Source organism: Felis catus, chromosome B3 (assembly GCF_018350175.1).
Source record: "Felis catus isolate Fca126 chromosome B3, F.catus_Fca126_mat1.0, whole genome shotgun sequence".
Classification (NCBI taxonomy): Eukaryota; Metazoa; Chordata; class Mammalia; order Carnivora; family Felidae; genus Felis; species Felis catus.
Window position 1 is genome coordinate 70,562,513 of NC_058373.1, and position 72,089 is coordinate 70,634,601.

The window sequence follows — 72,089 nt, forward strand, 5'->3', positions numbered from 1 at the left end:
CACATTTTATTTTGTTGATGATGCATTTATCACTTTGTTTCATATGTATTTTAACTAATTGTGTTTTTAATAAATTCTCCTACTTCTGTTTTTTACCCTTCATACTAGCTTTGTAAGTGGTTGATCCACACATTTGTTATTTACCTTTTCCAGTCAGATTTTTACTTTCATGTTTTCTCATTATTAATTAGTGTTTTGTATTTTTAGCTTAGAGAAGTCTCTTTAACATTTCTTGCGAGGCTGGTTTATTGGTAATGGACTCCTTTAGCTTTTGGATACCTGGAAAACTGTTAATCTCTCTTTTAATTCTAAATGATAATCTTGATGGTTAGAGAATTCTTGGTCAGCAATTTTTTCCTTTCAGCACTTTGAATGTGTCATGGGTTTCCCCTTGGGCATGTAAACCTTCTGCTGAAAAATCTGCTCATGGCCTTATGTAGTTTTCCTTGTATGTAGTATGTTGCTTTTGTCTTGCTGCTTTCAAAATTCTTTCTTTACCCTTAACTTTTATCATTTTAAGTATAATGTGACTCAGTGTTTTTCTCTTTGGGTTCATCTTGTGTTGAACTCTGGGCTTCCTGGAGTTGGATGTCTGTTTTCTTCAGATTAGGGAAATTTTAATCCATTATTTCCCTTCTCCCACTGGGACTACAACGACGTTAATGTTATTCTGCTTGATGTTATTCCAGAGGTCCATTAGGTTATTCTCATTTCTTTGAATTCTTTTTTTTTTTTTTTTTTTGGATTCTGTCTAGGTGTTTTCCATTTCTTTGTCTTCCAGCTCACTGATTTTTGCTTCTCTTTCATCCATTCTGCTGTTGAAACCTTCTAGTGTATTTTTCAGTTCAGTTATAACTTCCATTTGGTACTTTATTGTATCTTGTATCTTATTGAAGTTCTCCCTGTGTTCTTTAAATCTTCTGAGATTGGTGAACATCTTTATAGCCATTACTTTGAACTCATTATCAAGTAGGTTAACTCTGTTTTCTTAAGGTATTTTTCTGGGATTTGCCTTATTTTTTATTTTGGAACATATTCCTCTGTCTCCTCATTTTGCTTATCACTCTGCTGGTCTATATGTATTAGGTGAAGTGGCTACCTCTCTTAGTGTTGAAAGAATTATCTTTTTTAAGTTTATTTATTTGTTTTGAGAGAGACAGAGGCAGCACAAATGGGGGAGGGACAGAGTGAGAGAGGGAGAGGGAAAGAATCCCAACTAGGCTTTGTGCTACCAGCACAGAATCTGATGCATGGCTCAAACCCACAAAACCATGAGATCATGACCTGAGCTGAAACCGAGTCAGATGCTTAACTGACTGAGCCACCCAAGAACCCCTTTACGGACTTAACTTATGCATGAGCCACATGTGCCAGAAGTGCAGTCTCCCTTGATCACCAGAGCCAGGTAGTCTCTGTGGGCTATGTGTTCCTGCCAGCTATGATAGGACCACATTGAGACACAATACTGCACAGGGAAGTCAGGGCTTGGGGCACCCACCTGGCAATTTTCAGATGTGCCACTGCAGATGGGAAGTAGAATTTATGTCATTTGCTTTTCCCAATTGCAGCCTGGCTGCTGAATATAATGGGCAGGGCTCAGGGCACTCTCCCTGCCTTGCTTTACATATCATATCAAATGCTGAACAAGGATTGAACATACCAAATGCTTACCTATACTGGTTACAGCTAGCTCTCTGTAGGGTGGACAAAGGATATCCATTGCTAACTAGTAGGCTAGAGAGAAGGCACGAAAACTGCCACCTGTTGGGTGCTCCTACCATAGTAAGTTACAATGAGGTTGCAAAAATGGTGTCAACCAGTGCTTGCATCCTGGATAAATCCCTTCAGGTTCTTGCCTCTCCAGTAGCTGTTTAAAGTTAGAAAGTGGGTCTCCCTTGCTTATGGACTAGGTGCTTTTCACTTTGGTGCTTTTGAACTGGATTGGAGAGTGGATGGGTTTGCATGCAAGCTCTTTAATATTGGGTATCCATTCTTTATGGTTCTATAATTCTCCTGGTTTTCATCACCATAGATTTCCAAAACTGGACATTTAGTCATCTTACATTTCCACTGTTGGACCCATCCACTGGAATGCCTGATATGGGGCACAATCCCTTTACTCCTTGAGGAAGAGTTTCCTAATTTTTTTATTTTTCTTAATTGTGGGATTACTGTATCATGGGGTGTGGTCCTGGAAAGGCTGTGACTCTCCTCTCCTACTCTTCTGGATGCCTCTCTTTTGTCTTTTGTTGTGAAGGCACTATTCATCTAATTCTCAGGCCTTTTTCAAAGGAAAATTATTCTCTATGTGTAGTTGTAAATTTGTTGTGTCTGTGGGATGAGGTGTATAAAGGATCTTCCTATTCCCCATTTTTAATACCTTTCTCTCTCTCTCCTTCAGTTTTGAACGACAGTTTTGACTGATACAGTATTCGTGGTTGATAATTTGATAGTGGGGGTTTTATTGCTTCTTTTTTTTAAGCACTTTGAATATATCCCATCACTTTCCTGGGTTCTGAAAAGTAAATGATGAGAAGTCTGCTGATATTCTTATGGAAGCTCCCATGTATGTGATGAATTGCTTTTCTCTTTCTTTTTTGAAGATTTCTTTCTTTATTTTTGACTTTAGACAGTTTGGTTATAATGTGTCTCAATGTGGTTCTGTTCAGATTTACTTCAGTTCAAGTTATTTAAACTTCTGTATGTCCATCACTTTCCTCAGAGTTTTGGAAAATTTTGGCCATTATCTCATCAAATAAGCTAAGCCCCTTTGTCTCTCTCTTCTTCTTCCATGACCCCATAGACATATATTCATCCTCTTGCTGGTGTTTAATAAGGCCTTTTGTACCTTTGGTTCCATGATTTCAGATGACCCATCTTCCAGTTCCAGACTCTTTCTCCTACCTGTCAAATCTGATGTTCAACCCCTCTAATGAAATTTTTCACTTCAGTTTTTACAGTTTTCCAGAATTTTTGTTTTTTTTTTTTAAAATTCTTTCTCTTTGTTGATATTCTCATTTTGTTCATGCATCATTTTCCTGATTTTATTTAATTGTGTATCTGTCTTTTAGTTCATTGGGCATCTTTATAACAATTATTTAAAAATTCTCTGTCAGGCAGTTCATAGATATGCCTTTTTTTAGTGTTCTAAGTTTTGAGGTTGATTCTTTTTTCAAAAGGAGATCTCCACCAATCAACATGATGAGGGGTTCTAGGTCTTCTCAAACCTTTTCTTTTGTCTTCCATACCCTGGTATTGGTATGTGGAACTGCACCTTTACTGTGCCACTTGCCTCTGGTTTTGATTATTTCAAAACTAGCATTTTTCTCATTGGGGCTCCTTTATCAGTTTAAATGTAATTTTCCCTATATTTGGTTTTTCTGAATTTTATTTTAATGCATTCCACATATTTAATTTAATCAGATTACTTAAAAATTTTTTAAATCTTCCTAAACAATTGAAAAAAAAAGATCTTTTGATTCTATTTCCACCTTGCACTAACTTTACAAATATTTTAATATTTGGTATTATAAGTCTTATGATTTATTTTGCTTTTGAAAAATTTTTATCCATTATTTTTGTTTCCTGGTTTTTTTTTAAACTTTTACATAGATTTTGGGCTTTTTCTTTTCAGTTTCCTCTCATTTAGTACCATTCTCCTCAAATAGCTTCCACTTAGCATCAAACTCTTAGGTGTCTCCTTGCTCAGAGACTTTCATTTCCTTTTTGTCTTTGATTAATTATAATGCTTTTTGTGTTTTACTATTAGACAATGATTTCACCAATCATTTCTGGTAAAGAGATTCTTCACCAAGTTAAGGAATTCCTTTTATTTCTGGTTAATTTTGTCAAGAATGAAGTTCAGTTTTATCTATTGCCATCACTGGATTTATAACATGTTCCTATATTTTTCTCTATTAATTAGTGAATATTTATTTTAATATATGCTTTCACATACACATAATGTTGGACCACTCTTAAATAACTTTTACTCGATCATATTCTATTATTTGGAATTTTTTATTATAGGGTATGGTTTAATTTGTATTAAGAATCTTTGTAACTCCATTTATCATACCTAAAGGTTCAACAATTAGGGACTAATTATGTAAAATATTATATATCCACTTAGTGCTAATGTTGTAGTATGGAACAGTTAAAAGATATTACCAAAGTGTTAATTAACTGAATAGGATATTTTCATGTCTTTCTTATTTTAAAAATTTTACTCATAGCTAAACAATGCATATCTCAGTGTGGTGGTGAGCTTGGGCTGGGGCAAACAAGTTGGAGTTAAGATGATGAATAGTCTGAAACAAAAGGAGGGAATATTTAATAAGTTTAAATGCACAGGCTCCTAATCTTTGTGTTAACCTATATTCCTTAGACTTTTCTGTAAGCTTAGAGCCAAGGCAAATGGCCAGAGTCACAATTTTACATTCATCATCAGAGAGAAAATTACTTCTGATTACAGTTAAGTAGCAAACTTATACCTGCCCAAATCGTTTTGTGTTTCTATTTCTCTTGTTATTGCAAATAAAACTCCTTGAACTAAATTGGGAAATGTGTTAGAATTTGAAGCAAATTCCAGTATGCTGAGTAAGGAACAGAATAGGAAATCAGGTTCAATGTGACTAGTGTGTTATAAATTCCCTCTCTAGAGAGCCACTCCCCAAAGATGATCTTTGCAGAAAGTAAAAGGGCTTAATATTCAGTTGTTCATTTGGTTCTGTGTAGATCATGAGACTATGATTCTCTTTTCAACTGTCAGGTTTCCTGTTGCTTTGTCAGTTTATATAAACCAGAGAACTGTAAGAGGGCAAGCCTAAAGAAGTCCATGACAGATTTCATAATGTTCTTGCTCTTAAAAGGGTCAGCACTTCATATAATCCCCACAGTAATGCGTGGAACTATTATATTTGGCTTCTCTGAGATCTGAGATTAGAGTTTTCACTCTGATATAGAAGATGGTGTTAAGCCATACAGATTTCTATGATACCCATCTTGTATCTTCAGGTAAGGTAAAGCTCACAGAACTCAAAGCTTCTCTATTTTCTCCTTCCACACCTCTCTAGTTTTGTATTAAATACCACTTAATATGTGAATTATGAAAGTATTCCTTCTCCAGAATCAAAGCTAAGTTTTTTTCTAAGAGCTTATAAAAAAATGTTACTGCAAAACTTACTAGAACTCTTATAGTGGTTTGCCAGTTTCCCATTTATATTGCTCTCTGTGGGAGTTAGGGCCCTAGGTCAGGGAGAATTCCAGTAAGTGAATGGGAATAGACCTTCCTTCAAGGAAGTTTCAAGTGACTACCTTCTATGTTACTTTCTGTTACATTTACAGCATAGAAGACAAAATTTTATTCCTGTTTGAGATTGCAAACTTTGAGCAACAGCTTTTGTGGGCACAGCCAACTTTGGCATATCTTTATAAATTATACATATTTGACTTTAATATCTACTAAAGTATCTGATATCAACTGCAATATTAATGAAAAACATCATATATATCAAGTATTGATTGTGATGTATAGGGCAATGTAGGACTTTATTACAGAGCTTTGTTAAGTTTCTTTGTAAAATAAGGAAGATTGCCAGTAACTCTTTTTGAGTGTAATTTTAGTAAAGAGAGGAATTGAAATGTGAAAACTTCTGATAGATTTTTATTTTAACATCAGTTTATGATATATTCTAAAATTAACATAGGAATATTTCACATAATCTAACACAGTAAAACTAAAATCAGTTAAGTTTCAAATGTTATTTAAATCTATTTATATTGTCCTCATCAGCTTGACCTATTTCTCTCCCAAATAGATCAAAGAATATTAAATATCAGTGGCATCGATATCTTTGTAGGTTGCAACCACTTAATTATTTAGCTGTGTTTATTCATTCCTCTCATTCACTGCTTATTCTAAAATTGTAGATCCTTGGGCACACTTGACTCTTGATAATACCAAGTAACTTTGATGGTAAACCTTAGGATGACAGAAGAGTTTTCACTTTTATTTACTGTATACAGAATAGAGTCATGAATATATGAAAATCATGGAACTATCACTGCATGGATTATGGCATTTTGTTATTTATTGACACACAGAATGATTTTACCCTAAGCAAGGGATCTGTCCTAATTTCTATACTTGTAATTTGGAAATCTGTTATTTTTGCAGCATTACAAACAAATGAATATTCCAACATAAATAATTGCTCTAGCTCTGTGAGTAAATTCATCCTTTTAGGCTTTTCTTATACCTGGGAAATTCAGATTTTCCTCTTTTCAGTCTTCTCTGGGACATATATTCTGACACTAACTGGAAATCTTTGTATTATCTGTGCTGTGATGTGGGACCATCAACTACAAACTCCAATGTACATCCTGCTGGCCAATTTTTCCTTCCTGGAGATCTGGTTTATCACCTCCACTGTCCCTAATATGCTAGCCAACTTTCTCTCTGAGACCAACACCATTTCTGTCTCTGGATGCTTCCTCCAGTTCTACTTCTTCTTCTCCCTGGGCACCACTGAGACCTTCTTCTTGTCTGCCATGGCCTTTGACAGGTACCTTGCTATCTGCAGGCCCCTGCATTACCCCACTGTCATGACAGTTCAACGCTGCATCAGAACAGGAGCTGGGTGTTGGGTGTGTGGCTTCCTGTACTTCCCCTTGCCTATTTACCTCATCTCTCAGCTTCCATTTTGTTGTCCCAATACAATTGATCATTTCCTGTGTGACCCAGGACCTCTTATAAAGCTGTCCTGTGTGCCAGCTCCTGCCACTGAGATCATCTGTGCTATCTATAACTCAGTCCTCATTTTCACCACCTTAGTCTTCATTATCAGCTCCTATACCTTGGTGATCAGAGCTGTGCTGAAGGTCCCCTCAGCAGAAGGTCGGCATAAGGCTTTCTCCACATGTGGCTCCCATTTGGCTGTGGTGTCCCTGTTCTATGGCTCTATCATGGTTGTATATGTGAGCCCAACAGCAGGCAATCCAGCAGGGATTCAGAAATATGTGACTTTGTCCTATTCTGTGTTAACTCCACTCTTCAACCCCTTGATCTATAGTCTTCGAAATAAAGAGATGAAGGTGGCTCTGAGAAAGTTATTTAGAATGGTGAGATTTAGTCGTAGGCATGGAAGAAATCTTTGAAGGACTTTTGTTTACAACTGAAATAATGTATGAGAAATAAGTAATTAAAAATTGGCATTCAGTTGTATTAACTAAATTAGGAATGCATGTTTCTGGGGGAGAGAAGAACATATTCAAGTATAATTAAATGTTACTAAGTTAACTGGCCATCTATCCATTTTGTTATTAGAGAAAAATGTACATTGAACTTAAAAATGTTTCAAAGCAGAGAAAAAACTATCATGCATCTTTTTGACATTTAGACTTAACACTAGTTAAAATTTTTCTGTCCATATTATAGTCATATACATAAATATCAATCTGTATTATATTTTACATTTATAAGTCGAAGTAACATGCTACATTTCCAAAACATTTTTTAATTCTTGTGTCAATATTAAAAAAACATAAGATGCACTGACTTTTGAATGTTAACTTATCATAAATATATTTCTTCCCACTTTCTCACCAAGATCCAGTTAAAATTCTCCTAATATGTAGATCCAATGGCTGCCAATTTTTCCATTATATATACACTTTCAAGAATTATTTTTAATAGCTCTATTTTGAATGAACCATGCATTGTGTTTTCTTATACACCACTTGTGCCTTACACAGTTTAGGAGACAATCACCAGTGACTCCCCAGTACTGTTACAATTAAAGAAATTGTTAGATTTTCTTCTTCCAGTTATCTCAAGGACACTAGTATCTCATACTTTCAAACAGAATTCTCTTTATCCCACAAAGAGAAGCTGGACCCATCACTCTCCATTGTCACCTCTCAGTTTCTAGACCCTGGAAACTATTAATCTACTTTTTGTTTCTGCAGACTGACCTATTCTGGACATTTCATATAAATGGAATCACAGGATATGTAGCCTTTTATACTGGCTTCTTTCACTTAGCATAATGTGTACAAGGGTCATTTATGTTGTAATATGTATCAGTATTTCATTTATTTTTATGGCTGAATAACATTCCTTTTATGGATATACCCTTATATTTATCCATTCAGTAGTTGTTGAATACATGAGTTGTTTCCATTTTTTGCTTATTATGAATTATGAATTAACAAGTTTTTGTGTGAACATATGTTTTCACTTTCCTAGGGTACATCCCTGGAAGTCGAATTTCTGGCTCTTATGTAGACTCTGTATTTAATATTTTGAGGAACTGCTGACTATTTCCCAAAGTGGTTACACCATCTTACTATCATATGAGCCCAGGATGAAATGTATGGGGATTTCAATTTCTCTGTATCCTCAACAACACTTTTCTTTTTTTTCTTCTTTTCTTTTCTTTCTTTTGTTTCGTTTCTTTTCTTTCTTTCTTTCTTTCTTTCTTTCTTTCTTTCTTTCTTTCTTTCTTTCTTTCTTTCTTTCATTTTAGCCATCCTTTTAGGTAAGAAGTTGTATCTTATTGTGGTTTTCATTTGCATTTTTCTAATGATATGAGTATGTTTCCATGTACTTATTGGCCATTTGTATGTCTTAAAAAATATGTATATTCTGATCCTTGATCATTTTTTAGTTGCTATGAGGCATGGCTCTGTTTTTACAGTTTTAGAAGATCTTTATATACTCTGGATACAGGTCCCTTATCAAATGTATAATTTGCAAATATTTCTTTCAATCTATGAGCTGTCTTTTTACTTTATTAATTGTCTCCTTTTGAATTTCCACTTGATGTAGTCCAGTTTATCCCCTTTGGTTTTGTTACTTGTGATATTGATGTTACATACATATGATGCTATGTTGTTGCATAATCCATGGTCACAAAAATTACTGTTCTATTTATTTATATTTTAATGTTTTCTTGTAAATGATTTTTCCAACTTTTGTATTCACTTGATTATTTTATAGGAATTCATTAAGAGAGGAATCAAGTGCAAGCTCCAAATGACTACTTTGAAATAAAAGCTCTTCAAGCATTTGATGGCATAGTCAGATGTGTCACAAACTTATAGGGTCATATGAGTCAAAGCATAATCTTTTTTTTTATTGAATAGTTTGATATCCCTGAATATATTATCTCATATAACACATTTAAAAAATTTTTTTTTAATTTTATTCACTTTTGAGAGACAGAGACAGACTGTGAGCGGGGGAGGGGCAGAGAGAGAAGGAGACACAGAATCTGAAACGGCTCCAGGCTCTGAGCTGTCAGCACAGAGCCCGACGCAGGGCTTGAACGCACAAACCGTGAGATCATGACCTGAGCCGAAGTCAGACCTTAGCCGACTGAGCCACTAAGGTGACCCAACTTATCACACATTTTTTTAAGAGGAAATGTGTTTATGTCCTTGACTGTCAAATCTTGATCTAATCTTTTTAAAATAAATTATCGACATAATTTATGACCAAATGATATCTCTTAGAGTCATTTTAATAAAGCATTCATACAGGGTAGGAGTAAAGAATAAGAAATAAATTGTTGATTACAGGAAACAAGAAATAGGTAAATAGATGGAGTAAAAGCAAGGATGGAATTAATGAAATTATTATAACAATACATAATGAAGTTATTTTTCTTTAAATACATTATAAGGAAAACAAGAGGTCTATAGAAAAAGACTGAGTATGCTTAAGCTATTGGTATCTTCAAAAATTATGTTCAGGGGTGCCTGCTTGGGATTCTCTCTCCCTCTCTCTCTGCTCCTCCCCCATTCTCTCTCTCTCTTTGAAAATAGCAAATAAACTTAAAAAAATGTTCAAAGTTTTTCTTTGCTTCTGTTTCTACATAATGGAAAATTTTTATATTGTCAGGTATAACTGTGTGAACACCATTTTAGTGAATTGATTTAATTGGCCATTGTTTTTATTTTTTCACATCAAAATTTGTGATATAATGGTACAATTAAAATGTTACAATAGAGGTAACTTAGATGATGGGCACATTGATGCAAGTAACGTACTTACCAGTGTGTGAGAGAATGGAATTAAAGCAGCTTATGTGCTATCCATTCATTCTCTTCATGATGAAGAAATCCCTTGGGGTAAAGGAAAGAAGACAGGGAACCACACTGAATTGCTTGTTGACTGGACTCCAGGAAAATCAACCAAAGCTATTTACTAAAAGAAAGAGCCTTTATTTCTTAAATTCCTTTATCAGAATTTTGCTGATAAAGGATTGCCCATTATAAATAGAATCCAGAATTCATGAGGCGTGGCTCTCTAGGAAATGTCATGTAAGTTGCATAACGTAGAATGGTAATGTAGAATGGAAATGCTTCTAGTTGTATGAAGACCTCTGTGAAATTCACTTAGAAATATAATCTGTACCAATCTGGATGAGGTTGTCTGAGTTTGGGCCAGAGGAATTAGTTTTCCACTAATGAAGGACCTGGGGAACTGGCCACAATATACCAGAAACTTAACTGTTTTTTTTTTGTGAGCCCCTTAATCATCTATAACCCATAATTATTTAATAAAAAAATTTATAATGGGTAAGATGACTGATTCATGTAAGTATGATTTGACAATACAATCCTGAATTTTAGCTCACTATGAAAGACAAAGAATGAATGACATTAAGAGTAGAGATGAAATTGGGGCTCCTGGGTGGCTCAGTTGGTTAAGCATCCGACTTTGGCTCAGGTCATGATTTCACATTTGTGAGTTTGAGACCCGCTTCAGGCTGTGTGCTGACAGCTCAGAGCCTGGAGCTTGCTTCCAAATCTGTGACTCCCCCTCTCTGTCTGCCCCTCTACCACTCATACTCTGTATCTCAAAAAACAAATAAATGTTAAAAACAATTTAGAAAAAAAAGAGTAGAGGTAAAATAGGAAATACTGTGATACATTTAAGAAAGTATCCAAATACTGTGCAGACTTTTGTGAAATAATTTCATTGCACTTTAGCTATTTGAATAAGAAAACTTAAAATATCTTAAAAACTTTGAAAAACATCTTAAACACTACTCAGAGAGGCAACAAAATATTAATAATCTATGTATAATAATGTGAAGCATCCGATACAAATTACTATATATGTGTATAGGCAGGAAAATAAGACTCATAAATAAGAGAAAAACTTGGTCAACAAGATAGATATGATACAGATTATGAGATGGAATACATAGTCTTAAAAAATTATCAATATACTAACATTTAGAGTAAAATATAAATTCAATCAGGGAAGATTAAAAACCTTAAACATTCCTATCCTGAAAAGTACAGTTTCAAATTCATAAAACAAAGTTTGGGGAAGTATAAGGAGAAATACGCCAACCCTCATTTTTAATCATATTTCAATACCCCTCTATTTTTCTTGAAATAAAGACAGACTTAAACACCAATGGAACAGAATAGAGAGCATAGAAATAAATACATGCTATAGTCAACTAACCTTTGACAAGGGTCCAAGAGTACACAATGGGAAAATATTGTATCTCCAACAATGGTGTTGGCAATTTGGATATCCACATGCAAAAGAATGGAACTGGACCCTTATCTAACATCATACAGAAAAATCAACTCAAAATGGATTAATGACTTGGATATAATACCTGAAATCGAAACTGTAGGACTCTTGGAAGAAAACATTGGAGAAAATCTTCTTTAGATTGTTCTTGGCAGTAATGTCTTGGATATGACACCAAAAGCACAGGCAACAAAAGAAAAAAATAGAAAAGGACTACATCAAACTAAAAAGCTTCTACATAGCAAAGGAAACAATCAACAACATGAAAAATCAACCTGCAGAATGGAAGAAAAGATTTACAAACCATGTATGTGATAAGGGTTAATGTCTGAAATATATAAGTAACTCTTATAACTCAGTAACATGAAACAATCCATTAAAAAATGAGCAAAGGAACGGCACCTGAGTGGCTCAGTCAGTTAAGCCTCCAGCTTCAGCTCAGGTCATGATCTCATGGTTCATGGGTTCAAGCCCTCTGTCAGGCTCTGTGCTGACAGCTCAGAGCCTGGAGCCTGCTTTGGATTCTGTGTCTCCCCATCTCTCTGCCCCTTCCCTGCTCTCTCTCTCTCTGTCTCTTTCTCTCTCTCTCAAAAAAATAAACATTTTTAAGAAATGAGCAAAGGATTAGGGGCACCTGGGTGTCTCAGTTGGTTAAGTGTTCAACTCTTCATTTCAGCCTAGGTCATGATCTCATGGTTGATGAGTTTGAGCTCCCAGGGTGTGTGGAACCTGGTTGGGAGTCTCTCTGTCCCTCTGTTTCTACCCATACCCTGCTTATGCTTGCGTGTTCTCTCTCTCTCTCTCTCTCTCTCTCTCTCTCTCTCTCTCAAATCAATCAATCAATAAGCAAATGTTTTTTTTTTTTTTAAGAGCAAGGGATTGAATAGACATTTCCCCAAAAAGTTATACAAGTGGTGAGTGAGTATGTGATGAGATGCTCAACATCACTAATCATCTGGGAAATGAACATCACAGCCACAGTGAGATATCACTGCATACCTGCTGGGATGGCTACTATCCAAAAAACCAAAATATAACAAGTATTGGTGAGGAAAAGTCATCCCTTGTACACCACTGATTGGAATGTAAATTGGTATAGCCACTATGGAAAACAGTACTGAGGGTCTTCAAAAAATTTAAAAGAGAACTACCATATAATCCAACAATCCAGCTTCTGGGTATGTATCCAAGAGTTGAAATCAGGATACCAAAGAGATCTCAAAAAGCTATCTGAACATCATTGTTTATTGCAGCATTAGTCGTAAAAGCCAAGACATGGAAACAAGCTAAATCTCCATCAATGGATGAATGGATATATAAAATATGGTATGTGTGTGTGGTATGTGGAAGAAATAATGCTAAATGAAATAATCCAGATACAGAAGGACTAATGCTATGTGATACCACTTAGATGAGGAATTTAAAAATAGTCAAACTCATAGAAACAGACAGTATAACAGCTGTTTCCAGGGGTTAGAGCAAGGGGGAAACAGGTATTAATGGGCACAAAGTTTCAGTTATATAAGGTGAATATTTCCTAAAGAACTACTGTACATCATGGTGTCTGTACTTAATAGTACTGTGAATACTTAAAAATTGCTAAGAGTAGATCTCATGTTAACTTATCACACACACACCGCACCAAGAAAAAAAAAATAATAGAGTGGGAGGAAATTTTGAAAGGTAATGAATATGATTAGGCAATAGACTGTGGTGATGATTTCATGGATGTAGACTTATCTCCAAACATCAAGTTGTATACATTAAACATGCGCAGCTTTTGTTTGCCAGTCATACCTCAATAAATTGTGTTTTGTTTAAAGGAAAAAGAAAAAGGGATTGGGTGTACATAGCATATTGAAAAGAGTATGTCCAATGTTTTAGGTTGTGACTCTGAGCAAGCAATATGCACTTGCTTGTTTCACATTACTTCTTTGAATCTTTACACCCCTTTGTGGTTTTAGTGAGGTTAGAGATACCCAGTAACCTCAAGGCAATACAGATACTATCTGGCTGAATAGAGATGACATGCAAGGATTTCAACCTGGAACCAAATGCTTAAACATAACATGATATTTCCCCTCCCCCTAATTCCTTGGACTTAAGAAATTTTGGGTGTGTGTCTTATGTGTTTGAAGTGTACAATGTGGAATGTTTTGTTGTGCTTACACATTGCAGAATGACTACCAAGATGAAGATAATTAGCACATCCATTACTTGTCATAGTTAACAAAGGTAACTATTTTTGTGTATGTATGAAGAATGCTTAAGACCTACTCTCAACATATTTATTAACTGTAGTCACCATGCTATACATTATATCCTTAGAACTTACTGTTCTTATAACTAGAAATTTGTTCCCTTTGATCTAATCACCTCATATCCACTCCCCCCACCATCCCCTGGTAACCAACATTCTATTCTCATTCTATAAAATTAGCTTAATAAAATTTCATGTATTAATGATACCATACACAATCTGTCCTTCCATTTATGGCTTATTTTTTAGCATAATGTCCTCTGGATTCATTCATGTCATTCTATTCCGCTGATCTATGTGCCTGTTTTAATGTTAGTACCATATTGTTTTGATTAGTATAGCTTTGTACCATAACTTGAAATCAAATACTGTGACAGCTCTATGTTGGTTTCTTTCTCACGAATGCTTTGATCATTCAGAGTCTTTTGTGATTCCATACAAATTTTAGGATATTTTTTTCTGTTTTTTTGAAAAATGTTAGAATTTTGATTTAGATTGCATTGAATGTATAGATTTCATTTAATGTGTATATTTTCAGTATTGTTTTCACAGTATTAATTGACAGTATTTCACAATATTCTTTCAGTCTTATGGCACTATATCTTTTCATTTATGTATCTTCAGTCTTTTTACTCAATGTCTTAGATTTAAATATATATGTTTTTCACCTCCTTTATTAAATTTATTGCTATTTTCTATTTTTCAATGTTGTTGTAATTGGGATAGATTTCTTTTATCTCTTTCAGAGTTCATTATTAGCGTATAGAAACACAGCTGAGTTTTGTTTGTTGATCTTGTATCCTGAAACTTTATACACACACACACACACACACACACACAAACACACACACACACATGACATATACTTGTTCCTTTCCTATTTGGATGCCTTTATTTCTTTTTCCTTTCTAATTGCTCTGGATAGGATTTCCAGTTCTGTATTGAACAGTAGTGATGATAGTAGGCATTCTTGTCTTGTTCTTGATCTTAGAGAAGCTTTCAATCTTTCACCATTGAGTATGATGTTTGCTGTGGGTTTGTCATTTATGACCTTTATTAGATTGTGGTATATTCATTCCTTCAATAGACAAATTGCTGAGATTTTAGCTTGAAAGGATGTTGTCTTTTGTCAAATGGTTTTTGAGATGGTCATATGACTTACCAGTCATTTTATTAATGTGTATCATATTTATTGAACGTGTATGTTGAATCACCCTTTCATCTCAGTGATAAATCCTTGATCTTGGTGTACAATTGCTTTTTTGTACTGTTGTATTTGGTGGGCTAGTGTTTTGTTAGAATATTTGTACCTATATTCATCAGAGACATTGGCCTGTAGTTTTTTGTTTTGTTTTGTGTTCTTGTGGTGTACTTATATGATATCAGGGTAATGCTGGTTTTGTAAAAATGGATTTGGAATGTACCTTCCTGTTGAGATTTTTAGAAGAGTTTGAGAAGAATTGGTGTCAATTCTTTTTTATCTATTTGAATTCCAGTATAGTTAACATATCATGTTATATTAGTTTCAGGTGTACAGTATAGTGATTCAACAGTTCTGTCCATTTGATTACTCAGTGCTCATCATGATAAGTATATTCTTAATTCCTTTCATTTATTTCATCCATCCCCCACTGATCTCCCATCTGGTAACCATTAGTTTGTTCCATATAGTTAAGAGTCTGGTTTTTTTTTTCATTTTTTTGTTCATTTGTTTTGTTTCTTAAATTCCACATATGAATGGAATCATATGGTATTTGTATTTCTCTGACTTTTTTCACTTAGTGTTATACCCTCTAGGTCCATTAATGTTGTTGCAATGGCAAGATTTCATTATTTTTTATGACTGAGTAATATTGCTTTAAGTATATATACCACATCTTCTTTACCCACCCAACTATGGACACAGATTACTACCATATCTTGGATATTATAAATAATGCTGCAATAACCATAATGGTGCATATATCTTTTTGAATTAATGTTTTTGTATTCTTTGTGTAAATACTCATTAGTGGAATTAATGAAATGCATTGTAGTTCTATTTTTAGTTTTTGAGGAAACTTTATACTGTTTTCCACAGTGGTTGCACCAGTTTTCGTTCCCACCCGTAGTGCAAGATGGTTGTTTTTTCTCCACATCCTTACCCACATTTGTTGTTCTTGTTTTTTTTTAAGCCATTCTTAAGTGTGAGAGGATATCTCATTGCAATGCTGATTTGCATTTTCCTGATGATGAGTGATTTTGAACATCTTTTCATTCGTCTGTTGCCCATCTGTATGTCTTCTTTGCAGAAATGTCTTTTCATATCTTGTGCCCATTTTTTTAACTGGGCTATTTGTGGGGGGTTAGGTACTGAGTAGGAGTTCTTTATATATTTTGATACTAACCCTTTATCAGATATGTCATTTGCAAATATCTTCTCCCATTCAATAGGTTTTCCTTCCCAGATCTTTTCTTTCTAGTTTCATAATGTTGTGTTCAGAAAAGATACATGGCATAAATTCAGTCTTTTTTAATTTTTTAAGAATTGTTTTGTAGCCTAATTTGTATTCTATTCTGGAGAATGTTCCATGTACATTTGAAGAGAATATATACTCTGCTGTTTTGGGCTGGGATGCTATGAATATATTTCTTAGATCCATTTGGTCCAATGTGTCATTAAAAGCTAATGTTTCCTTGTTGATTTTCTGCCTGGATGATTTATCCATTGATGTAAGTGGGCTATTAAAATCCCCTACTATTGGGGCGCCTGGGTGGCGCAGTCGGTTAAGCGTCTGACTTCAGCCAGGTCACGATCTCGCGGTCCGTGAGTTCGAGCCCCGCGTCAGGCTCTGGGCTGATGGCTCGGAGACTGGAGCCTGTTTCCGATTCTGTGTCTCCCTCTCTCTCTGCCCCTCCCCCGTTCATGCTCTGTCTCTCTCTGTCCCAAAAATAAATAAACATTGAAAAAAAAATTTAAAAAAAAAAAAAAAAAAAAAAATAAAATCCCCTACTATTATTGTGTTACTATCCACTACTTCATTTATGTGTGTTTCTAGCCTTAAGTATTTGCATGCTTTCATGTTGGGTGCATGAATATTTACAATTGTTATATTTTCTTGTTGGATTGTTCCCCTTATGATTATTTAGTGTCCCTCTATGCCTCTTGTTACAGTCTTTGTTTTAAAGTCTATTTTGTCTGGTATAAGCATTGCTATCCCAGCTAGTCACTTCCATTTGTTTGACAAATGGTTTTCCATCCCTTCACTTTCAATCTGCATGTATCCTTAGGTTTGAAATGAGTCTCTTAGGCAGCATATAGATGGGGTTGTTTTTTTTATCCATTCCACCACCCTGTGTCTTTTAATTAGATCAGTTAGTCCATTTACATTTAACATGGTTATTGATAGATATGTACTTATTGCTATTTTGTTACTCATTTTATGATTGTTTTTGCAATTATTCTCTGTTCCTTTATTCTCTTGCTCTCTTACACTTCACTGGCTTTCTTTAGTGATATACTTGGATTCCTTTCTCTTTATTTTTTGCATATCTATTATTGGTTTTTGATGTGTGGTTACCATTAGATTCATATATAACATGTTATGAGTATAGCAGTCTATATTAAGTTGATAATTGCTTAACTTTGTACACTTCTTTACTCCTTCTCTCCCACATTTGAAGTATTTGGTGTTGTACTTTACATCCTTTGATTTTGTGAATCCCTTGGCTTATTTTTACAGATATACTTATTTTTACTGCTTTTGTACTTTCTACTTTTCCTGCTCTCACTTATGGTCTTTGCACTCAGAGAGTCCTCTTTGATATTTCTTGTAGGGTTGGTTCAGTTGTGAATAATTCCCTTTAATTTTTGTTTGTCTGGGAAACTCTTTATTTCTCTTTCTATTCTAAATGATAGCTTTGCTGGACAAAGTATATTCTTGGTTGCATTTTTTTTTTCTTTCAGAACTTTGAAAATGCCATGAGACTCCTTTCTGACCTGCAAAATTTCTGCCAAAATCAACTAATAGCCTTATGGAAGTTCCCTGTATGTAGCTGTTTTCTCTTGTTGCTTTTAAAATTATCTCTTTATCATCATATCTTTCCAGTTAATTACTGTGTAGCTTGAAATGGACCTCCTTGGGTTGATTTTGTTGGGGACTGTGGTTGCTGGATCTGGATGTCTGTTTCCTTCACCAAATTTGGAAATTTTTCAGCGATTTCTTCAAATAAGTTTTCTGCCCCTTTCTCTCTCTTTTTTTAGGATCTCTACAATGTGAACGTTATTATGCTTGATTGTGTCATTGAATTCCTTTAGTCTGTTTTTGTTTATTATTATTATTTTTTCTCTCTCCTCTTCAGCTTGATTGCTTTCCATTACCTGTCCTCCAGGTAACTGATCCATTCTTCTGCTTCTTCTAGTCTACTACTTATTCCCCCTAGTATATTTTTAATTTCACTTATTGAGTTATCCATCTCTGATTTATTTTTTATGTTTTCTCTCTGTTTGTTAAGAGTCTCACAGAGGTCCTTCTCTCTTTCTTAAGTGCAGTGAGTATCTTTATGACCATTACTTTAAATTGTCTATCAGACATATTACTTATATCCATTTCACTTAGGACTCTTTCTGTGATTTTGTCTTGTTCTTTCATTTGGGAAATATTCCTCTGCCTCCTCATTTTGTCTAACTCTCTGTATCTGTTTCTATATGTTAGTAAAGACAGTTTCATCTCCTGCTGTTGAAAGTAGTGGCCTTATGAATAAGAGTTCCTGTTGTGGCCTGCAATGCATTGTCCCCTATTCACCAGAACCTGGTGCTTCTGGAGTGTTCCTATGTGAGTTGCATGTGACCTGCTATTGTGATTGTGTCACTTTTGCCTTCAGTCCAATTGTCTACTGTGATTCTTTTTGCCTGTTGTGGGCAGGGTTTGGTCCCTGTGCTGTTAGTGGGCTGCCTTGGGCTTCAATTGAGTCAGACTAGGCATTTGCCAGAGATGCAGTAACTTAGAACTGCAGTGCACTTCCCTTGTGTTATCCCCCGAGAAGCTTTCATTAATGCATGAGGCCTAATGTCAGACCCTATATCTGCCTCGAGTCCAGTGCTGGGGCCACAGTTAGACTGGTGTGTGGTTATCTCTCTCTCTCTTTCTCTCCCTCCCTCCCTCCCTCCTTCCCTCCCTCCCTACCTACCTCTCCCCCCATCTTCCTGTCCATGGGGCAGGAGTCAGTTTGGAGTGGTCCTGGTGCCTGTCAAGGATACTTGCAAATTTCTGGGTTTGTGACACTGCTTTGAATGGGGTCTCGCCAAAGGCATATTGGAAGGGGCAGGTCCACAGGAGAATGCAGAGGTGGGACACATGATGCCAGCAAGGTCCATACTGATTGGCTGTGTGAGGAGACATGCAGGCTTGGGAAAACTCCTACCAAGGCCAACAGGGTTGGAGGGGGCAGATCTGCAGAAGAGAGCTGGGCAGGGAGGGGCATGCTGTTAGCAAGCTAGGTGGAGAGTGTTGGCACTGTGCTGGTTTCTGCAGGTGTCATGTATCTAGGCTAGGGGGTAGGGGAAGTAAATGATGCCAGCCCACTCTGGTTCTTGAAGTCTCGCAAAGATCCTTGCCTCTCCAATTCATGCTCTCAGATTAGTAAATAAATATTTCTATATATCCCAAGTGTTTTTCAAACCACTGCTTCTGTGCGGTATCTCTGTGGGTCTGTTTGTTGTGCTGTCTCTTTAAGCATGGGACCCCATCCTCCTGGCTGTCCTAGAGCAAGAGGGTCCAAGAAAACCTGTACTCTCTGGTTTTCAAAGTCAGATGTTCTGGGGATTCATCTTCCCTGGGTCCTCTTTGCCTGGGGTTCCCAGTGTGGGAGTCTGGTCCTTTCCCCACTCTCCATGCCTGCCAGATGATCCCTCCTACAGACAGTCCAATGGGTCATTTTCGTGCCCGGACTTACCGCTGCCCTTTCTACCCTCTTCTGTGAGGCCTCTTTTTCACATTTAGCTGTGGAGAGTCTATTCTGCCAGTCTTCAGGTCATTTTACCCTTGGTTATTTTTACCCTGATGTGAGTGTTGTCTAGTTGCATCCATAGGATGAGGTGAGCTTAATATCTTTCTACTCCACCATCTTCCCTAGAAGTCTATCAATTCCTCTTTAATATTTGGCAGTATTTACCATTGAAACCATCTCATCCTGGGCTTTTCTTTGTTGGAACTTGTTTGGTTGCTGATGTGTAGTCTCTTCATTTGTTATTGGGTATATTCAGGTTTGCCATTTCTTCATGATTCAGTGTTGATAAGTTGTAGTTTTTCCAGGAATTTATCCATTTCTTCTAAGTTACCCAATTTGTTGGCATATAATTAATCATAGTAATCTCTTATGATTCTTTTATATTCCTGTTGTACCATTTATAATTTCTCCCCTTTTATTTTAGACTTTACTTATTTGAGTCTTCTCTCTCTTTTTCTTAGTCTAGCTAAGGTTTTATCAATTTTCTTTACCTTTTTAAAAAACACCTTTTAGTTTTGTTGATCATTTCTATTGTGTTTCTGTTGTCCATTTCACTTGTATCTGCTTTGATTGTTATTTCCTCCTTCTGTCGAGCTTAGATTATTCTTTTTTCTAGTTCCTTGAAGTATAAAATTATGTTTATTTGAGATCTTCCTTTTTTTATTAAGATTGTTTAATGTTTATTTTTAAAAGAGAGAGAGAGACACATGGTGTGAGCAGGGGAGGAGCAGAGAGAGAGGGAGACACAGAATCTGAAGCAGGCTCCAGACTCTGAGCTGTCAGCACAGAGCCTGACACAGGCCTCAAACTCATGAACTGCAAGATCATGACCTGAGCTGAAGTCAGACGCTTAACCAATTAAGCCACCCAGGTGCCCCTTTCTTCCTTCTTAGTGAATGCCTTTATCACTATAAACTTACCTCTTAGAAGTGCTTTTGCTGCTTCCCATAAGTTTTAATATGTTGCATTAACATTTTTCACATGTTTTAAGATATTTTTATTTCCCATTGGTTTTTGACCCATTTGGTTTGATCCATTAGTTTTTCAGGAGTGTGTTATTTAATTTCCAGACATTTATGAATTTTCCAGTTTTCTTCCTGTTATTCATTTCTAGTTTCAGTCGTTATGGTTGGAGAAGATGCTATTATTTCAATTTTCTTACATGTTTTAAGGCTTGTTTTGCGATTTAACGTGCTCTGGAGAATGTTCTGTGTGTGCTTGAGAAGAATTGTATTCTGCTAGTGTTGGGTGGAATAATCTTGTAAATATTTTCCATGATATTTGAAAGTATTCATCAATGGAACCATTTGGGCCTAGAATTTTTTAGATGGCTTTAAGTTAAAGATTCAATAGCATTAATATGCTTGACATTGTTAAAATTTACTGTATTTAATGGTTGTAGTTTGGGTATACTCTGCATTTCAATTTTTTTTTATTCATTGTCTGAAAGTTAAAATGTAATTAAGTGGTTCATAATATTCTCTTATTAATCATTTAATGTGTGTAGGATTTGTAGTTATACACTTTAAATTTGTCTATTATCCTTAATATCTGGGGTTTCCTTTTCTTTTTTAGTACTGTTAGAGTTTATCCATTTTGATTTTTTTTTCCCAAAGAACCAAACTGTTTTGCATGTCTGTCTGCTAATTTGTGTATTTGTGCTTTCATCCTAATTTTTATTCTTTAGTTTCTTAGGATTTAATAGTCTGACTTTAAAGTTTAGATGATTGACTTTTGACCTAACCTTTTTTATTATACAAATTTACAGTAAAATTCCCCTTAAAGCACTACTTCAGTTGCATTCCAGAAGGTTTGCTATACCATGGTTTTTTTTTGTTTTGTTTTGTTTGTTTTTTTTTTTTTTCCCAACGTTTATTTATTTTTGGGACAGAGAGAGACAGAGCATGAATGGGGGAGGGGCAGAGAGAGAGGGAGACACAGAATAGGAAGCAGGCTCCAGGCTCTGAGCCATCAGCCCAGAGCCCGACGCCGGGCTCGAACTCACAGACCGCGAGATCGTGACCTGGCTGAAGTCGGACGCTCAACCGACTGCACCACCCAGGCGCCCCTATACCATGCTTTTTATTAGCATTCAGATGACAGTATTTTCTTCTATTAGGATTCTTCCCTTAGCCTATAAGATTTTTAAGTGTCAAATATATATTCTACAAACATTTGGATATATTCTGGTTAACTTTATGTTATTGATTTCCAACTTATTTTCACAGTGGTCTAAGAACATACAATCTATGGTTTTAATCCTTGTTAAGACTTGTATTTTGGACCAGAATAGTGCCTATTTTGGTAAATATGCTATGTGTCCTTGCAAAAGAATGTGCATTCTGGGGTTATTGCCCAAGTATGATTTTACTTTTTATGTATCCCAATTAAAGTTAGTTACTCATGCTAAGATCTCTAAAATATTACTGATATATTTTTTTATCTGTCTTCTTGGTTACCTAGAGTTGTGTGTTAAAATCTAAAGTGATTATAACTTGTCTATCCTGCTAACTTTTATGTATTTTGAAATTATAGACTGTATACAAATTTGAGATTATTTCTTGCTGATTAATTGACTCTTGTATCATTAAGAAATATCTATTTATTTTTGCTAAGTCTTATATTTTATTTCTTTTCCATCCTTTTATTTCAAGGGTGAAATTCTTGTGTTCAAGGATGTGTCCTTATGTTTAAAGTGTGTAACTTAAACAGCATTTGCCTTGTCTTTTTAAAAAATGGAGTCTCAAAATGTTTACTTTTAATGGGACTATTTAATCTTTTTATATTTAATGTAATTACCAATGTAATTCAGTTTATCATTTTGCTGATTTTATATTTCCATCTGTTCTTTATTCCTTTATTTCTTTTTTTTTTGCTTTTGCATTAAGCAGTGACTTCTTTTCTTAATATATATATTGAATATATTATACTTCACCTAAAATATTACTTAAGACTTCCTAAACAATGGAAAAAACAAGAACATTTTGATTTTATTTACTCACACATGCTTTTATTTTCTAATAGTTTACTTTTACATTTATCATAAGTCATACAATTATTTTATGATTTTGAGCAGTCAATTTTCACCCAATATTTATATTTTCTTTTCCCTTCAATTCTTCCTGATGTCCTGTGTTTCCTTCTGGGAGCATTTTCTTCAGCATAATTAACTACTGTTATTATTTGTAGTGTGAGAATTCTTATGGCAACAAATTCTTTCAGCTTTTTTTCCTGAAAAAAATCTTTATTTTTGCCTCCACTTATGAGGACCTTTTATTGTATACGAAGGTTTAGGTTGGTTAATTTTTCTTTTCTTTCTTCACTTTTTAAATATCTATTACTGGACTCAGTTATTCCTATTGAATAGTTGCTGTAGCATAGAGAGAGAGAGAGAGAGAGAGAGAGAGCCAGGCACAGACAGGGAGGGAAACAGAATCCTAAAAGCACACTCCAGGCTGTGAGCTGTCAGCCCAGAGTCTGAAGCCGGGCTCAAACTCACAAACCACGAGATCATTACCTGAGCCAAAGTCAATTGCTTAAGCCACCTAGGCACTTGGGCCTTATTCTTAAAAATCGTCTTTCTGATCACTGAAATGAAAGACAGTGTGTCTCCATTCAGGCTGGAAATATGGTGCTCCCTTTGATATGTCTGCCTATTCCTGAGCTTGCTAGCATTTATTTTCTACTAGACATTCTAGAATATTGCCCTGTGTATCCATGGTTTATAAATCAATCAAGGACTTGATGTAAATTTTCCATAGATTTTTGAGCTTCTGTTTTTCAGTTTCCTTCTTTTCAGAACCATTTTCCCCAAAATATGCTACTTTGACAACTTCAAACTCTAGCTGGCTCCTTGCCCAGAGACCTTCACTGTTTCCATGGATTTCTTTTCCTGTGACTTTTGTTAAGAAAATGCCCTCAAAGAATATGCTGGGAGTCAATTTGGAACTTGTAACCTTCCCTTTTGTCAAATATTATAGACTTTCCTTGAAAACTATCTAACTCAAGCAAATTTGTATATAATTGTTAAAATTTTATAGTAATTTATGGTGGCAGTGAAAATCTGATAGTGGTTTCTGTTCCATGTGTACTACTCAAAAATTCCATCTTTGCCACTTAACACTTAGTGGCACTGTTTTACATTCAAACATTTAACTTTTATGAAGTCAATGAAAGTTAATTTGTTCTATTATAAATATAAGTTTTTTATACAAAAGCTCTTTCTTTTTTTAATTTTTAATGTTTTTGTTTTTTATTTTTGAGAGAGAAAGAGCTCACAAGCAGGGGAGGGACAGAGAGAGAGGGAGACACAGAATCCAAAGCAGGCTCCAAGTTCTAGCTGTCAGCACCAGCTATCAGCACAGAGCACAAGGTGGGCCTCAAACCCACATACCTTGAGATCATGCCCTGAGCTGAAGTCAGACACTTAACCAACCAACTGAGGTGCCCAGGTGCCCCTATACAATGTCTTTCTTATATACTACATTATAAAAGTATGTATGTTTTCTGGTGTTTTGATCTACTTTTGAAGTCAATCACATTCATTGATCTAGGTTTTATCTATCTATAGTAAGATACGGAGTCAGAATTTAATTTTTCAACACTTTGTATTTAATCATTTATCTTTTCTCCACATTTTAATTGAATATAACCTTTATCAGAATCTGAACTCTCTGAAATTGAGTATTTATAGATAGTACTATATGCTGTCTACTTGGTCAATTAATTGCAGCAGTTCCTATGACAGTTTTAATTAATTTAGTTTAAATATAGTTTTAGTATATGATAGACCAAATTTTATCTCATTATTCTTTTTCAAAATACATGTCAAATCTTGAGAATTTATTTCAAACAAGATTTTAAAATATCTCTTAAGTTTCAAACACCTGTAACACCTATAACAATCCTCCCACAGTCTGACTGGGATTTGTCTAAATTGCACTGAATTTGTATATTGACTTGTAGTTAATTATTTACCCTTAGCACTAAGTAGTCAGTCCATTGAGGAACATGGTATGTCTCTCCTATTAATCAGGTTTTCTTTTATATACTAATGTAAAGATTTGTTATTTTTTTCATGATTCTCAGTTATCTTGCAAAGTTTATTTCTAAGTTATTTTGAATCTGTGTTGCTATTGAAAATGAAATAATTTCCCCACATTAGTTTACAAATTATGCATCCATAAAAGATAGACTGTATTTTCTACATATTTTATAACTAGCCAATTTATTGAATTGTCTTATATTTTAGTTAATTCTCTTGTTCATGGTATACATCATTTATCCAGCCAGCAATTAAAATTTCTCTCTTGTAATATTCATACCATAAATTGTTTTTGTCTCATTTCATTTTTGTGGATTGGAAGTTATGATTATTGTATCAATTGCTTTTCCCAAATTATGTTGTCATAAAAATTACCTGTAAATATCAATGATTTATAACAACTTCCTTTTTCTTCCTTAATCATATTACTTGTTGACCCATGACTGGTTCTATATATTACTTTCATTCTTGGATCTAGGACAAAAGAAAATAACTTTCTTCATTGCACAGGAAAAAGAGTTTTGGTGTATTTTCATAATTATTGTTAAAGGTTTTCTTTAGAAATGGCACATTTAAATTTGCCTTACACTACATTGGGCAAATCAAGTCACATTGCCTAGTGTAACATCTGAAGACGTGGATATATAATCTTTTAGAGGAAGGCCATTGAATCACATGGAACAGTAACTCTGTTTACCATGGTGGCCATTCTTGTTTGTACTTCATTTTAATTAGAGTGCTTTTCATTTTACTATTGTATAACTTTTTAGCCAGTTACTTCTGGTGGAGATTCTTTGCCAAGTAGAGAAATTTCCTTCTATTTCTGGCTTATTATAAATTTTATCAAGCATGGACTCTCATTTTTATCTATTATTATTTCTGTATTTAGTTATATATTCCTGTATTTTTCTGTCAATTAACGAATATAAAAAGTTATATATTCACATATGATACGGTATTGGATACCTCTTAAGGAAATAAACCCTACTTGATCATATTCTATTATTTGGAAATATTCTGCTTGAGATATGACTTAATATTAGATTTAAAAATCTTTGGGGGGGGGGCGCGCCTGGGTGGCGCAGTCGGTTAAGCCTCCGACTTCAGCCAGGTCATGATCTCGCCTCCGACTTCAGCCAGGTCACGATCTCGCGGTCCGTGAGTTCGAGTCCCCCGTCGGGCTCTGGGCTGATGGCTCAGAGCCTGGAGCCTGTTTCCGATTCTGTGTCTCCCTCTCTCTCTGCCCCTCCCCCGTTCATGCTCTGTCTCTCTCTGTCCCAAAAATAAATAAACGTTGAAAAAATAAATACATAAAATCTTTGGGGGGGAAATAAATAAAAATCTTTGTGGGTGCCTGGGTGGTTCATTTGGTTAAGCATCTGACCCTTGATTTTATTTCAGGTCATTGTCTCCTGGTTCGTGGGCTCAAGCCATGTATTGGGCTCTGCACTTATGGTGTGGAGTCTACTTGGTATTCTCTCTTTCTCTGCCCTCTCCCCCTGCCTTAAAAATAAATAAAAATTTAAAAAAATTAACAAAATAAAAATCTTGTCGCTCAGGTTATTGTACCTGGGTCTCAAAACCTGGGGATCATTATTTACATTTTTGTTTGTTCATAAAATGTTAATGCTATCATATGGAGCCATTAAAGAATATTATCAAAGTAGTTAACTGCATGAGGAATTTCTGTAAATGTCTTTCTTATTTAAAGAAATTTACTCATAGCTAAAGAATGCATATCTCAGTGTAGTGGTGAGCTTGGACTGGGGCAAACAAGTTAGAGTTAAGATGATGAAGAGTTTGAAACAAAAGAAGGGAGTCTTTAATATGGAGTCTTTAATATGTTTAAATACCTAGGCTCCTAGCCTCTGTATTGGCCTATATTTCTCAGACTTTTCTCTAAGCTTGGAACCAGGGCTCATTTACTGTCACAATTTTCCTTTATTGTCAGAGAGAATATTGCTTCTGATTACAGTTAAATAGCAAATTTATACCTGCCCAAATAATTTTGTTTCTATTTCTCCTGTTATTCCAAATAAAAATCCTTGAATTAAAGTAGGAAATGTATTAGAATTTGAAACAAATTCCAGCGTGCTAAGTAAGGAGGAGAATAGGAAATATGTTCAATGGGACTATTGTTTTATAAATTCCCTCTCTAGGGAGCCACTCCCCATAGATGATCTTTGCAGAAAGTAAAAAGGCTTAATATTTTGGATGTTCATTTAGTTCTGTGTAGATCATGAGACTATGGTTCTCTTTTTAACTGTCAGGTTTCCTGTTGCTTTATTAGTTTATATAAATAACCAAGAGAACTGTAAGAGAGCAAGTCCAGAGAGGTCCATGACTGATTTCATAATGTTCTTGCTCCTAAAACGGTCAGCAGTTCATATGAATCACCACAATAATGCATGGAACACTGCTATATTTGGCTTTTCCAAGACCTGAGATTAGAGATTTCACTCTGATATAGAAGATGATGTTCATCCATACGGGTTTCTATGATACCCATCATGTGTCTTCAGGTAAGGTAAAGCTCATTATGGCTCCAATATTCTCTAGCTTTATATTATACCCCTTAATATATGAATTATGAACATAGTCCTTCTCCAGAATCAAAGCCAAGCATTCTTTCAGAGCTTATAAACAAATGTTACTTCAAAAATGCATTAGAAGTTGTAAAGTAGTTTGCCAGTCTCCCTTTGCATAGCTCTATGTAGGAGCTGGGCCTATGTCAGGGAAAATTCCAGTAAGTGAATGTGAATACGTGTTTCTTCAGTGAAACTTCAACTGATATATTGCCTATCACCTGTTAATTTCTGTTATTTTTAGAGGATAGGAAATGAGGAAATTTTATTCATACTTTGCAAAATTTGAGAAACAGCCTTTGTGAGTACAGCCATTTGACATGTGTTTATAAATGATACATACTTGACTTCAATGTCTATTAAGGTATCAACTGTAATCTTAATGAAGAACAATATCACACAAGCACTGAGTGTGTTATATAGGTCAATATTAGATTGATTTGAAGGGCAATATTATTAAGGAACTTGGTTCCTTAATTTCCTTGGGAAAATATGGCACATTGTCAATGACTCTTTTGTATTCAGAGACAATATTAACATTACCCCCTTTTCTAACATGCTACTTGTCTTTTATTGATTTGTAGCATTTCTTTGTATAGTGGATGTTATTTATTTATTTGAAATTATTTTGGCATTTCTTTTTTCATTATTCATGGCATCCTTTACTTTTCAGAACTTTTTAAAAATACCATTAAAATTATGTTAAGCCCTTCAAGATCTGTTTTTCCTAGCTTGGTTTAATGAAGTTTTCTAATTGGTAGCACAATATTCTATTAAACATTTCTATATTCTTTCTGTATTTTTAAGTACTGGCACTCACATTCCAGTCTTTAATTCATTCTGGAAAATATTTTTTATATTTCAAAGATGAAGATTGTTTATGAGTAGCTTTTTATTTTAATTTAAATTCAAGTTAGATAACATATAGTGTAGTCTTGACTTCAGGAGTAGAACCCAGTGATTCATCTCTTACATATAACAGTGCTCATCCTGACAAGTGCCTTCCTTAATACCCATCACCCATTGAACTCATCCCCCACCACCACCCTCCAGCAACGCTCAGTTTGTTCTCTGTATTTAAGCATCCCTTATGGCTTGCCTCCCTCTCTGTTTTTACTTTTCCTTTCCTTCCCCTATGTTCATTTGTTGAGTTTCTCAAATTCCACATATGAGTGAAATCATATGATTATCTATGTTTCTCTGACTAACTTATCTCACTTAGCATGATACCCTCTAGTTCCAGATTGTTGCAAATGGCAAGATTTCATTCTTTTTCATTGCCAGGTAGTATTACACATACCACATCTTCTTTATCCATTCATCAGTTGATGGACATTTGGACTCTTTCCATAATTTGGCTATTGTCCTTAGCACTGCTATAACCATTGGGGTGCATGTGCCCATTCAAATCAGCATTTTTGTATCCTTTGGATAAATTCCTAGTAGTTCAATTGCTGGGTGGTAGGGTAGTTCTATTTTTAATTTTTTGAGGAACCTCCATTCTGTTTTGCAGAGTGGCTGCACCAGTTTGCATTCCCACCAACACTGCAAAAGGGTTCCCCTTTCTCCTCATCCTCACCAACATCTCTTGTTGCCTGAGTTGTTCATTTTAGCCATTTTGGCAGGTATGAGGTGGTATCTCATTGTTGTTTTGATTTGTATTTCCATGATGATGAGTGACATTGAGCATATTTTCATGTGTCTGTTAGCTATCTGGATGTCTTCTTTGGAAAAGTGTCTGTCATGTCTTCTGCCCATTTATTCACCGGATTGTTTTTTAGGTGTTGAGTTTGGTAAATTCTTTATAGATTTTGGATACCAATCCTTTGTCTGATATGTCATTAACAAAAAGCTTTTACCATTCCATCAGTTGCCTTTTAGTTTTGTTGATTGCTTCCTTTGCAGTGAAGAAGTTTTGTTTTGTTTTTATATTGATTAAGTCCTAGTGGTTCATTTGTGCTTTTATTTCCCTTGCCTCCAGAGGTTGAAGAGGTGGCTGCCTGTTTTCTCCTATGGGATTTTGATGATTTCCTGTCTCACATTTAGGTATTTTACCCATTTTGAATTTATTTTTGTGTATTGTGTAAGAAAGTAGTTCAGTTTCATTCTTCTGCATATTGCTGTCCAGTTCTCCCAGCAGCATTTGCTAAAAAGAGTCTTTTTTTCCATTGGATACTCTTTCCTGCTTTGTCAGAGATGAGTTGGCCATATGTTTGTGGGTCCATTATTTATGAGTAGCTTTTTAAAATTTATTTTCTTTTGAAGAAAGACAGCATTTCACACATTAGTTTTTCAAATTGAAATATTAAAAAAACACATTCTTTTTCCATATATGTGTGTATATTTGTTGTGTGTGTGTGTGTATAATGAAATGTGAGTTTTACTTTCATATGTATTCAGTTACAGTTGGGAAACAGAGTAAGAAATTAAATGGTAAATATAAAGTTGGGGGAGGAAGCAAAAGAATGAACTTGATTGGATAGAAGGCTAGACTCCAGGCATGTATTATATGATATCTGGAAAAGACCGAATCACATGTGAGTGAATTATAGAGATTGAAAGAATTAACAAAATCTAACAAAATCTTCTCTCTCTCTCTCTCTCTCTCTCTCTCTCTCTCTCACTCTCACTCTCACTCTCACTCTCACTCTCTCACTCATGTACTCTTAACAGAAAGAACCCAAAGGAAACAGGGAGAGATATATGGACACAAAGCTTTTTAGAGACATTTCCACACACATATAGAAATAATGGAATAAATGAAGAAAAACCCAAAGTCACTGGCAAAAACAGTAGGAGATTATGGAGGGCTTATGTGGGCTGCAGTTGTGTAACACTTTGCCACACACTAAATCTAAGGCATTAGTCTGGGTTATTATCTGTGATTACTTTGGAATTGCATTGAAATTACTGGCTTGGAAAAGTTCTTCCTAAGTATGAATCCATTACTTTTCAAATTTCAAAGCTTATTTTTAAAAATAACCTTAAAAAAGGTACATAATTCTATTAATTTAAAGGTATAAATATATGTGAATTCATGATTCAGACCTTAGCGCTGTGGATTCTTTTTCTTCTTTCTTTATTTGCTCTTAATTTCCAAACCATCCTATTTTATAGTTTATTTTTTCCAACTTTATTGAAGTATAATAGACAAATAAATATTTTACGTATTTAAGTATACAATTACATGATTTGATATACATTGTAAAATGATGGCTACCATCAAACTGATTAATATATTCATAACTTCCCATACTTTAATTTTGTTTCAGTTATAAGGTGAATAAACTCTGGAGATCTAATGTACAGCTTGGTGGCAATAGTTAATAATAAAAATTTGTATACTTGAAATATGCTGTGTTCTCACATTTTATTTACAGTTTAGCATGCAAATATCTATGCTCTGCAATATCAAGCCAAAACCAAACCAAAACCAAAACTATAATCTCTCCATTTTATTTATAGATTGATGTAATTTTTGCAAACTAAGGCTTCATCATTCTGTAATGTGTGAGTGTTGAAAAGGATTTAATTCTTCTGCAGAGGCCAAGGTTTATCTAGAACATGTGGTTTTCAAACTTGTTGATTTCAGGACCCTTTCATAATCTTAAAACTCATCAAGGACCCCAGAGTAGTTTTGTTTGTATGAGTTACAGCTATTTGTATTTACCATTTAGAAATTAAAAAAAAATAATGTTTATACATAAATTCATTAGTAGAGATAATAAACTAATCAAAATACCATAAATGCCAATTTAAAAAAAAAACTTTTTTTTTGCTTTGTCAAAATAATAAAACTTAATGAAGATTTGTGCTTTTAATATTTTTAATAAATCTCTTTAATGTTTACTTTAAGAGAGGTCAGTAGGATGTTCTTTAGCATGGGATAACCAAACATTTATTGTGAGATCAAACAATTTGGTATGAGATCATGCAGCCTGGCAAACTCCATTCAGTAATCAAGAAACAATTAGAGTCTATAAAGCAAATAATAGTATTGGTATGAAAACAATTTTGGCCTAAATGCCTGATAAATCTTCAGAGACCTTCAGGGGTCCCCAACAACACTTTGAGAACCACCGTTTTTTAGAACACCACCTTTGAGTCTATGTCCTTTTCCACACAACCTGGGAGTTGAAGGCTCGCCCTCCATACTAATCTTATGATATTGAAGAGCCTCATTAAATACTGTCCTTTCTGTCTTATATTTAAATTAATGATGATGATAACTAAGTGTTAGAAAACCAACTTAGAGAAACTATCATAAGGTAATATTTGTCATTAGATCTGAAATTTTAAAAGGGGAATTTCCTCCCTGTAGGATTATGAATAGGAAACATACACATTTTCCTGGGCTGTCTTTGTTGATACAAATGCAATGATCAAGATCTCTGACTCTGTGCAGCATGCCAAATACTGAACATTTAAAAAATTACATACATGTAGCATTTTTAAACATTTATTTATTTTTGAGGGAGAAACCGAGAGAGAGTGAGGAGGGGCAGGGAGAGGGAGACAGAGGATCCAAAACAGGTTCCATGCTGTAAGCACAGAGCCCTATGCAGGGCTTGAACTTACAAACCATGAGACCATGACCTGAGCCGAAGTCAAGAGTTGGCCACCCCTACATGTAGTATTTTTAAGAGTGTATTTTTACTGAAGGGAGGAGTTGAAATTTGAAATCTTATAATAATTTCTCATTTTACTATTGACTTATAATCTATTCTAAAATAGATATAGGAGTATTTCCCATAACAATAAAACAGCAATTAATTATCTTGCATACAGTACTTAAAACTATTGGATATTGTCTTCAAATCAGCTTGACATATTACTCTCACAAATAGAGCAAAGATTATTAACTATTATTCTCTTTAATATATTTTATATGTCAAAAACACTGAGTTATCTTTTGGCTATATTCATTCAGTCTGTATTCATCTACTGCTTGACCTAGCATTGTAGATTTTTGTATAGAATTGTTTACTGTCAATACCAACTGACTCTGACAGTAAACCTCAGGATGACAGGCAAGTATCTGTTCACTTTGTATTTATTATATATAGAATAGGACTCTGAAGATCTAAAAACGATGAAAATATTTCTGCATGAGAGATATTTACTGACATGCAGAGTGATGTAACCTTAAGGTATTTTCCTTAATGTGCAATACTAAAAGGCCATTTCTCATATGGAAATTTGTTATTTTTGCAGCATTACAGACAAATGAATATTCCAACATAAGTAATTGCTCTAGTTCTAGGAGTAAATTCATTCTTTGGGTTTCCCTTATACCTGGGAAATTCAGAGGAAAGAGAAAAATCCTTACAGTCTTCTCTGGAATATATTTGTTGACACTAACTGGAAATCCGTTATCTGTGCTGTGATGTGGGACCATCAACACAAACTCCAATGTACATCCTGCTGGCCAATTTTTCCTTCCTGGAGATCTGGTTTATCACCTCCACTGTCCCTAATATGCTAGCCAACTTTCTCTCTGAGGCCAACACCATTTCGGTCTCTGGCTGCTTCCTCCAATCCTACTTCTTCTTCTCCCTGGGCACCACTGAGACCTTCTTCTTGTCTGCCATGGCCTTTGACCAGTACCTTGCTATCTTCAGGCCCCTGCATTACCCCACTGTCATGTCAGTTCAGCACTGCATCAGAACAGGAGCTGGGTGCTGGGTATGTGGCTTCCTGTATTTCCTGTTGCCTATTTACCTGATCTCTCAGCTCCCATTTTGTTGTTCCAGTAAGATTGATCACTTCCTGTGTGACCTAGACATCCTCATAAATCTGTCCCGTATGCCATTTCCTGCCACTGAGATCATCTGTGCCATCTTTAACTCAGTCTTCATTTTCCCCACCTTTCTTTTTATTGCCAGCTCCTACGTCCTGGTGAGTAGAACTGTGCTCAGGGTCCCTTCTCCACGTGTGGCTCCCATCTGGCTGTGGTATCCCTGTTTTATGGCTCTATCATGGTTGTATATGTAAGTCCAACAGCAGACAATCTAGCTGAAGTAATTCCTTGCTCTATCATCTCTGAAGTAAGGAGATGAAGGCAGCTCTGAGTAAATTAGAGGATTGTGAGATTTAGTCAGAGGTGTGGAAGAAATCTTTGAAGAATTTTTTTCACAATTGAAATGATATATGTGAAATAAATAGTTAAAAGTTTGATATTCAATTGTATTAACTGGATTAGAAAAATATTTTGGGGGGAGGAGGAACAGCCATCGTAATAGATTTTTCTAAAGCTAACTGTATCCATCTCTTCATTTTCATTAGGGAAAATTAATAATAGTGAAATATTTCAAATTCAAATTAAAATAAGGGAAAAATAATCACTAATATTTCAGACATTTTGATTTAATACTAGTTAAAATTTTGCTGCTAATATCATATACACATGCATACATATAATCAGTCCTATAGTTTACAGTTATTACTAAAATTTTCTCAGTCTAAAGTTATGTATGCTAAGTTAGAAGACAACATTTAGGTGTTAATTCTTGTGTCAATATTAAAAACAGGGCAAGATACATTCTTAGGAAAGGTGATTCATTATTTATCATATTTGTATTTCCTCCTACTTCCTCACCAAATTTTAGTGAAAATACTCTCTTAATATTTAGATCCATATGGCTGCCATTAATTTTTTCCATTATATATTCTAAGAATTGTTTTTGAAAAGATCTCTATTTGGGATGAACCATGCATTGCCTTTTCTTGATTTGCCATTTTTGCCCTCTCTAGGTTAGGGTGTAATGGCTAGGAACTGTCAGGTACTGATGCAGTTGCTGGAGTGCTTAGATTTGCCTCTACTCACTGTCTCAAGAATACTGTATCTCATATTCTCAACTAGAATTTTCATTATCCCACAAAGCCTATACTGAGTAACTCTCCCAGTATCCTACTTTTCCTTCTCTCAAGTTCTGGCAACACCATTTCTATGTATTTACCTATTCCAGACATCGTATAAATGGGTGGCTCAGTGGGTTAAGCATCTGACTTTGGCTCACGTCATGATCTCACGGTTGGTGAGTTCAAGTCCCACATCAGGTGAGCTCGAGCCCCACATCACGTGAGTTCCAGCACTGCATCTAGTGAGCATGAGTCCTGCTTTGGGTGAGCATGAGCCCTGCTTCAGGTAAGCCCCCACTTCTTTCTTTGTCTCTCAAAAAATAAATTAATTTAATTTAAAAAAATCATACAATATGTCTGGCTCCTTTCACTTAGGATGATGTTTACAAGGTTCATTTATGTTATAGAGAATATCAGTACTTAATTCTTTTTTAGGGCTGAATAGCATTCCATCATTTGGATGTAAAATATTTGCTTTGTCCATTCAACAGTTGGACATTTAAATTGTTTCTGGTTTGTGGTATTGTTAGTAATGCTGTAACAGTCATCTTTTTTGAGAGAGAGACAGAGCGCGAGTGGGGGAAGGGCAGAGAGAGAGGGAGACACAGAATCAGAAGCAGGCTCCAGGCTCTGAGCTGTCAGCACAGAGCGTTGACATGTGGGGCTCAAACCCACAAATCATGAGATCATGACCTGAGCCGAAGTCAGAGGCTTAACTGAGTGAGCCACCCATGTGCCCCAACAGTCATGATCCTTATGTGAACCTGTTTTCACTTCCCTAGGGTATATCCCCATAGGTTGAATTGCTGGGTCATAAGTTAACTCTAAATTTAACATTTTGAGGAACTGTCAGACTATTTTCCAAAGAGGCTTCATGTTGCGACCGGTGCAACAAACACCGAGATCAGGGTCCTGAGGGTAGGGGAATGTAAGAAAAAAAGAAGAGAAGCCAGTTTGGCAACAGGAGGGTCTCCTGGGCTGATGGCCCAAGTGACGGCTTTATTGTTGCTATACACAATCTTTTATATCAAGACTCTTATGGATCAGGTCATTCTAAGAATAAACAGGTTTCACATGATCACTGCCAGCCAAAACATTTAGTTCTGTGTACCTTGTGAACTTTCTAAACGGGTCACAACAAGACCTTGTTGATAGATGGCTAGCAAAACACAGTTCCCATGTTTGTTTCTATTTGACCCGGGGTAGAAAAAGGGGGGTAACATTACTGCCAACACCCACAGACCACAGGCTTCACGAATTAGCTTTCTCAGCCTTGACAAGGCTTTCGTATGCCTTTGCAAGTGGGAGAATGGGAGGGGGAACCACCGGATTGGCTGAGTCAACAGGGAGCTGTTGCTCCACCAGGTCTCAGCCTGGCACCGGGGTCTGGCCTCCCACAGCTACAACAGTTTTATATGATACTAGCAATGTATGTAATGTAGATTTTAGCCTTCTATGTATTCTCACCAGTATTTGTTATTTTTACTTTTTTGACTTTAGTGATCCTGGTAGGTGTGAAGTGGTATGTACCTTTTTGTTTTAATTAGTGTTTTCCCTAATGATATTGGTCATTTTTTATGTGCTTATTTTGGCCATCTGTTTGTCTTTAGAGAAATATATATTCAAATCCTCTGAACATTTTTAAATTGGGTTTTCTTTTTATTCTTGATTTGTAGAAGGTATTAATATATTTTGGATATAAGTCCCTATTCAGATATATAATTTAAAATTAATTTCTCCCAATCTGTAGGCTGTCTTTTTTTACTTTTTTGAATGTGTCTTTTGACGTTTTGACTTTTAAGTAAGTCCCGTTTAACTACTTTTTTCATCTGTCACTTGTGCTTTTGGTTTCAAACATAAGAAACCTTTGTCTAATCTATGGTCACAAAAATTACTCCTCTGGATATTTATAGTATTATTTTTCAATGCAGATTATTTTTATGACTTTTGAATTTATTTGGACATTTTAATAGGAAAGTGTTAAGACTGAAATCACATGTGAGTCCTAAATGACTACTTTGAAGTAAAAGCTCCCCAGACATTTCTTGGCATGTTCAGGTGTGTTTCACAGTTTACACGGCCATAGAAGTCACTGCATAATCATTTATTCCTTGTTTTGCAATCTTGGTATTCTTGAATAGATAATGTCATATCACACATTTTCAAGTGAAACCTATTTGATTATATCTTTCAGTTTGTAAAATCTTGATATCTTTTAAAACTAAATTATTTTCATGATTTATTGTCAATACTTCTCAGAGACATATGAAGCATTGATTCAGGATAAGAGTAAAGGATGAGAAATAAATTGCTGAAAAAAAGAAATGGAAAAATAGGCCAATTGTGGAATACAGCATGATAGGAAAGATGGAATTGATAGAATTATTATAATAATTATAGTGAGATATACTAATAATTTTGTTCTTTAAATATAAAGAAAATAAGAGATGGGTTTTAAAAAGGCTTATTGTGGGGCGCCTGGGTGGTGCAGTCGGTTAAGCATCCGACTTTAGCCAGGTCACGATCTCGCGGCCCATGAGTTCGAGCCCCGCGTCGGGCTCTGGGCTGATGGCTCGGAGCCTGGAGCCTGTTTCCGATTCTGTGTCTCCCTCTCTCTCTCTCTGCCCCTCCTCCATTCATGCTCTGTCTCTCTCTGTCCCACAAATAAATGTTGAAAAAAAAATTAAAAAAAAAATAAATAAAAAGGCTTATTGTGTTTAAACTATTGGTGATGTTTTAAAAGTTTTCATTTTTTTTGCTTCCATTGCTATATGATGAATAATTTTCACACTTTCAGATATAACTGTTTCAAAAACATGTTCTAATGATTTGATACAATTTGTCATCCTTTATTTTTTAGCATTAGTATTAGAAAGCTTTTTTAAAATTGTGATATATTGGTATAATTAAATGTTGTAATAGGAGCATTTGATGGTGGCCATCTTGCAGAATATCACATGCTTATTACTGTTTGAAGCGAAGGAATTAAAGCAGCTATTCACTCAGACACCATTCCTTGGGATAAAGAGATAATGACTGCATAGACTTAGACTTTTTTTTTTCTTTAATTTTAGAGAGAGTTCGTGAGCGGGGGAGAGGGGCAGAGTGGGAGAGAGAATCTTAAGCAGGGCCCACACTCAGCATGGAGTCCAATGCAGGACTTCAGCGCATGCCCCTCAAATCATGGCTTGAGCCATAATCAAGAGTCAGACACTCAACCAACTGAGCCACCAGGGTGCTCCCCCCATCAACTTTTGTATGACAGCCATACCTCAATAAAACTGTTTTTGAAAAAAGAAGACAAAGGAAAATAAGATTGTGCACACATAGCATCCTGAAAAGGGTATGTCTAACATTTTTAGGCTGTGACATTATGCTAATTTCTTATTCCACATTACTTTATAGAATCTTTATTTTTTCCTGAAATATAATTGGTACACAGTATTACATTAGTTTCAGCTGTACAGTAAGGTACTTGACTTTGTCCATCTAACTTATGTCATTCAGCATAACACCCTCTAGTCCATTCAGTTGCCACAAATGGTAAGATCCCATTATTTTTTATGACTGTTTAATATTCCATTATACTGTTTTATATATATATTACCACTGTATGTATGTGTTTGTACATGTGTATATCACCCTTTTTTATCCATCTACCCATGAACACTTAGGTTGCTTCCATATCTTGGCTCTTGTAAATAATGCTGCAATAAACATAGGGTTGCACGTATCTTTTTCAATTAGTGTTTTCAGGGTTTTTTGGTGTGGCAGTAAGGGGGTGTGAATATCCAGTGATGGAATTACTGGATCCTATGATCCTATGGTATTTATTTTGTTAATTTCTGAGGATACTCCATACTTTTTCCACATTGACTACACCAACGTACATCCCTACCAGCAGTTCCCAAGTGTTCCTTTTTCTCTACAACCTCACCAACACTTGTTATTTTCTTTCTGATTCTAGCAGTTCTGGCAGTAATGTGATCTGAGGTGATATCTCGTTGTGGCTTTGATTTGCATTTCCCTGATGATTGGTGATGTGGGAATCTTTTCATGTTTCTGTTGACCATCTGTACATATTCTTTGGAAAAATATGTATTCTGGCCCTCCATTTCTAGTGGGATTATTTGGGGGTTTTTTGGGTGGTCAGTTGTATAAATTTTCATATACTTTGGATATTAACTCCTTATCAGCTCTATCATTTGCAAATGTCTTCTCCCATTTAGTAGGTTGCATTTTTGCATTGTTGATTGTTTCCTTTGCTGAGAAAAGCTTTTTTATTTAGGTGTATTTTTTCTTTTGTTTCCTTTGCCTGAGGGTATCTATCTAGAAAAATACTGCTATGGCAAATGGGAGAGAGATTAGTGCCAGTGTTTTCTTCTAGGATTTTTATGGTTTTAGGTCTCATATGTAGGTCTTAAATCCATTTGAAGTTTATTTTTGTGTATAAGAAAGGCATCTAATTTCATTCTTTTGCAAGCAGCTGTCCAGTTTTCCCAGAACCATTTATTGAAGAGACTGTTTCTCCCCAGTATATTCTTGCCTCCTTGGTCATAGATTAATTTACTATACAAGCATGGATTTATTTCTGAGCTCTCTACCCTGTTTCCTTGATCTACGTGTCGTGTGTGTTTGTGTGTGTGTGTGCGCGCGCGCGCACGCGTGCGTGCATGTGCCAATACCATACTGGTTTGATTAATACAGCTTTGTAGTATATCTTGAAATCTGGAGTTGTGATCCTCCAGCTTTTATCTTCTTTCTTGAAATTGCTTTGCTTATTCAAGGTCCTTTTTAGTTCCATGCAAACTTTAGTATTTTTCTATTTCTATGAAAAATGCTGATAGGGATTGCATTGAATCTGTAGATTGCTTTGGGTAGTATGGACATTTTAACAGTATTCTCCAAATCCATGAACATAGAATGTCTTTCCATTTGTTTGTGTCATCTTCAATTTATTTCATCAGTGTTTTATAGTTTTTGGAGTACAGGTATTTTACTTCCTTGGTTAAGTTTATTTCTAGGTATTTATTCTTTTTAATGCAGTTGTAAATGGAATTGTTTTCTTAATTTTCTGCTACTTTGTTACTACTGTATAGAAATGCAACCAATTTTGTGTATAATTTTGTATCCTGAAACTTTATTGAATGAAATACTTATAATAGTTTTTTGGTGTAGTCTTTAGTATTTTCTATGTATAACATCCTTTCATTTGCAGATAGTGACAGTTTAGCTTTCTTACCAATATGATTGCCTCTTTTTTTTTCTTGTCTGTTTGCTGTGAAATAGGGCTTCCAGTACTATGATGAATAAAAGTGGTGAAAGAAAATGTCCTTGTCTTGTTCCTGATCTGAGAGGAAAACTCTCAGTTCAGTATTGAGTATGATAATAGCTATGGGTTTTTCATTATGGCCTTTATTATGTTGAGGTATATTCCCTCTAAATCCACTTTATTGAGTGTTTTTATCATGAATGGATGTTCTACTTAGTCATATGTTTTTTCTGCCTCTATTGAGATGATCATATGATTCATATCCTTCCTTTTATGATACAGTATATTACATTTATTTATAATACAATCCAAATTCTTCTTGCATCCCCAGAATAAATCCTGCCTGATAATGGTGAATTATTTTTTTAATGTATTGTTGGATTTGGTTTGCTAATATTTTGTTGAGGATTTTTGCATCTGTATTAATGAGGGTTTTGGCTTGTAGTTTTCTTTTTTTTTGTGGTGTCTATGTCTAGTTTGTCCTTGTAGGATGTGTTGTAATTGAAAGCTCTCCTCCTTATGTTTTTTTTGGAATAGTTTGAGGAGAATAGGTATTAACTCTTATTTTTTTATTATTATTTTTTAATTCCGGTATAATTAACAGTGTTATATTCGTTTCAGGTCTACAATATAGTGGTTCCACATTCTATACATTTCTGTGATTAGTGTACTCTTAATCTTCTTCACCTGTTTCACCAATTACCACCCCCTCCCCCCACCTATCCTCTGGTAATCATTGGTTCGTTTCCTATATTTAAGAGTCTGGGGGTTTTTTTTTGTCTCTTTTTTTTTCTTTGATCATTTGTTTCCTAAATTCCACATATGAGTGAAATCATATGGTATTTGTCTTTTTTGGCTGACTTATTTCACTTAATATATACACTGTAGATCCATCTATGTTGCTGCAAATGACAAGATTTCATTTTTTATAGCTGAATAATATTCCATTGTGTATATATACATACCACTTCTTCTTTATTCATTTATCGATAGATGGACACTTGGGTTGGTTCTATAATTTGTCTATTGTAAATAATGCTGCAATAAAGGTGGGGGTGCATATGTCCTTTTGAATTAGTGTTTTTATTTTCTTTGGATAAATACCCAGTAGTAGAATTACTGGATCATATGGTAATTCTATTTTTAATTTTTTGAGAAACCTGCATATTATTGTTTACAGTGCCTGCACCAATTTGCATTCCCAGCAACAGTACATGAGGGTACCTTTTTCTGCTACTTCATTATTAGTGTATAGAAATGCAATGGATTTCTGCATATTGGTTTTGTATCCTGCAACCTTACTGAGTTCATTTATCAGTTCTAGTAGAATTCTGGTGGAGTCTTTAGGTTTGTTATAGATAGTGTCATGTCATGTCAAGTAGTGACAGTTTACCTTCTTCCTTGCCTCTTTGGGTGCCTTTTCTTTCTTTTTCTTGTCTGATTGCTGTGGCCAGGACTTTCAGTAATGTGTTGAATAAAAGTGGTGAAAGCAAGCATTCTTGTCTTGTTCCTGATCTTAGAGGAAGGGCTCTCAGTTTTTCACCATTGAGTATGATGTTTTTCATATATGGTCTGTGGGTTTTTCATATATGGTCTTTATTATGTTGAAGTATGTTCCCACTAAACCTACTTTGTTGAGGGTTTTTTTCTATCATGAATGGATGTTGTACTTATCCAGTGCTTTTTCTGCATCTCTTGAAATGATCATATGGTTTTAATTCTTTTTCTTGTTGATATGACGTATTATGTATTAACTATTCTTTGAATATTTGATAGAATTTACCTGTGAATCCATCCAGTCCTGGGCTTTTATTTGTTGGTAATCTTTTGATTGTGGATTTCATTTTGTAGTAGTAATTGGTATGTTCAGGTTTTCAATTTCTTCCTGACTCTGTTTTGGAAGATATTTTTAAGATGTTGGATTATGTTTTTAGGAATGTATCCTTTCATTCTAGTTTGTCCAATTCATTGGCATATGATTTTTGATAGTATTCTCATATAATCCTTTGATTTGTATAGTATCAGTTGATACTACTCTTTATTTCTGATTTTATTTATATGTGTCCTGTGTTTTTTCCTGATGATTCTGGCTATACAGTTAGCAATTTTGTTTATCTTTTCAAAGAACTAACTCTTAGTTTCATTGAAATTTTCTAATTTTTTTTAGTCTCTTTCATTTATTTCCATTCTAATCTTTCTTATTTCCTTTATTCTGCTAACTTTGGTCTTTTTTTTTTAATTTTTTTAATGTTTGTTTATTTTTGAGACAGAGTGTGAGTGGGGGAGGGGCAGAGAGAGAGGGAGACACAGAATTTGAAGCAAGCTCCAGGCTCTTAGCTGCCAGCACAGAGCCCAATGCGGGGCTTGAATCTGCAAATTGTGAAATCATGACCTGAGCTGAAGTCAGACGCTTAACTGACTGAGCCACCCAGGCATCCCTAACTTTGGTTTTTGTTTGTTGTTTTTCTCTTCTCTTAGGTGTAAAGTTAGATTATTTGGCATTTTTCTTATTTCTAGATATAGCCCTGTATCTCTGTAAATATCCCTTTTAGAATTGCTTTTAAGCCTTTATGTCCACAATAAATTAACATCCTCTGACTCAAAAGTTAGAACTTATTTTCTCTCAGTAATAGCAATTATAAAATCCCTTTAGGAGATTCTAAGGATTGGAATCTAGAAAACAGGTAACATTATAACAGATTGTGAGAACACAGTAGAAAAAAATAGGAAAAACCTCAATGCAATAAGAGTAAAAGCCTAAAATAACCTATAATGAGCAATCATAGAAAATCTTATTTTCATAAGTGGTCATGGAAGAATAAGTTCATGGCTACCCTGAAGTTCTTGAAATAGGGTTCTGTCATTTTCTAGACCTGAATTACACAATATAAAAATAAAATTTTAATTAAGTACACATAGAAAAATGATTATTCCTACCAGCTCTTAATATATAAAACTACTTTATCTGAGAAGAAAAGAATCATGAAGTTTCAGGCTCCCATCATCATGATGACAAGTGGTAGAGAATTTTAACACATCTCTGATATTTTATCACTATTAAACAGAAATTAACACAATACAAAACACTCTCATGAATAAATTTATTCAGTGAGTTGCTTTCTGTGACTAATATATATTAAACAGCACCATTGAAGAAAGATTTGTGAAAGTGTTGACTATAAATGCCTTTGCTGGATAGCCTTGCTATTTTACATGTTACTGTTCCATTAACACCAATCATAGAATTGTCTTCCTGTGCTGTTACTTACATAGTACTGTGTGAAATGCATTCTTATCTAGGTTTATTCATAAATAAATAAATAAATAAATAAATAAATAAATAAATAAATAAATAAATAAATAAATAAATCTATTATCTCTGTTGTACAGAGGTATATATCTAGTATAACTCCAAAATTGGCATCTGAGCAGTACTGTTTTGAGAGGGAGTACAGCTTATTTATCCTATATGAGTAAATGCCATTTCTCAATGTATTCGAAGGTTATATATTAAATTAAAAAGTTTTAATCAAAAACTAGGAAATAGAAACAAAAAATCACACAATAAAGGAAGAGAATTTAAATATCAGTAAGGTCCATTATCTGGCTTTTTGTTCTTATCATTATTCTTTCATTCAAGTTAACCCTTCCCCTGGTCAAAATGATCTGCTTGAACATCATAGGGATTCCGTTTGTAATTGTCAAGAGAGGAGGCTACAGTAGATACAGTTGTGAAGTTTACTTTGTTTCCAGAAAAAGAACATTTCTTATGGCTGCAGAAACCTGGCCAGACTTCAGATACCGACTCTTCAGTTTTAACATGGCTGCCTTCACTTCTTTGTTCCTTAGAGTGTAGATAATTGGGTTTAAAATAGGAGTAAAGATTGTGTAGAACACAGCAAGGACTTTGTCAACAGAATAACTGCTGAAGGGCCACACATAGATGAAGATGCATGGTCCAAAGAATAGGGTGACCACAGTGATATGGGCAGTCAACGTGGAACGGGCCTTTGCCATGCTAGCAGAGGAGCGTTTCCTGACTGTGATAAGTATCACAGTGTAGGAGACAACCAAGAGGAGAAAGGAACTCATAGAAAGAAAGCCACTGTCTGCAACTATAAGTAGGCTGACAACATAAGTGTCAATGCATGCCAGCTTGGTCACTAAAGGGAGGTCACAGAAAAAACTATCTACCTGATTAGGGCCACAAAAAGGCAAGTTAATTGTAAATGCCAACTGGCTAGTAGTATGGATAAAACCCACAAGCCAGGAGATGAGAACAAGAATAATACACACACGGCGACTCATGATTGTCATGTAGTGGAGAGGTTTGCATATAGCAACATAACGGTCATAAGCCATGGATACAAGGAGCACCATTTCACTGCCAGTGAAAAGGTGAACAAAGAAAATCTGGGCCAAACAGGCATCAAAAGAAATAGTCTTCTGCTCAACCAGAAAGTCTGCAATCATTTTGGGTGTAGCAAAAGAGGCAACACATATATCTACAAAAGAGAGGTTTGCAAGCAGGAAGTACATGGGGGTGTGAAGGTGAGAATCTGAGGTTACAGTGAGGATGATAAGAAAGTTTCCCAGCAGTATTGCTAGGTAAAGTAGTGAAAATATGACAAACAAGAAAGGTTGGAGCTCCTGGGAATTAGAGAGTCCCAGCAACACAAACTCTGTCACCCGGGAATGATTTGTCTCATTCATTGACTTAGCAGGAACTTATGTTGCTACCTGAATAGAAGAGAGACAGAGATCAATCAGTGGGTTGCATTTCCCCGTTCTGCTCCCTTCCTTAGGGATTCAAATTTCGACTTATGTTTATATATCTGAATTTTCATATATCATTTCATAATTAAAAATTATATAGATAGCATAACAGCAATACTAAAGAGGGATGGAGGAGAGAGTCATTGAGAGGATGTTTGACATTGGTATATTCAGTTACATGAATTTGAGGAATGTAGTTTACTTTACAAATGAAATTGGAAATCTGAAATGTTTTTCTTGATATTATAGAAATCCAATCTAGGAAACTACAGAAACAAAATCTGAATCTTTTTTTTCCTACAATGAATGATATAACCATTTTTTAAATGACTGACACAGAGGAAGATAATTTCACAATGTTGACCCCAAAAGTTAGACACAAAGCCCGTGTACTGTATGAACCTATTTAAATAAAGTTAAAAAATAGGCTAAACTTATCTATGGTATTAAAAAAGCTCCTGTGGTCATTATCCTGGAAGGGAATAGGGACAGGAAGATGACGGGAAGGGCTTCTGAAGTGCTGGTAATGTTCTGTCTTGAGGTGAAAATGTTTGCTTTGTGAAAACTTACAAGATATGAAATTCTCTTTGGTGTACTTTTGTGCTTATTTTATTAATAAAAAATAAACCAGGAGATAAAGAGACACCATTACATTTGTGTAAGAGCTCAATAGGCAGACCCATTGCCTTGAGTGACTAGATCTTACTCCCTCCTCTATTCATTTACAAATTACATGACAGTACAAAACCTAGTTAAAATCCAAAGGTCTAGAGCTGTGACTTAGCTCTTCCTGGAGTTCTCTTATATGAAGGAAACTAGTACATTTGTTCTCAATTATTCCCTGATATTATTTCACTAAGCTCAGATATTGCTGTTAATGACTATAGGCATATTTTTGAATTATGGTTGACATTTCATTTAATTTGGTGGGGCTTTTAAAAATTACAGTTATATTGCATAATAGTATTCATAGTAAGAAATTTAGACCATGGGGGCGCCTGGGTGGCGCAATCGGTTAAGCGTCCGACTTCAGCCAGGTCACGATCTCACGGTCCGGGAGTTCCAGCCCCGCGTCAGGCTCTGGGCTGATGGCTCGGAGCCTGGAGCCTGTTTCCAATTCTGTGTCTCCCTCTCTCTCTGCCCCTCCCCCATTCATGCTCTGTCTCTCTCTGTCCCAAAAATAAATAAACGTTGAAAAAAAAAATTTAAAAAAAAAATGGATCGACTTGGTTTAAGTGCACAAGGTGACAACCAAGGGCATTATGTGAAAAGTTTTTTAACTTTCAAATAGTTGCTTAAAATACGAAGTAGGACTTTTTCCTACTGAAATAGAAACTTAGGAGCAAGAATTAACATCAAACTCAATTTTTTGAGAAAGGTGCCTATTTCTTCCTCAAAAGTTATCACAACGCTTGCCATATACTTTGTGTTCAATAAAAATTCACAGTAATCAATGGACTGTGTCATAAATACCAATTATATATGAGCATGAGTATGTAAGTTTTCTTTTATCAGTTGCAGACATAGTTGACAACATCTAATTGAGCTTTTCCATTTAATTGGATGGCTCTTCTGAGAATGTTCAACAATCTTGAGAAATTACAACTTCATGTGGCTATCAAATGTTTGCAAGAGTAGTTTTTATCAATTTCTCAATTTAAAAATACTCTGAACAAATGTATGGAGAAATCTTTAATCAATTGTAATGACTAAAAATACGTAAATATTCTTAATAATGTATTTTTTCAGATCAGACTATTTTCTGATAATTTTACATACTCAAAGATAGCATTCATCCAATATTGATTCATCCAAGATTGAGTTTCTAATTAGTAGATGTGTTACTGTAAAGGCCAATCTTTCATTTCTTGTACTATTTGAAAGTAAATTAATACATGCATACAGAGTTGTACTAGGTGTGCTATGTTGTACTGGGTGACCCTCAGGTCCCTCCTTTCTGAAATTCTGTCAAATAAATCTTTTCCTACTACTTCCATCTTGGATAATATGACTGGTGGATTAAGTGAAGTAAGTAGGAGTATTGTTTACAGAGGCCAGCAAGTTTTCTCAGATAAAAATACATCTTTCACAAGCTCTCCAGCATTACTACTCCCTTTCCCCTCCCTCTCTAAATCCAGATCAGAGATATAACAGTCACTGTGGAGACAAATGCTGGTGCGTGGTGTTTGTAAAGATACTGACAAAGTGCTTTCACTTACCTAAGATGAAATGGGAAGTGTGGATATAGCCTGTAATTTATAGTCAGTAATGGTTGGTAAGAATTTAATTGTTACTTCCACATATCCTAAGAAAGTATACTTGGCTCTGAAGAAATGAATCATAAAATTTCATTTTAAATAAGAAGAAAATAGACTCAGGAAGTCCGTAGCCAGGATAGACTGTCTTCATAGAAGTGAGAGAGGGCTAGATGCAGTAGTATTTGAATTTATGTCCAGAGTAGCTGGAAGAGTACTTGGAGGAGTCAGGAATCTAAGAGGCAAAGAAGTAGACAAAAAGGAAGAAAGGCTAAAACAAAATCTTCTGGTTCACAGTTTTGCAAATAATTTAACCTAACTTTAGCTATCTTGCTTATATTTTCAGTACAGTACACTAGATGATTACAAATAGAGACCTGTAGAAATCAATACCAATTATATGTAACTAAAAATCACATGAAAAGTGTTATTTCTTAGTCTCCATTGCACTTCAAGTATAGAATATTTACCCACATATATTAGGAAAATGCTTTTTTTTTCAACTTAAGCTCATCAGGTCCATAAGTATGGATGAAATTCTTCAGAGATTTAAAAATTGTTCATAAATGGAAGTTTCAACAACTTAATCTACAACATTTCATTTAAGTTTTCTTTTAAATATCAGCAAGAATATTTTTACAAAGTATCACTTATGATACAGTATTTATTATATGATTTGGGGTCTGTAAACAGAGGTAGTGGAAATATTGCATCATTTTATCAAAACCATGTTTAGGGAATATTTAGGCTTTTTCTTCCCTTTGTCTTAATTCTCCTTCATTCAAAGTGTAGATAAGTTTTTTTCCCTGTTTCTCAGGGATGTGTTATAAATGATCATGAAGTAATTGAATCAAACATTTTCTATAATAGCAATATAATGGATTTACCATAGTATTAATAATGTTTTAAAAGATAGTAATCACATATGGGCTCTCCTCCTTTTTTTTCACAAGTAGGATATATATCAAGCAGGATATTTTAATTTTCATGTTACTTATATTTGTATGTTCTAGTCATGAATTAACAAAGAACATTCTAAATTATAATATTTCAAATAGCCTAAAGTCCAAATTAATAGATTATGTCCAAAGATACTGTAGACTATAAGAGAAATATTAACCTGCGTTATAGAAAGTGTTCAAATTTTAACTCTCAATGAGTAACTTTACGACTTGAGGCAAATCACCTACCCTTCACGGTGCTCCATTTCTCTTCAAAAAAGGAGGGAAAAAATCTCCCTCATAATTCTAATATTCTCTAATTCTCTGGGTTTTGAAAGCATGGCACCCCTCCAAAAGCTAATTCAATGATAAAATTACAAACGGTTGTGTTGAAATAAAAGTATGTTAAATTAAAAGGGTAAACCCATTCTAGTTTCAGGAAAGTGATATGGCCATCAGTCACTACTCAGAGTTAGGATATGTGGACAGTTAATAGGCAAAGTGGACATAGAATATTCAAAGATTAATTGAAAGGGTGAGGGCTAGTTTTCTCTGTTCTCTGTTGTGACTGGAATTAGGAGGCTACCGAACAACAGTGCTCTTCTTATCCTTATATTGCACCAACTGGGAAAACAACATTCTTCAGGATCCACTGGATGGGGTGTGAATGTAAGGAACCCATGTCTTTCCATACTTTAATCTCTATCATTTATACTTTGGAGTATCCTCAGCACATAGATATAAGAAAAGCCATCAAAATAGTTAGAAGCTAACTAGCAATTTAATGTCACTGGATTGCAGTGATCAAGAGACCCAGAAGAGAGATGTAATAATAGAAATCACCTTCATTAGGACTAATTACATAAGAGAGTTTGTTTGCACACAAGAGTTACACTGCATCACCTTGAGAATTTTGCAAATGGAGAAATGGAGAAAGTTGCAGGACTGCTGGAAATACTTTGTCCTGTTGGAGAAAATGTAACATGGTGGAAAGAAAAGCAATGAATAATTTTATTGGTTATTCCTTTCTGCTTCAGGAGAACTTTAGAACAAGGGCTTCCAGGAGTCTCAAAAATTGATGAAAAGATATTTGTGCCTTTGCATGGTACATAGCAGTGCAAGGTCTTGGTATTTTAATAGTTCTAGAAGAGCCACATGCTTGGTTTCCAGAGCAAGCATTCTAGGGTAGAGCACCGAGAGCTGTTTTACAGTATAAACACTACATCCTACAGATTAGGAAGAAGTAAGTGAAGGGACTTAAATCCCCTTGTGAGATTAAAGTAATCTCACAAAAATTTGAATTTTTTTAGTTGAAATTTTTAGAAAAAAAATGCTGTTGAGTTAAGCTCTGATTTTCTCTTTCCATGAAGTTAGTTTATATTCAAAGACAATATAAAAGAATAAAGAAAGAGTTTTCTTCTTACTCTCACATAGAATCTTGATGCTAACATGAACACTAGAAATGAGCTAGATGGGTTGAATGAATTCTTGAGGAGTTAGTTATTTGACTGAGATTGTACTGCCCAGTTTGGAGACATATCTTCTAATCCTTTGTCTAATACCTTTCCTGCTCTACCTTGATTCATGTTCCACAGGTTGGAACATTTTAAATTTATGATTAGAGCCAAGCTGAAGGTTCATCTCTTCCCATATACATGAATTTAGAGTACTCCTAAATGTCTCTTTGACCAGTACTTCCAGTACCCTTCTTGGATACCTGTTCTTTCCACTACTCTTTTCATGTATATAACCTCTAAAAATCTGTTTTTTGGATTTTCTTTTCTCCTTAGGATGTTCTGCTGGGAGATTTAATACATTGAAATAACTTTACATCTTTATAAGAAAAAGCCTAAGAGTAAACCACCTCTAATTCTAAGATCTAGTATGTACCACAGATTTAATATCTGCAAAATTAACTTGTTTTCTTTCACAATAAATTCCAACTCTGCTTATGTGATCATTATGTTCTGAAATGTGAGGCTTAAATCATCAATATGATAGATGATGTCTACTTCTTTCATATTCCTATATTTAATTCCAAAATTTATTATATATGGGATCATACTGTTTATATAGTTTTTTTTAATGCTTATTTTCTCTGAACATGAATCATGAACATTTTAGCTCGTTGTTATATATAACTGGTAAACTTGATTTTAAATGGTTGCATTATGTTCCAATTTATAAATAAAATAATTATTCCTACATTGTAGAAAATATAAAGTATTTTTTCCCAGTTGACAATAAGTGTGATTGATTGATTCATGGATTTAAAGTTTATTCATTTTGTGAGAGAGAGAAAGAGCACATGCAGGCAGGAGAGGGGCCGAAAGAGAGGGAATGAGAGAGAATCTCAAGCAGGCTCTACACTGCTGGTGCAGAGCCCAACACAGGACTTGAACTCATGAACTACAAGATCATGACTTGAGCTGAAACCAAGAGTTGAACACTCAGCCGACTGAGCCCAACACAGGACTTGAACTCATGAACTTGTAAGATCATGACTTGAGCTGAAACCAAGAGTTGAACACTCAGCCGACTGAGCCACCCAGATGACCCAAATGGAAGTGTGATTTAATATAACTTATATAAAAGTCATCTTGAAAAATCCTAACTGCCTCTCAGGACAAGTTCTTGAAGGTAAAAATACTGGAATCAAGACTTTGAATGCTTATGAGTCTCAATTAATACCCAAAACTCCAGATGAACTATACAGTTCATCACCACAAGAAGGTCCCCTGGTATTTGATCACATACCCCTTCCAAAAACCCCTAGTAACCATTAACATGTTCTCTGGGTCTATAAATGTTCCTTTTCCAGAGCATCATATGTTTAGTGTATACAGTATGTAGCCTTTTCAACTATCTTCTTTCATTTAGTGATATGCATCTAAGATTTGTCTATTTTGTTGAATGCATTAGAAAATCATTCTTTTATATTATGGTATAGTATTCCATTGTATGTATGTGCCTCAGCTCATTTTTCCATTTATCTATTAGAAGGCATCTTATTTTTTGTGTGTTTTGGTGATGATGAATAATATTTACATTTCTGGAAACATTCACGTGCAGGTTTATGTGTGTATAGTTTTTCAATCAGTTGGGAAATCTAACTTGGTAACAAGGAATGTTTGCCTCCATAAATTATAAAGCTCGGATATTGGCACAAATAGATTAGGATTGTTACATCTTCTTGATGTATTGAGCTCTTTAACATTAGAACATATCTGTCTGTCCTAATATCTGTAGTCTTGGTAATATTCATTAACCCAAAGTCTTCAGAATCAAATATTGATGTAATAACTGCCTCAGTTCACTTATTAATTACTGTTTGCATTATCTTTCATACATTTGTTTACTTTGAAGCTGTCTATGTCTTTAAAGTTGATTCCTTGTAGACAGCAAAAAGTTGGGTCTTCCTCCTGCTTCATTCTGCCAATATCGGACTTTTAGTAGAGTCCTTAGATCACTTACAGGTAATTTAATAATTTAAATTGTTCTACATCTACCATCTTGCTATTGTTTTTTCTATTTTACCTATTTTTGCTCCTTTTCCCACTTTTCCTGCTCTCTGTTGGGTTGTTTCCCACAGTATCTCATTTCATTTCCATTCTTCATTTTATTTTATTTTTTAAAATTATTCTATAACCTTTATTTTCCAATTTATTAATCTATATTGTAACATTTGACAATATAAATAGTATTCCTTTTTATATTTAAACTTTTTATTCAAAATATTTGTTAAATGTATCATTTTTTAGAAAATAACTAAAATAAATTTTCTTAACCAAATTTACTTTTGGAGTTAAGATGACAGAGTAGTAAGGGACCCTGGGCTTGTTTCATCCCTCAAACACAACTAGATCTATATCAAACCATTTTGAACACCTAAGAAATTGATCTGAGTGAGGATTAACAGAACAATCTACATAATTTGAGGGAGAGAACGTGGCAGACACACAGTGAAAAGAGGTGAATTGGGGACAGAAGAGCCGTGGTGCCAGCGAGGGATAGGAGCCCTTTTCATGGAGAAGAGAAAGAGAGCAGGGACATTGAGCAGTGCCTTGTGTTCATGCAAGAAAAGCATTCCCACCGAAAATGACTAGAGAGGAAAAAAAAAAAAAGAGGAAGAGTGAAAGCACACTCAGGGGACTGCACAAGAAAACTATTCTCCAAAACCATTGATGGCAAAAAAAAGTAGAGGGTTTCAATATCAACAGTTTTTTATAAACAGAGCACAGTCTAAAGTTTCCAAGCTCAGTGCCTGGCAGTGCTCTGGGAAGGAAAACAGGCAGAGCCCTAGGAGTGGGCAGTGTGGTCTGAGGATCCCCTGGATCTCCTGAGAAGAAGCAGTTCCCCTGCTTAGAGTACATTCAGTGGAGGTGATTTGACCTCTCCTTAGGCAAAAGACTGGCAGACACCATATAGCTGCTCCAGTCACTGGTTTAGGAACAAAGATGCTGACTGAGGGCAGCAAATGCTGGTGCCAGCTATGTATTGCAATTTACCATAAACTGAGGTGCTGCCACTGTGCGATTGTGCAAACATTTACTGGGACAAGCCAGTACTGGCCACAATGCAGGGAGACCCTCCTCCAGAGGATCAACATAGATCTGAGCCATGGGAGGTCTCTGAAGTATTGGGTTTTGAAACACAGCCATGCCTGAGATAACACCCTAGCAGACAGACAGCTCAGGCACAAATGGGGCGGGGCAGGGGGAGGTGGTGGGTGAGGGGGTGGTGGCTGACATAAGCCAGAGATACAGGAAGTGTATGTGCATCTGTGAAGGCAAGAACTTCCTGCATTAGAGACTAGAGAGGAAGGTGAAGCCATTTTAACCATTAGGCGATCAACACTGATGACCCCAGTGAGCTAAACAGTACCACCAAGTGAAGAACTGAGCCATTAAAACAAGCCCAGCCCCCTGTGCCCTTCAGGCACATCTCCACTAGGGCAAGTAAGCCTGAGAATCAGAGCTGCATGCTCCTCCCCCAAAAGACCATCAAAAATTCCCTCCATGCACTAAGGCAACTGATCATAGAGTGCTACAAAACTCCAGGTCTAGGGGAAATAGAATCTAGCTTCATTTGGGTTTTTACTTTCTTTCTTCATTTGTTTGTTTGTTGCTGCTATTTTGCTCTTTTGTTGGGGTTTTGTGGATACAGAGCAAAATTTTTTCTATTTTTAAAATTTTTAAAAAGTTTATTTATTTTGAGACACTAAGAGAGTGCAAGTGGGGGAGGGGCAGCGATACAGTGAGAGAGAATCCCAAGCAGGCTCCATGCTATTGGAGCAGAGCCTGACACAGAGCTTGATCCCACGAACTGTGAGATCATGACCTGAGCCAAGATCAAGACTCAGACACTTAATCAGCTAAGCTGCCCAGGCACCCTTATTTTTTTTTTATTAAATTTCTTTTCTCTTTTATTTCTCTTAACAAGTAGACCAAAACACAACTAGGATCCAGCTTCCTTATTTGATTAGAGAACATCACCAGACACACCAACTCTACAGGTAACACAATGGCACTAATATATTTTCCAGTAATCACCCTGAATGCAAATGGACGAAACCATCTAATCAAAAGACAAGGGGTATCAGAATGGATAAAAAAACCCAAGACCCATCTATATGATGCCTACAGGAGACTCACTTTAAACCTAAATACATCCACATATAGAAAGTGACAGGATAGAGAAACTCTGTCATGGTAATGGACTTCAAAAGAAAGGCAGAGTAGGGGCACCTGGGTGGCTCAGTCGGTTAAATGTCTGACTTTGGCTCAGATCATGATCTCATGGTTTGTGGGTTCGAGCCCCACGTCGGGCTCTGTGTTGACAGCTTGGAGCCTGGAACCTACTTTGGATTCTGTGCCTCCCTCTCTCTGCTCCCTTCCCACTCCTACTCTGTCTCTTTCTCTCAAAAATAAATAAATGTTGAAAAAAATTAGAAAAGAAAGGCAGAGTAGCCATGCCATTTCTTCCAGGTTGTCCAATTTGTTGGCATATAGCTTTCCATCATATTTTCTTATAGTTGTTTGTATTTCTGTGGTGTTGGTTGTGATTTCTCATCTTTCATTTGTGATTTTATTGATTTGGGTCCTTTCTTTTTTTGACAAATCTGACTAGGTGTTTATCACTTTTAATAATTTCTTTTCAAAGAACCATCTCCTGATTTCATTGGTCTGATTGGTTTTTTTTAGTTTCTATGTAATTTATTTCTGCTGTAATCTTTATTATTTCCCTCCTTCTGCTAGCTTTAGGCTTCATTTGTTCTATTTCTACCTCTTTTAGGTGTAATATTAGGCTGTTTTTTGGAATTTTCTTGCTTTCTGAGGTAGGTTTGTATTGTTAAATAATTCCTTCTTAGGACCCCTTTTGCTGCATCCTAAAGGTTTTGGACCATTGTGTTTTCATTTTCAGTTGTGTTCGTGTTTGTTTGTTTTTTTAATTTCTTTGATTTCCTTGTTGAACCATTCACTGTTTAGTAACATGTTTTTTAACCCCCATGTATTTGTGGTCTTTCCAATTTTTTTCTTATGGTTGAATTCAAGTTTCATAGCATTATGGACTGAAAATATGCATGGTATGATCTCAGGCTTTTTGTACTAATTCAGATTTGATTTGTGAACTAGTATTTGTACTATGGTGGAGAGTGTCCCATATGCACTTAAAAGAATGTGTATTCTGTTGCTTTAGGATACAATCTTCTGAATATGTCCATTAAGTCCATCTGGTCCAGTGAGTCATTCAAATCCATTGTTTCCTTGTTGATTATCTGCTTACATGATCTTTGAATTGATGGAAGTGTGATGTTAAAATTCCCTACTATTATTATTATCACTGAGTTCCTTTATGTTTGTTATTAATTGTTTTATATATTTGGGTGTTTCAGTCAGTTAAAAGTATGACTCTTGAACTTAGCTCAAGTCATGTTATTATGGTTTGTGGGATCATACCCCACATCGGGTACTGTGCTAACAGCACAGATCCTGCTTGGCATTCTCTCTGTCCATCTCTGCCCCTCCCACGCTTGTGCACTCGCTCTCTCTCTCTCTCTCTCTCTCTCTCAAAATAAATAAATAAACTTAAAAAAATCTGGGAGTACCCGGGTGGTTCAGTTGGTTAAGTGTCCAACTTTGGCTCAGGTCATAATTTCATGGTTTGTGAGTTCAAGCCCTGCCTCAGGCTCTGTGCTGAGAGCTCTGAACCTGGAGCCCACTTTGGATTCTGTGTCTCCCTTTCTCTCTGCTCCTCCCCTGCTCATGTTCTGTCTTTCTCTCTCTCCTTCAAAAATAAATAAACATTCAAAAAACTTTTTAAAGAAGTCTAGTTTCTCTGATATAAGTATTGTTTCTCTGGCTTTATTTTGCATGATAAATGTTTCTCCATCCCCTCACTTTCAATCTTCAGGTATCTTTAGGTCTAAAATGAGGCTTTTCTAGGCAGCATATAGATGGGTGTTGTTTTTATATCCACTCTGAGGCCTTGTGTATTTTCTTGAAATAATTTAGTCCATTTATATTCAGAGAAATTATTGAAAGATATGTATTTAGTGCCATTTTATTACCTGTTCTGCCATTGTTTCTGAAGATGTTCTCTGTTTTTTGTTTTGTTGGGTTTGTTTGTTTGTTTTCTGGTCTTTGCCACTTTTGGTCTCTTGCTTCCACTCAGAGAGTTGCCTTTAATATTTCTTGTAGGGCTGGTTTAGTGGTCATGAACTCCTTTAGTTTTTGTTTGGGAAACTATCTCTCGTTTTATCTGAATGATAACCTTGTTAGATAGATTATTCTTGGCTGCAGATTTTTCCCATTCACTACTTTGAATATGTCATGCCACTCCCTCTGGCTTGCCAAGTTTCTGTTGAAAAATCTCTAGCCTTGTGGGTCTTCCCTTGTGACTTAGGGACTTCTTTTTTCTTGCTGCTTTTCAAATTTTTTTGCTAACACTATATTTTGCAAATTTAATTACAGTATGTCTTGGTGTTGACCTGCTTTAGTTGATTTTTAATAGAAGTTCTCTGTGCCTTCTGAATTGGATGTCTGTTTCCTTCTCCAGATTAGGGAAGCTTTCAGGTATTATTTCCTCAGTAAATTTTCTTCCCCCTTTTCTCTCTTTTTTTTTACTCTGGGACTCCCATAATATGAATGCTATTTTGTTTCATGGAGTCACTGAATTCCCTAAGTCTATTTTCAAGTTCCATAGTTCTTCTTTATTTTGTTTAGCTTCATTGATTTCCATTGTTTTATCTTCTATAGAAATACCATTTATTTGTTCCTCTGCTTCTTCCAGGCTTGTGTTCATTGCATTGTCTGTTTCCAGTCTCATTTATTGCATTTTTCATTTCTGACTGATTTGTTTTTAACTCTTTTATCTCTGCAGTAAGACCTTCCCTGAAGTCTTCCATCCTTTTCTCAATCCCAGTGAGTATCCTTAGGATTATTGCTTTAAATTCTCCATCAGGCATGTTACTTGTATCTGTTTCGCCTAGGTTTCTGGCTGTCACCTTATCTTGTTTTTACATCTGGGATGAATTCCTCCCACTTGGCATTTTGTCCAAGTCTCTGACTTCTTCTCTGTGTTAGACAAGCCCATTATATTTCCTGCTCCTGAGAGTAATGGGCTTATCAAGAAAAGGTCATATAGTGTCCAGGTCCTGGTGCTTTAGTGAGTGTCTCTATCTTGGCTTCTCTGTCCTTCAGGACAGTAGTCTGCAGAGGCATTCCTTGCCTGCTGTGAGCAATGTTTGTTTTTTTTCAGAATGTGTCGAGTTTTAGGTAGGTGTGCTCTGGTCTGCTCTGGCCTGATGCTACTTCCACTAGAACTGAAGCCCTGCAGAACTCTCTAGTCAGAAGACATGGTATGGGCAGAGGTTTCTGCTCGTCCTATGGGGAAGGGACCTGCTGCACTGACACTGAGGCAAGCTTGACCAAGAAGGGCAGTACTGCTAGAGTGTGAGGGTGTGGGACCTGAAGTACACAGGTTAGGAGACCAGTATGGGCTTTGTGCTGCTTACTGCAGCTGGCTCTGTGTTTACGCCGAGAGGCAGAGGAGGGGAAATGACACTGGGCAGTTCCTTTGTTCCCAGAGAGGTGTCTCCTGTAAGTGCTGCCTTTCAGGGACACTCTCTGACAAGAGCGAATAATCTCCTTTCTATGTGCCTGAGGTGCTCTTCATTTTGTGGTTTCCACACCGTTGGCCCCTGGATTGTTTTCCTGTTTTCTCTCCAGGAGCAACACACGCCCTCTGGACTCTATCACAGCCCAGCCTGCTGACTTTTAAAATTCCAGTCTTTAGAGACATGTGATTGGGCAGGGGCCTGTGCTGTTCTGGCGGAGGGCCCTGCCACACTGGGAATTAAATAAACTTCACTGAAAAGAGAATTTTTGACAGAGTGCAGGGGCATAAGACTTGGTGCAAGCAGGCTAGGCAGTCAGTTATGGGTCTGAGCTGCCCTTTGCAGGTGGCTCTGCTGTTTCAGCTGAGGGGCAGGGGAGGAAAATGGTGCCTGCAAGCTCCTTTGGCCCCAGAGAGGTGTCTCCATGCATGCTGCCTCTCAGGGATGCACTCCAAGAAGAGCAAATAATCTCTCCCTGTGTGCCCCAGGTGTTCTTCAGATCCCCTTTTTCACACTATTTGCCCCTGGGTCATTTCCCTGCCTCCTGTCCAGGATTAGGGAAATACCTTCAGGGCTCTTCCCAACCAAGCCCACAGACCTTTAAAACTCCGGTCCTCAAGCCCTGCTGGTTGCAAGAACTCACTAAATTTCAGCCCCTCTCATTTTACAGCCAAAGGCTTTGGAAAAATGTTCTCCTTGTACTTTCCTCTCTGTACTCCTTTCTCACCTTTCTCAGCAACCAGGGCTCCCCTCCACAGCACCTGCGACCCATTTCTCCCCCAAACCAAGTGTCTACACTCCCTATCTTTTCTTTTATGTGGCTTCTTTTCTCCTTTTAGTTGTGGAGTTCTGTCAGTCTTTGGGTTGATTTGTGATGTATTTAGAATGATTTGATAGTCATCTGATTGTGTTCATAGGCCAAGCTGAGCCTAGGGTCTTCACCATCTTCTCTGCCTCCAAGTTCTTTATATCTTCAATATCAACCCCTTATCAGATATGTCATTTGCGAATATCTTCTCCTGTTCAGTATTTTTGTGTATGGTTTAAGAAAGTGGTCCAGCTTCATTCTTTTGCTTGTAGCTGTTCAGTTTTCCCCAATATTATTTATTGAAGAGCCTTTTTCCCATTGCACCTTCTTCTCCTTTGTCAAAGATTAATTGACCTTATAAGTGTAAGTTTATTTCCAGGCCCTATATTTTGTTAGATTGGTGTGTGTGTGTGTGTGTGTGTGTGTGTGTGTGTGTGTGTGTGTCTCTCTCTCTCTCTCTCTCTCTCTCTCTCTCTTTTTTGCCAGTTCCATGTTGTTTTTATTACTACAGCTTTGTAATATATCTTGAAATCTGGGCTCATGAGACTGCCAGTTTCATTCTTCTTTTTCAAGATTGCTTTGGCTATTTGGGGTTGTTTGTGGCTACATAGAAATTTTAGGATTGTTTGTTCTAGCTCTGAAAAATGCTGGTGATATTTTGATAGGAATTGCATTAAGTGTGTAAATTGCTTTGGGTATTATAGACATTTTAACAATATTTGTTCTTCTAATCCCTGAGCACAGAATGTCTTTCCATTTCTTTGTGTTGTCTTCAATTTTTTTCATCACTGTTTTATAGCTTTCAGAGTACATGTCTTTCACCTCTTTGGTTAAGTTTATTCCTAGATATTTTATTGGTTTTGGTGTACTTGTAAATGGGGTTGTTTTCTTAATTTCACTTTCTGTTGTTTCATTATTAGTATATAGGAATGCAACAAATTTCCATACATTGACTTTGTATCCTTGAACATTACTGAATTTATTTCTCAGTTTTAGTAGTTTCTTGGTAGAGTCGTTCATGTTTTCTTTATATAATTATCAGTTTGTCTGCAAATAGTGAAAGTTTTACTCCATCTTTGCCAATTTGGGTGCCTTATATTTCTTTTTCTTATCTGCTTACTGTGGCTAGGACTTTCTATAACATGTTGAATAAAAGCAGTGATAGTGGACATCCCTGTCTTGTTCCTGACTATAGAGGAAAAGCTCTCAGTTTTTCCCCATTAAGGATGATATTAGCTTTGTTTTGTTTTGTTTTTTTGTATATGGCCTTTATGATGTCGAGGTATGTTTCCTCTAACACTACTTTGTTGAGTGTTTTTATAATGAATGGATGTTGCACTTTGTCAAATCCTTTTTTTTCTGCATCTGTTGAAAGGATCATACAGTTTTTATCCTTTTGTTGATTGATTTATGAATATTGAACCACCCTTGTGTCCCAGGAATAAACCCCACTTGATTGTGTTCAATGTTTGTTTTAATATATCATTGCATTTGGTTTGTTAATATTTTATGGAGAATTTCTGCATCTAAGTTCATAAAAGATACAGGTCTTTAGTTGTTTTTCTGTTGGGAGGACTTTATCTGATTTGGGTACCAGGGTAATTCTGACCTCATAGAATGAATTTGGAAGGTTTCCTTTCTCTTCTATTTTTTGGAATATCTTGAGAGTAGGTATTAACTTCTTTTTAAATATTTGGTAGAATTCACCTCTGTATTCCTCTGGTTCTGGACTTTTGATTGTCGGTAGTTTTTTATTTACTGATTCAATTTCATTGTTAGTAATTGGTCTGTTCAAAATTTGTATTTCTTCCTGACTCAGTTTTGAGAGGTTATATGTTTCTAGGAATTTACTTGTTTTTTCTGGATTGTACCAGTTTGTTGTCATATAATTTTTTCATAATATTCTTTTATAATCCTTTATATGTGTGTGGTGTTGAATATTATTTCTCCTCTATCCTTCTGATTTTATTTATGTAGGTTCTCCCTCTCTCTCCCTCCCTCTCTCTCTGCCTCTGTCTTTCTTCAGAATAAGTCTGGCTAACAATTTGCCAATTTTGTTTATCTCTTTAGAGAACCAACTCTTGGTTTCATTGAGCAGTTCTGATGTTGCTATTGTTTTTAGTATCTATTTCATTTATTTCTGCTTTAATCTTTATTACTTGCTTCCTTCTACTGTCTTTGAGCTTTTTTCTTCTTTTTCTAACTCCTCTAGATGTATGGTTAAGTTGTTTATTTGAGATTTTTCTTCCTGATGTAGGCTTTTATTGCTCTAATCTTCCCTTTTAGAACAGCTTTTACTGCATTCCAAAGATTTTGGAACATTGTGCTTTAATTTTGATTTGTCTCTTGTATTTTTTGATATCCTTTGATTTTTTGGTTGACTGTTCATTGTTTAGTATCATGTTATTTAACCTTTGTGTATTTGTGTTCTTTCCAGATTTTTTCTTGTGGTTGATTTCTAGTTTCAAAGGTTGTGGTCAGAAAACATGCATATGATTTCAGTCGTTTTGCATTTTTTGAGACTTGTTTTGTGGCCTGCTATGTGATCTGTTCTGGAGAATGTATTATGTGCATCTGAAAAGAATATGTGTTTCACTCTTTTTGGATGGAATGTTCTGAATATATCTATTAGATCCATTTGGTCCAATGTGTCATTCAAAGCCCACTGCTTCCTTATTGATTTTCTGCCTGGATGATCTATCCATAGATGTAAGTGGGGTGTTAAAGTGCCCTGCTATTATTGTATTACTGTTGATTTCCTCCTTAAAATTTGTTAGTTGTTGCTTTTTGTATTTGGGTGTCTCCATGTTTAGTGCATAAATATTTACAGTTATGTCTTCTGGTTGGATTGTTCCCTTTATGATTATGTAGTGCTCTTCTTTGTCTCTTTTTACAGTGTTTGTTTTAGTATACTTTGTTCAGTATAAGTTTTGCTATCCCATTTTTTAGCTCCATTTGCATAAGTGTTTTTCCATCCCTTCACTTTCTGTGTGTATATGTCTTTAAGTTGGATATGAATCTTTTGTAGGAAGCATATATATATAGATTTTTCTTTTTTAGCTCTTCAGTTGCCTTTTCATTGGAGCATTTATTCCATTACATTCCAAGTTACTGTTGATAGGTATGTACCTTTTATACCTCTTCTGCTGCAACCCCTGTACTAGTTTTTAGTAATTAATCTACCACTTTTACTTTGTTTATACCTGTGAAAATATTTTCTTTTCCTCATATTCTTACTCAAATTAATGGCCTTTCCTTGCCTCTCATAGAATTCCATTTAATGTTTCTCATAAGGCTGCTGAACTCCTTTGTTTGGGAAATTACATCTCTCCTTTTCTGAATGATAGCCTTGCTGGATAGAATATTCTTGGTTGCAGGTTTTTTCTTTACAGCTCTTTGAATCTTCAAGGTTTCTGCTGAAAAATAAGCTGATAGCTTTATGGGATTTCCCTTATATATAACTGTTTTCTTTTGCTGCTTTTAAACTTCTCTCTTTATCAGTACTTCTTGCTGTTTTAAGTATTATGTATCTTGATGTGGACCTCTTTAGGTTGATTTTGTTAGGGGGGCTCTCTGTACCTCTTTGGTGGATGTCTGTTTTCCTTCTCCAGATTAAGGAAGTTTTCAGCTATTATTTCTTCAAATAAATTTTATGCCCTCTGTGTCTCTCATCTCCTTCTGGGATCTCTATAATGTGAAGGTTATTATGCTTGATGACATCACTGAGTTTTCCTAACATCTTTTTTTTTTTTTTTTTTTACTATTCTTGTTTCCTTTTTCTGTTCAGCTTGGTTGCTCGCCATTACTCTGTCCCCGAGCTCACTGATCCATTATTCTACTTCCTCTAGTTTACTGTTTATTCCCTCTAGTGCCTTTTTAATTTCAGTTATTAAGTTCTTTATCTCTGGCTGGTTCTTTTATATGTATGTGTATATATACATAAACATACATATACACACATTTATATATGTGTTGAAGGTCTCACTGAGATCCTCTACTTTTTTTCCCAAGTCTAATAAGTATCTTTATGATCATTAGTTTGAATTTCCTATCAGGCATATTGTTTATCTCTGTTTCATTTAGCTCTATTGCTGTAATTTTGTCTTTGTCTTTCATTTTGGACATCTTCCTCTGTCTTCTCACTTCTCATTTTGTCTCACTCTCTGTGTCTGTTTCAATGTATTAGGGAAATCAGCTACATCTCCTAATTTTTAACATAGTGGCCTTGTGTAGAAGTCCGATGGTTCCCTCTAGTACAGTGCCCTGTGTATCAGAACCTGGTGTTTCATATTTGTCTCCTGTGTATGTTGTGTGTGCCTTACTGTTGTGGTTGAACCTCAATCCTATTGGCTGCAGTGGCCCAGTTTGCCTGTTGTGGCCTAGGTTTCATTCCTGCACTATCAAGGGGCCAGTTTGAGGCTGTGTTGGGCTTGTAGTTGAGTCACACCAAGTGACTTATCTCATCCCATTTGCTGGAACTGTGGCAGCACTGAACTGCAGGGCACTCTACCTATGTTACCCCTGAGAGGCTTTCATTTGTAGATAGGGCCTGCAGTCAGGACAGATGTCTACCCCATTCTGTCTATTGAGGTTGTAGTGACCCTAACTATAGAGCTATCTCCTTATGCTGCTTCCTGAGAGGTTTTTGTTGGTGGATGACGCTGGCAGTCATATTAGATATCTGCTCCCAGCCCACTGTTGGGGCTATAGTCAAACTGATGTATGTGGTTATCTTTGCCTCTTCCCAGAGCATGAGTCACTTTGGAGTGGTATTGGCCAGTCAAAAGCCATAAGTTTCCACTTTAGATGGATTCCTGCTTAGTGGGGTAGATTTGAAAGGTCACTTATAGGAGAAAATGAGGGTTTAGTGCTCATTGTTAGCAGTGTATGTGCCAATGCTTGAAGTATGAGGACTGGCCTGAGTCACTTTGCAGAGGCTCCTTTGGGTGGGTTGGATGACGTGAATCAGCAAAAGAACAAGGGCAAGGAACATGGTGACAAGCTTCATGGGGAGTGTTTTTTCTGGTCTCAGAGGGTGTCTGGGTATCTAGGCTTGGGGGAAGGGGGAGATAAATGGCACCCTTTAGTTCTTTTGTTCTTGGAGAAGTCTTCTAATGATCCCTACCCCTCCAGCACATTTTCTGAGATTAGTAAATAAATCACCTTCCCCTATATCCCAGGTGCTTTTCAAACTGCTGCTTCTATGCTGTATCTTGGAGGGGTTATTTGTTATACTGGCTCTTTAAGGACAAGCACTGTTTCCTATCGCCCTCTGTCTCTCTCAGAACAGGGCCACTGATTTTTAAAGTTTCTGGTGTTAAGCCCCTACTAATTGTAATAACTTGCAGAATTTGGCCTCTGGTTTTCAAAGCCAAATGTAGGGGGGCTAGTCTTCCCAGTGCAGGTCCCCCATGTCTGGAGTGTTTGGTGTTGGGTCTGTTCCTCTCCCTTCTCCATGCTTATGGTGTCCCTCCCTCTTGTGGTTAGTCTCACTGGTTAATTTGGTTCCTAACCAGGGCTCTTCCCTTCCTTCCATTTTTAGATGTGACTTCCTCTCTGTGATTAACTGTGGGTGTCTGTTCTAGCAGTCTTCAGTTCATTTACTGGGTTAGTTACATAGATGTGGCTGTTACCTAAGTGTATCTATGGCCTGGAGGAAGTGAGCATAGGATCTTCTTACTCCACCATCTCTCCACATTCCTCCTTATAACTTTGTTTTTTGAGTGATATTGGACTAAAAACTTCCCTTATTATATGATATGATACTTGTAAAATTGGAATCCAGGTTATTGTGGCTTCATTAAATGAGTGGAGGAATGTTCTCCCAATAAATAGTACAAGTAGCAGTCTCTATTTTCAGAGAGCACTCTTTAGCATAAAAAAAGTTACAGATTATCTTCTTTATTTATGACTTGCTCTAACCAGTTCTTAATGGGGACTATACTTCCTAGAGTCCATGCTGCCCAACATTATGCATATCTAATTTTGTGCTTCAGAACAGGGAGATACAGTACTCAAGAGAGAAGATCCCCAGAAATAAAATTACTGGGTCATGAATGCAAACACATTTTGATAAATACACTAAATTGCTTTCTAAAAACTGTTCAGTAAATTTTGACCAAATAGAACTTCCACAGTTCCAAATTTTCAGTCCTACTCAGTATTATTCTTTTGTTTTATCCTTTATCAATCTAATAGGGGGCATGACACATCTCTCTTGTTTTAATTAACATTTCATTACCTGTTAAATTGAATATTTTTCTATTTTTACTATTTGTATATTTTTCTTTAGATTTGCTGCTTATTATATTTGACTCATAACTTTTATAAAAAATAAGGTTGTCATTTGAAAGCTGATTTCTATAAGCACACGTTATGGATAGGAGAGTATTTGCCAACTCTTGGTTAGAATAATTCCTCGACCAGTGTGTCTTAATTTTAAACTGGTGAGAAGCATTAACACACCTCCAGAAGGATTGTATATAGCCCTGAATGTATGGATAGATAGGAGGAGGAGTCACTGAGACAAAGCAAACAGTACCCATCCCAGCATTGTCCAAGTGGGTGTTTCCCTGCCAGGCTACCAGAGCCTGATCATCTTCCACATGTCAGTCAAGTAACCAAAGCTAAATTTTAGCATAGATTCACCAATACCACTTACTAATAATTTGGTTTCTATTTCAATCATAATGCTCTATTTGATTTGACAATTAATTTTCAATACCATTTGAGGGACACCTGGGTGGATCACGTGGTTAACATCTGACTTCAACTCAGGTCATGATATCGCAGTCCATGAGTTTGAGCCCCGCATTGGGCTCCATGCTGTCATGACAGCTCAGAACTTGGAGCCTGCTTCAGATTCTGTCTCCCTCGCTCTCTGCCCTTCCCCCATGTGCTCGCTGTCTCTCTCTCTCTCAAACATTAAAAATTTTAAAAAATACTATTTGACAAATTTATCCAATTTTCTTACAATTATTAACAAGTTATAATTTGTGGGTCTGTAAGTGTGTAGGCCAAAAATTGAACTGGGATGATTCATTAAGTTAATGCCAACTATAAGGTGTTTTGGTGGCTGGCCCAGCTAAATGCCCTTTCTAGCTGTACCATTCTGCCATCCTTGTACAGAATATGCCTTTTTATATTTAAAACTTTAATGATTGCTTCATTTGTATTCAGTCATTTCCATGAGAACTGATATGTTCGTTAATCTTATGTATTCATCCGCAATACCTGGCATAAATTAATGTAAAAAATTGCATGAGGTTGCTTCAAGTTAAACAAAACTGAACATTACCACATTGAGATTATTAACTCTGTATCTGTTGTCTATTATCTATTATATCCTACTTGTCATTATTACCTAACCAATAATGAACATTTTTATAGCTATCTTGATTGGTTTGAAAGCCTTCGTTGAACATGGGATTATGACTTTTGCCTCTTTTGTAATACCTGTGATCGCTCATTTTAATATTATTCATACAGCCTGTTTTTAATTAGTGTTAGTTTATTCATGTAACAGCCAATGAAGTAATCTCAAACATGAAAAACCAAATATGAAAACAAGATAAGAGTGCTACAGAATACAATGACTCATAAAAATCTGACACTTAGGTATGGACAATTTAGTTTTCCACTGGCTTCTTATTACATCACTCTGAAATACCTTGTTTATATGAAACAGTAGTAGAAGTTACCTAGAAATCAATTCTCTGGGTACTTGCATTCTCCTTATGACACTTGCTGTATGTGCTTGCATGTTAAACTTCTAGCAGACTGACACATTTGGTAAGAAACAGAAAATGATTGTCTTAGGGACTCACAAACTATCCTAAGTAGTAAAAACAAAAACACAGCCATATCTTCAGTTCAGAAACCACAAATCTGAACTTAAAGCTGGCATAAATGGGATAAACTCCTCTTGGCATGGATTTGGTGATGGAATGATGATTCTGTGACTAATAAGGGACTGAATCCATCATGTTCACATTCCTTCTCCTATTCTTTCCATGATTTATTAGTATTCTTCTTAAGTTTCACTTAAAATTTGAGAAAAATAAGTATGGGATATATTTTCTAATCACTAATATATATTCTTACTGTTACTACTTTGAAATATTCACTCTGAATTAATATTAATGAACAAACTCACTATTCAAATACCCTGCAGTCTTTTTCAGCTGATGGTAGGTTTATTACCAGTGGTATGATAGTCTGTATATTTAAGTGCTAGAACATTTCTCCCAGAAAGTGTAAGAGTACTCCTATAATTTGAACTATGAACTTGGTGATATTTATTGATGTGCTGTTTGTTTCAAAGCCAAAGTGGCAAAACTCAGTACTATAATTGACACTGTAGTATTTTAGGTATTTAAAATTTAGCAAAATGGTAATTATTATAAAAACATGATTTATAATTGTCAGTGGCTTCTTTGTGAATGTGGGATATTTGCAGCTATTTATAGGGGCCAAGTTAATAGGTGAAATATTGATAAAATATACTGATAAAAGTAGAGGAGACTTTTTGTTTTTGAAATTTGTTGTCAAATTGGTTTCCATACAACACCCAGTGCTCGTCCCAAAAGGTGCCCTCGGAGTCTTAATATAGCCTGTCATGTCAAAGCATATTCTGTTTTTAACTCAAAGAATGCTACCCCAATCAAGTCAGATGTGTTAACAAATCTGCTTTAATACGGAGGTGATTTCAAAATGCTACAGGATGCTTTTTTAAACAATGCCTATATAAGGAGGAAAAAACTACTTAGGAATTTTAATATATGTTGTTGATTGTTTCAGGGAAGATGAGATGAGCCACAGAATATTGGAACTGGTATAATATGAGATTCTGCACTTCATTTACAACTTCAGATAACTAGAGATAGGTTCTATAATAGTGAAAGACTAATTGTGATAGAAACACAACAATAAAATCACCTATGTGCATTACAAAGGACAATAATTAAGGATTTGTGTTACTACCTCACAATTGTCTAAAAGACTTGCTTAGAACCCACATGTCGGTTCCGTAGCTTTTTCATGGCTTCCTTTACATCTTTATTCCTCAATGTGTAGATCATGGGGTTAAGGGCAGGAGTGAAGACAGTAAAAAACACAGAAATAAATTTATCAATTGGGAAGCTTTCAAAAGGCCAAATATAAATGAAGATTAATGGACCAAAGAACAAAACCACAACAGTGATGTGGGCAGACAGAGTGGAAAGTGCCTTGGATATCCCACCAGAGGTTTGCTGATGGACAGTAGCAAGGATGATAGTATAAGAAATGAGCAAAAGGAGGAAGCAGATAAGAGAGAGCAGGCCACTGTTGGTTAGCACAAGGATCTCTAAAACATATGTTTCTAAGCAGGCAAGCTTGATCACAAGGGGAAGGTCACAAAAGAAATTGTCTACCTTATTGGGTCCACAGAAAGGAAGATTGACTGTGAATGCCAGGTGGCTGGCTGAATGCAGAATACCAATGGTCCAGGAGACTCCCACCAGAATAGTGCACACCCTTCGGCTCATGACAGTAATGTAGTGCAGAGGTTTGCAAATAGCAATATATCTGTCATAGGCCATGGCAACAAGAAGCACCATCTCACTACCCCCAAAAACATGCAAGAAAAAGATTTGTGACATGCATCCCTGGAAGGTGATGGTCTTGTGTTCATTGAGGAAGTCTGCAATCATCTTGGGAGTGGCAAATGTAGCCTGACACACATCAATAAAGGAGAGATTGCTAAGAAGAAAATACATTGGGGAATGTAAGCTAGAGTCTGTAATTACTGTGAGGATGATAAGGATGTTTCCCAAAACCGCAGCTCCATAAAACACAGAGAAGAAAAAGAAGAGTAAGAGTTGAATATCTTGAGAGCTAGACAGGCCCAACAAAATGAATTCAGTAACCACTGATTTATTGCTCCATCCATTAACTGACTCTGGGCTGTTGAAGTTATCTATAGGAAAGAAAAATAATTAAAAATGGATAATAATAAGCCCTTTACCATATTGCAAATCAAGTAGATGTTTCAGTTCTAATAATTATAAAAATTATATGGTGAGGCTATAGGAAAATAATTATTCACATTACTGTTAGGAATTGATATTTTCCCTGTGATTATTTACATAATTATATGAATTGTACTTTACTTTTTGCATTTATGGGTTGGCACGAGAGGGAAAGGGAGAGGGAGAGAAGGAGAAAAAGAAAGATAGTTATTTATCTAACATGAAGTCAGTATGGAAGGATGGAAGGTGTTGAGTATTTGCCTCTGGATTCTGACGTGTTTTTGAGGAAGAGTTCAAGGTCCCTATAATACTTTTAAAGATACATATGCTATACTTACACATTCAGATTTTGAATAGCAGAAAGTGAGCCTGATGCCTTTTACAGAATCTTGAAGGGAGAGAAAATTTAGGCCAAATGTAAAGAGATGGAAATCAGCCCAGTTAATTTGTAAATGATATCAGAGAAATGGAGTGAGATGTGGCCATGTATTTGAAATATCTGCGGTTAAAGAGAGAGTTAGAGAAATTGTGACAAACTAAATTAGTGTGAGCAACAGATTGCATTCACTTTTCTATATTAAAACAATTAAGTTTTATAGCAGTTAATTATACTATTAAGCAGTGAAAATGTATCTTCCCAGAACCTGAGAAGCACACATTTTTTAAATGAAAAATTATTCTTTTAGAAAGATGGGAAATGGATACAAGCAAGCATCACAGAAGGAGTACAACAAATAGCCGATGGCCATTTTAAGAGATGTGCAATCTCACTGGGAACTAAAGAAATAAGATTTCAATTAAAAAATATATCCATCAGTAGAAGAATTGACAAAGATGATATGCATACAAACACATATACGCACAGTGAATATTATTTAGCCATAAGAAGTACAAGATGTGGACATTTGCAACAACATGGATGTACCTAAAGGGTATAATTCTAAGTAAAATAAGTCAATAAGATTTGAAAGGTGAATGCCATATGATTTCACTTATATGTAGAACTGAAAAAAGAAACATAAACGAATGTATAAGGAAGGTATACATATATACATTAAACACACACACACACCTAATGGAATATCACTCAGCCATAAAATAGGATGACGTCTTGCCATTTGTGGCAACGTGCATGGACTCAGAGGGTATTATGCTATGTGAAATAAGTCCAACTGAGAAAAACAAAACAAATGAATAAACAAGCAAAAAAAATAGTCTTTTAATATCACAATTACACTATTTACTTTTTTCAATGATTTCCCTTTTATAACAATTGAATGTAATACTATTTAGTCTGCTCATCAAAGATGAGACTGAATGTAATTTTAATTAGCATGTTTCTCTCATGAACTTATCACAATAACAAAAGTATTTTCCAAAGCCTACTGAATATCATAATTGGTGTAATTAATTCATTCAACAAATATTCTAGATTACTGCTCTATAACGTACACTTTTATAGATTCTGGAGACAAAGCAATGAAAGAAAAAGAAAACAGAAGTGTTTGACCTGCATGTAGCCTACATTCTAAAGGTGGTGGCTGGGCTGGCAGAGGTGATTAAAAATAAATAAAATATATATTTATGTCAGTTTGTGACTAGGTTTATGGGAAAAAAATCAGAGCAAAGGCATATTGACTGACCAGGTGATCAGAGAAAGCCATCACTAGGAGGGTTACATTTTCTCCCACACCGGGAAATTAAGAGCAAGCCTTGACACAAAGGGCATAATAGCAAGCTTGGGCAATAACTTATTCATGTGAAATAAGCTTTCTCTTGGGAAACATAATTTTATCAGATCTGTTAGAAATTAAATGAATGAGAATTTGACTTTTACCTTATTATGGAATTAACAAATGCATAATTATCTTTTCTGAATAGTATTCTACCTCATAGGCTTAAATACGTCCACAGTTTTCAGGAACTATAAATTCAGTCTTTACAATAAGGACCTGTATTTAAAACTATCCTTTTTATTTTCTAGAATGAAATATGGACATAATAAAAATTTATTTCCAAGTTTTTATTTCCATACATACACACCTATAAACAGATTTGAACGGCAATTTATTTTCATTTGAATGTGCCAATTTTTTCATTCAAAATTAAAATGAAATAATTTGTGATTTCCAGAAGGAATCCTTTGAAATGAAGCTCATGGTCAGATCTCAGAATCTGGGAAGAGTTCCCTGTGTGTCTATATTAACACTCAGTGACAACTAGTGGAGATGATTTATTTATTCATGACATGACTTTCAAGTATTGAGGCCATTTAAAAATATAAAAATTACTAATTACTTTTTTAATAATACCTCATAGAATCTTATGCCTTTTGAAACCTCTTTTTGTATTATATCTCTGTGTGTACAAGCCCTGAAGACAGTTTGCCAAGTGATAAATCTATTAACCAAAGTTTTCTGATCTTAAACCATTCCTCTTTGTCTACAGTTAGTTTTATTGAAGTGACTTCATTTAGTTCTAGAATTACAGGCAGAATTTCTCTAAAACCATTCTAAAATGATTTTTTCCATATTGAGATAATCATATTCTTATTCACACTTGTGTAGTCAGTCAGTCTTCATAGAAAGGCAGATAGTGAAAATTTCCACAGTATGCCATAATATACATAGCTCAAGTTTGAGATCAGAAAATCTGAGTTCAATTCCTGGCTTCACTACTAACTCTTTTTCTTAGTGTGTATCCATTTGTTCCTGCTTATTGAGCACCTACTATGATTATATGCCAAGCACTCTGTAGGCCTGCAGATATAATGATAATCAAAACAGAGAGGATACTTCATGTAATCACTGCAATTCTCTGAACTTTGTGTTTGTTACAGCATACATTTGAAAGAGGTGTGCAAACTATGAAGTGATAAATATTAGTTGAGTGAGCATACTATTGTGTTTAAAAATCAGATAATAAAATTTTACCTCTACTCAGGTAAAGTCAATCTGAATGTGAAAATATCTGCTTCTGAGCAGATTAACAATCTATGAGATTTTAAAAAATGAAAAATAAGATTAAAATAAAATATTAGAATGAAATAATTTTTCATTAATAAATTTATATAATTTATTATAACAATGAAATGGAAGTTTGACAAAAAGGAGATACTTAAAAAGAGCCAGGTAGTGTTCTTTACAGATGTCTGTATTCATTTGCAGTTACTTCTACTCTTTAGAGTTCTTTTTTTTTCTTAATTTTTTTTATGTTTATTTTTGAGACAGAGAGCGAGACAGAGAGAGAGACAGAGTGCAAGTGGGGGAAGGGCAGAGAGAGAGGGAGACACAGAATCTGAAGCAGGCTCCAGGCTGTCAGCCCAGAACCTGATGCAGGGCTCAAACTCAGGAACTGGGAGATCATGACCTGAGCCGATGTCAGACGCTTAGCCAACTGAGCCACCCAGACACCACTAGTCTTTAGAGTTATTAAGCTCTAACCTATAAATGAAAATAGGGTAAACCAAGCTAGCTATCCTTGTGAAAAAGAGAAAGGAATTTTTTAATGTTTCATTATGATATTTATTTCATATTTAGAATACAGAGTTAAATAGTGCCCTGTCTTGGACATCAGGCTATCCTAGAAATAATCTTTCTTGGTTCCTGACTTTGGAAGCTAACCGATTGGAAATTTCTACTTAAGATGAAAATACACTGAAAGCAAAACCAGACTTCCATTTAAAAAGAAATGTGAAATTTATATGTGGTAATTTTTGGACTCAGAAATTTATTTTTCTGAGCCAGCAGTTTAAAAGTATTCCAGTTAAACAGAAAAACAGAAGTTTACAAACAGGAGGTCAAATTGTTGAAGTTTCTTTGGGTGAAGCTCTAGGTTTTTTGGCTCAGATTCATAAACACAATAATTTTTTTTGTGATGGTTCTAGAGAGAAAAGAGTCAATGAAAAGAGTCAATGGAAGACGTGGAGGAGAAAGAAGATAGCCTCACAGTAAAGAACCATATTTATATAAGGAAATCTGCTTCTTGCCCCTGTGTATATAGTTAAATTGGAGAAAGGCTTTTGGATATGAAGGACTCAATTTTGTTGCCTTACACTGATATATGACTAATAATTACATAAATATGTATGATACAAGAGACTGCAAAAGAATAGAATTTGGAAAAGGTCCTTAGTAAGAAAGAAAGATCAAATTATAGTATTCTATATTGGTAAAACGCTGGAAAGAAAGAGCTTCTGCTAATCATAACAGCCAGCATTTTCTTAGCCAACTTCATACAAAGCACTGTGCTAAACACTTCATCCATTATTTCATTTATTCTTACAACAATGGCACAAAAGAAGTACTATTATAATCCTAACTATACAGCTAAATCTTAGCAGTACAATTAGTGTCATCAGGGCATAGTGCTAGTCAGTAGGAATTCTGTACCCAAAAAACACATATTTAACCACAACATATATTACTATATTACTAATATGTTACTTAATTATATATATTACCTGATAACTAAGAATCTATCAGGGGAAGTCTACCTGGTTATTAAAATGACAGTTTTGTGCCCCATTCTATTCTCTATCATTATCTCTGTACTTTGAAAATTATATACCAGTATGCTTACTTCTTCCTGGGTGTCTCAATCTGTCACCTG

At 35.5% G+C, this 72,089-nt stretch overlaps 4 protein-coding genes across 4 annotated transcripts; 2 read left to right on the top strand and 2 right to left on the bottom strand.

Moving 5' to 3' along the window:
• The first annotated feature begins 4,967 nt into the window (after positions 1–4,967).
• Positions 4,968–7,423, top strand: LOC101084884 (olfactory receptor 11H6-like). Its single transcript, XM_003987402.3, has 2 exons — positions 4,968–5,016; positions 6,179–7,423. Exons 1-2 carry the CDS (start codon positions 4,968–4,970, stop codon positions 7,156–7,158), a joined length of 1,029 nt encoding a protein of 342 aa, XP_003987451.2. The 3' UTR covers positions 7,159–7,423.
• A 3,166-nt stretch (positions 7,424–10,589) lies between these two features.
• LOC101085131 (olfactory receptor 11H6-like) lies at positions 10,590–33,496 on the top strand. The gene is given in 6 exon segments (XM_045060657.1): positions 10,590–10,602; positions 18,515–18,634; positions 19,536–19,777; positions 32,746–32,836; positions 32,839–33,357; positions 33,360–33,496. Coding segments are annotated over 6 exon segments (1,122 nt in total).
• A 9,812-nt stretch (positions 33,497–43,308) lies between these two features.
• On the bottom strand, positions 43,309–44,283 carry LOC101097811 (olfactory receptor 4K15). Its single transcript, XM_003987367.3, has one exon. It carries the CDS (start codon positions 44,281–44,283, stop codon positions 43,309–43,311), a length of 975 nt encoding a protein of 324 aa, XP_003987416.1.
• A 22,178-nt stretch (positions 44,284–66,461) lies between these two features.
• Positions 66,462–71,744, bottom strand: LOC101085382 (olfactory receptor 4K1-like). Its single transcript, XM_045059611.1, has 2 exons — positions 71,734–71,744; positions 66,462–67,389 (listed from the first exon to the last, which is right to left on the bottom strand). Exons 1-2 carry the CDS (start codon positions 71,742–71,744, stop codon positions 66,462–66,464), a joined length of 939 nt encoding a protein of 312 aa, XP_044915546.1.
• Positions 71,745–72,089: the final 345 nt, after the last annotated feature.

Bases quoted from the DNA above. Each gene is read 5' to 3' on its own strand.
- LOC101084884 (XM_003987402.3), top strand. From the start codon at position 4,968: ATGGTGTTAAGCCATACAGATTTCTATGATACCCATCTTGTATCTTCA. The intron at 5,017-6,178 runs GTAAGGTAAAGC...TTATTTTTGCAG, and splicing joins TACCCATCTTGTATCTTCAG to CATTACAAACAAATGAATAT.
- LOC101097811 (XM_003987367.3), bottom strand. From the start codon at position 44,283: ATGAATGAGACAAATCATTCCCGGGTGACAGAGTTTGTGTTGCTGGGA.